This window comes from Lathamus discolor, chromosome 2 (genome assembly GCF_037157495.1).
Source record: "Lathamus discolor isolate bLatDis1 chromosome 2, bLatDis1.hap1, whole genome shotgun sequence".
In the NCBI taxonomy this organism is placed as follows: domain Eukaryota; kingdom Metazoa; phylum Chordata; class Aves; order Psittaciformes; family Psittacidae; genus Lathamus; species Lathamus discolor.
In genome coordinates this window covers 54,152,480-54,224,568 of record NC_088885.1, presented here as the reverse complement: position 1 = coordinate 54,224,568, position 72,089 = coordinate 54,152,480, and the positions used below count along the sequence as shown (strand labels likewise).

The window sequence follows — 72,089 nt, the reverse complement described above, 5'->3', positions numbered from 1 at the left end:
TGAGCCTACAGGAACCCTGTTAACCACCAGTGGAACATAGCACAGCAGCCTGCTTTAAATGAAGTCGCACTTTTACATCATCTGAGCTTGGTCCGCATCCCCTTGCTGGTTGCTCTGTCACAGAACAATTTGAATGGATAAACTGGTAATTCCCCTCTGGCTTTTGACCAAAACTCTCCATATGAAATCTTCATTTAGCTGACAATTATTTGTTTACAAAATGCTGAAAACATGGGGTTTGAAAACTAAAAAACGGTGTCTTTGGAATGGTACCTGTGCTTCTGGGGCCTGGTGCAGACTGGCAGAAGGAGAAATCTACCTTTTTTGCTTAGCTGTCAATGAAAGATAACCAGGCAGCTGAATTTGCAAATCCCATCTAAAGCAATGATAGGTTAAGATATTTTGACATTTTTTTTCCTTAAAAATGCTTACCAGAATTTTTTCCTTCACTGTCTTTTTCCTTACAGCCCTGCACTCCATACAGGAATTAGTCTCTCGGTGGGACATGTTGACAGGCAGCAGGAGAAATAAGATTATTATTTTTGCCCTATATTTTACACTGCAGCAAAGAACATCCCAGGCTTTGATTGCTACCTCCACCTTGGGTCGAAGTAAAAAAGTGACCTTATAAATAGTGCACTTAGAGATTGTACAACTTTGGTCCAGGACTTTTTACCTTTTCCATTGCACTCCTATTTAACACTCTTCCTTCTGCAGGTGAACTTTTTGTGAGTGCTTTCAGACCAATATTTGCTGGTGTTAAACACTTCCTGAGGCTGGTCTAGAAGACAGATTGCAAGGAGCCAGCTGAAAAGAGAAAGAAGGAGTGAGCATATGAGTACCTGAGTTGGAGCTGCCTCAAGTCTCACCATGGGCCATAAGTTTGGACAGCTAGGAGGGAGTGAGTGGGGACAAAAACCACTGAGAGTTATAGCTTAAATAGGCAAATAAATAAAACAACATTGCTGACCTATTTTCCCTTGACAGATCTCATTGCTCATTGAAACAGTCAGTAATTGACTACATTTACTTATAAAGTATTTACTATATGTACTTCAATTTATGAGCCTTCCTCCACCCAGGCCATTGCACCAGAGATGTTTTTAAAACTTGCTTACAGGAGAAATTTGTCCTGCAAGGAAATTTGTATGCTGGTCAACAGATGCTTTAGGTCTGACCTCCAATAACTTGATTGCAGTACTATTGCACAGATATACTGCAATAATTCAACTCCTCTTCTTCCAGTGCAAAAAAAAAAGTGCAATATTGTGCTGGCACAAGAGGAGGTCACACTGTCCTCATCTGGCTCCTTGCTTTGGCAAAAAGGTCTAGCTGAGCCTTGTACCAAGCATGGGTGGTGGCTCAAGTTATTCCAGTCTGTTCACTCTTTCTTCTTCTAATTCAGCAGCAAGAAAGAAATAATCCCCCAGGAGCAGAAGTTTGTTTAGGGCACAAACAGTGTGATCTTGTTGTCAGTACAGCTTTGTATAGTCCAGGGCAAAAAAATATAGTTGCATCTGGCAAGCCAAGGGATGTGCACTACCCCTCTTTCTGCGATTAGTACTCTTATTCTACCACAGTTACCCTTTTCAATTATTATGTTATGCTGAGCCTCACAGTGCTGCTTTAATCGGTTTCTAGTTCAGTTGTAGGTCATGTGTGGGTCAATAGAGATTGACCCATGCCACAGCCATGCATCCTCCATCAGAAATAAAATTGGAGGAGGGTGGGTACCAACTGGAACTGTTATTATTGTAACTGAATCAGCAGGCACAGCCTTCTGAAGAGGTTGGAAAGCATGGATTTTTACTTAATTTTTTGTCATTTATGCACATGCTTAGCCTGTCTCCCAGAGATGGATGCATAGGCTTCAGATGATCTACTCGTGTGAGTAAAGTTCGGTATTTCAGAGCTTGCAGGCTTTGGGCCTAAATCCATAAGAGCAAAGCATCTTTCTGTATGTCCTGAATTTATCTAGACCACAAATGTTTATTTCAGCTTGACGCTTCCGAGACCCTCTGCCTGTGCTTTCATAAGAGGATGACCTTAAGCTCTCAACATATTCAGTTTAAATGTGATTTAAAGTTCTGGCAGAAAGGCAAAACTATTTTGGTTTCTCTTCCCCCAAAGAAAAACACAATAAACAAGCATTAGCTGCTGCCTTTCTCTCACTCTTCACTTCTTCTAGTAGACAGATTCCTCAGGCGGACAGGTAAGACACAATTGAATTTGTGAGCCTAATGCGTATCAGTTCATGCACCCTAGACTAGCTCCCAAAACTGCACATCCCACCATCTGTCACACATAGGTGGAAGGTAAATGGTAAAAAACCAAATCTGCCTTGGTACACAGAATAAAATCATTAACACTGGAAAGGGTGCTGTTACCTGAAGAGATGTGAGATGTGCCTCAGGGAACGGAAGCTCATTAGAGTGCTAGTCTCTATTTTTTTATTGCTAAGTATCGTGGGTAAACATAAGCCAAATGTCTATTTAAAGGATTGCAATGCTCAGTCACACATAATTTTCAAGCACTTTCTGGATGTCTATTCTTGCCAAGAGCTGTTCTTTCTTCCACAGCATTTGGGCTTTCCCTCTATATTTCTCCACGTCTCTGTGGAACTCTATGACAATGTCTCTGGTTTTCATACTTCAGTTTCTCCGTCCACCTTCTCAGAAATCATTACCAAAAGTCACCAGCTTCTTCCCAGAGCTGGTCTTCACCATGGTGAGCCAGACACTGCGCTTCCAACACAGTGCAAGGAACAGCCTAGGCTTTATTGAGCAGGATTCAGGACAGTCGATATTACTGAAAGTCCAAATATGGTCAGTCATGCATTTCTGATGATGAAATGTTCCACAATATTTCCACTAAATCCAGGTTGACTTAAACAGTTGTGTGATGGATTGTGTGTCCTGATATTCGGTGAGGTTTGGACTATGCTTCTTCCACATGGGAGAGGGGTGTTGATGTACCAAAATCTCCAGCTACCTTTCAAATGAGACATCTCCAGAAGGGTTTATGGCTTTTTGCATTTTATTCTCACTCATCAGACTAAAGGATGAGACCACTCCCTTTTCATTTAGACAATTTATTTACGAATTTTCCCAGCATTCTGTAATAAATGCACTGATCAGAAATACTTGAGACACTGCTAGTCCTAGACATAGTTGGATCTTTGTTCTATGACTTGGAACTGCTATCAATACTTATTGAAGCACAGAAAGTACACTTGTCTGGTGAGTGCTTAGAAGTGACTTAGGTTACTATGTTGTGGTTGATTTACAACAAAACCATCTGAATTATGAACCATGTGAAGAAGAGGTAATTAAATTTGAGACATTAAGGCTGTGGGTGCTTTGGATTGTGATAAACACAAAGTCAAAAAAGTCTTCCCCATGGACGCTGGCATTAAGAGATGTTCAACTGCTCCACAGGCTTATGTTTTATAGTGAGACAAGTCTTCTATTGGCAAAATGGGATTTATCTGTTTAGGTATGGTTATTCCACAAGTTAAACCAGTATCAGCTGCTTCCTGATATAATGGGAAGATTGCTAAATAGTTAGAAAACTAAAAAAAAAAACAACAAAACCCCCCACAAAACAAACCCAAACGATGAAATCCTGCGTCAGATTTCTTTTCTTTCCGTACATTTTAGCTGTTAGAATTATGGAGGCAGTTTTAACAAAATGCCTACCAGCAACTTATCTCAAAGCCTTAGATGCCAACTGTTCTTCACTGCCGTTGTTACTGCTCAGCAAAAGCTAAATTTCAAACCACATTACGAATTTAACCTAATAAATAGTTGGTGAAAAGGGATAAATTCCTCTAGAGTTCGATTCATCCCTCTTATCTGAGATATTTAATTCAAGAGGGGATGAATTGTCCTTTGTGAGCCATCTATCTCTCACCAGAGACTGCAAATGGACCCTTTAGCATCTAACTTTAAGAGAAATAATATTAAAAGAAACACCACCTGGAAAGACTAACTCAGACAAGAGATAACCTCTTGTTCAGTTTGTCTAACTGGTCATTTCTCCTGTCTTCCATGATGCAAGTGTGCGTGTATCTTTCTCTTAGTGATAAGACCTGGGTGTATATTGTCTGGTCCATTGATACAGATAGCAGAAAAAATACAGAGGCGTATGATGTGCAAGATTAATATCCTTCCAACTTCAGACATTTGCCATGCAGGCTCTGCATCTCAGCTGGCATAGCTCTCATTGTAGTCAGCACACAGAAATACGCACTCCGAGGGCATGATTCTCCTGACCGTCTTCAGAGAAAAGGTGAATTGTGCTTCCAAAACCACGGATTCTTCCAACTCCCAAACTCCATGGTCTATAAAAAAAGCAGATAAATAGTTAATAAATAGATGTTTTCAGTGGTGCAATATTTAATCAGGTGTAACCCACTTTTATAGTCTTTGCAGCTGGTGACTAAGACAGATCCTAATCACAAACCAGAGCAGGAAAGCTTTGGGCTGTTGCTCCCAAAGCAAGAGATCTATTGAAATATCCAGAATAATAAAACATAACTGTTGGCAATAGATTAACGCACTTGATGTCACATATTTATTTTAAAGGTCCACACCACTGTGCATGCCTTCTGCATGTACATCCTCATGCCTCAGAGTCAGTACACTTCAGTCCCTTCTCAAACATGTAATGGATGAGATCAAAGAATCACAGAATTGTTAGGGTTGGAAGGGACCTCTGGAGATCACCTAGTCCAACCCCCCTGCCAAGGCAGGGCCACCTAGAACAGGTTACAAAGGAACAGATACTATCTTTCACTAATTTATTCTGTGTCTCTTACTATAAAAACAAGACAGCTTTAAGGGAAAGGGAACCTTTTCTTCTGCTTCTTCCTCCCAGAAGCCCGGCACTTGGAAAAGGTTAATTTTCAAGGTTTCTTTCAGCTCCTTTTTTTTTTTTTTTGCGAATAGCTGATTTCGAATTTCTATGAAAAGACACTTTTGTCACACCCTTATTGTGCACAGTTGTCAAAATTACAAGATCTGTTCCTACTGCTTTTGGTGTTAGCAAAAATAATTTGTACCTTCAGGAAGAGCCATTGTTATTTGTGGACAGCTTTAAAGGATGCTTTTGTATTTCTTCCTGAATTAAAAGCTGCAGACATGGAAGCACAGCAAAATTTGAGTCCTTAAAAAAAAACAACTTACTTCTGCAAATATATAAACCAGATGTTCTTGTGATTTCTAAGCTCACATATATTCACTTCAATGGAGTTAAAGGGATTTCCTGGATGGATAAAGATTTAAGCCATTAACCCTGGTCATTCTCTCCTCCCAGCTTTCCAAAGTACAAATTGTCCTCAGTGCCTGTCTCCTTGAACCCCTCTGTGTTGCATCCTCTTCACCTCTGATCTGGTGATTAGTTTTCCCAGCTAGATGTTTTTAGGACTCTTACTGTAATACTTGTGTAGATGATAAAATATATCTTAAATAATGATCATAAATAATTTATTCTCCAAGAACCCTATCATAAGAGTACTATTGTGTGTCTGGGGATGGGTTTGTCATGCAGTGTTTCTGCCTTGCCTGGCAATAAAAAACCCAAACCTGCTGAGCTTGCTGCACATGGGATGACAGATGTCTTTTTCTTTTGAAACACCAATACTACACTTGTGACTCAGGGTCCTGACTATAAACTATCTTCCCACGGCTGCAGCCAGCACCAGCAGCAAAAGTAGGATTTCTTTCACTCTTATTAACCAGATTGAGATATTGGCATTAAAATCTGGTGATGGGACAACATTAACTATTTAATGTGTGATCCCACCAGTGAACAGAAAAAGATTCAGACTGAAGAAAAGGTCCAGGAGATAAAAATTTGGGATGCACTACAAAAAGAGCAAATACAGAAGAAAGAACAGAGTCAGATAAGGGAAAAAAAGTGAGAAGAAATAGAAGGGCAAATGAAAAAGGGAAGAAAATGCACTATCCCAAAATGAAGCAGCAGTAAAGCATTGAACACATGCCTCATCACACAGCTTCTGCTGAAGAACACATTCCCCTACTGCTACGAAACACCTGGAGGCACTGGTGATCATTCTGTTTGCACTGTGGGATCAAGAGACCTGTTTTTATACTTGACCTACAGCCTGTTAAGTATAAAAACTGATCTTCCTCCACAGGAGAATGTGATGCTCCTTGACCAGACAATGTTAGAAACAATTTACCTTCATTTTCTAGCCTAAAATGCATGTATAGTCTTTGGATATTCCTGCAAATTCAACCTCCGCTCTTCTCCCCCCCCACAGCAAATTTCTAGTTCCCATCAAAATTAAATGCGCTAATAGAGGCTTCTCTCTACTGTGTGCCCATTTGCAGCTCAGAGCCAAGCTTTGCAGTAAGGCTGACAGTAGAGTAGACCTCTATTAAGAGAGGTGGCAGCAAAGAACAACACAGTGATTAAATGCAAAATTGAAATCATAATGAAAATTGGGGCACTGAAAAGAAATTTTAATTAAGTAAGCAACTGCAAATCAAACAAATGTATTCATTATTTAATCAACTAGCGAGTACAACAATCTCAATCAGGAAAGTCTCAGAGAGCAGATAAAGAAACAAATCAAGGAACCGATTAAAAAGCCATGAGAAAATAGCACGCATCCTCACTATAAAAGAGAATTTGACTAAGAAACAGAAGGTGAGCTTTTTTTTTCCCCACAAATATAATCTTCCTTATCTTAGTAAGGCTGTTTTGTTTTGCTTTGGTTTGTTTGTGGGTAGTTCTTTATTTTAAATCTTATGCTGGGATTTGGGATGCTATTTCTTCTGCATATTTGCTTTTAATCTGTTCAGTCATAGAAAGAGTGACTGCAAAGCGATGTTTTTCTTTGCCTACTTCCACTCGTTTTTCAACTGCTACACAAATCCCCTTGAAGTATCACAATAACTGAGGGTTGAATTTTTCTCTTTGTAAGGAGATAAAACTTTTGGTGTCTCCAGCTACTGCTCAGCTCCATGTACATCATGACCCGTCAGCAGTGCAGAGCATTTGGGAGAGGTGGCTGAGTCAATCCACCTGGGCTGTTTCATACACATGAATAGGGCCAGCAGAGGCATATGATTTATTATTAACTGCAGCTTTGCCATGAATCTGCTATCTTCCCTGACTTAAGGGGAAGAAGGGATACTGAGCACCTTACCTGTATGATGAAGATGTATAAAACTGTGCTCTTAGGCATGCTTTCACCCCAAATTTTTTCTGCCTGACACATGTGAGTGCAGGAGCGGGCATGCACCATTCACTTCAATGAACAGCTTGCAAAGTCAGCAAACACCTCAGCATGAGCACAGGGAGCCCTGTGTAGCCTCAGAGCTACTTCAGGGTAACCAAATGAGTCACAAGTAGCTAAGTAATTGCTTTTCCAGGCTCCCTTACTTACAGATTTGGATCTGTGTACGAAAGAATGAATCCAGAGAGAATTTGCCATCATACCTTGTGAGTGTAGATTTGTTTGCACTCAAAGCAGTTGGATAGGGGCAAGAGATGAGCAATAGTACAAACAAGTCAATTACTGCACAGTCTTGTAAGTATAGCCTGTCTAGAGCCTAATGAAAATCACATACTTAATTAGTGGCTTCATTCAGCATTGTGTGAGCAGTGATTCGCTGTGCAAGAGGAGATGGGTAGCAAATAGACCTTGTACGAGGTATCTGAGAAGAAAAGGTATTTTATGCAAAGAACAAAGATCAGCTGCATAACAAAGACGTGAGAAAATATTGTGAAGCAAGTGTAGAAAACTCTTCTGTACAGTAAGTTGAAATTGCATACATCTTTGCACCAAAGAGAAAGGAGTCTGATTTTATATCTGGAGTATGGAACTGATACCTGGTTTCTTATTCTTTCTCTGCCCCTGGAACATAACACAAACTCTTTTCCTTTTCTATTCCTGCTTATCTACATTATTTGGTTTCTCCTACTGCCACAATGGCCAAGCACTTCATGCTCATAGTACTTTTTACCCCATCACATCTATTTTGCAGATGAAAGTACACAGCCCTACCTCTACACAGGGGTCCTAAACATTGCTTAGGACTCCAAGGTGAAAAACTCTTGTTCTGCAGACTCAGGGGTCAGGAGGCCCTTGAAGTTCAGAGCTGCTAATATCTTTTTACATTAATCTTTCCAGGTAGGTCTGCCTATAGCACTCCCTCAGTATGCCCCAATCTTCAGAGAACCAAGTATGCCAGCATCTTACTCATTCCTCAGGCATATCGTACTGCACAATTAGGAGCTATCTGGTGGAGTCTGGGCTGCAGACATACTCAGAGCACATTTGCAAGACCAGGTTTTCCCTCTCCAAAATTAAATGGTTCCCTGCTCTGCCCCTGAAGGTCCACAGTTGAGGAAGCTGGTTCATTTATGAAAGATTAAAATATGGTTCTGTCTCAAGCAATACAAGTTGAACCCATTTTCTGGGCACCGTGGCTACAGAATCACAGGGGATGCTGAAGCGGTGATGTGTACTTCATTCCCTGACGTTGATGCTATGGCAGTTTCTTGAAATGATTAAATTATAATTGGGCTGGGTTGAGAAGAAGGGAGAAATTTGATTCTATATCTTTATGACTGGGGTGCTCAACTAGGAGGAAGGGCAGCTGGCTTCCAGTCCACTTAATATTTTACTGCTTAATGTTAAGGGAAAAGCTTTGCTCTATGTTATTCCCTGAGTGCATCCAGAGATACACAGGTCTGCCACCTCAACCCTTTTATCCAGCTTTCCTTCCAGCATGGAAGAGCAGAAGCATTGCAAGCCTGGCTGGATACTGATTTGCACAGTGCCGACCATTCTTGTCTCTAGGGGGGTGAAGGGAAGCATCTGCCCATCGCAAGCCCTTGTGCAGCCCCAGGGAAGTCCAGTTCAAGTTTTGTGTTATTTTGCTGAATCAGGGTTGACTCCTCTCGAACTGTGGAAACCTCAACACAAGGTAAGGTTAGATGGATGTCCGGTTCTGACTACCACCACTCAAAGCAGTCTCAACACAGGGCATTTTATGCTTCAGTGATCCAGTTTGAGCCTTGCAAGCTGCAATTGCCTCCAAAGCCCATGGTTTGCACACGTGCTCTGGTGCTGGCTTCACTACCACCAGCCAACATCCCAGAGCATCTCCTGCTCCCTCCTAACCATATTACAGGGAGGTAATGACGTTGTTCAGATCAAAAGGAAACAGTAAATTCAATTGTGACTTACCAGCAGAATTGGTGTGCTGTCAGCAAGCACACGCACACATATGCATGCCCACAGAGTGCTCTATCCTTACATGCACACCAGTGTTTGTCTCTGGAAACACACTTTCTATTAATTAGCAGAGATCAGAAACAAGCCTCATAATCTACTATGGGAGCTAATGTCATTCTGGGCTAAAAATAAATCTATCAGCTGGAAAGTGGATAAATAAGAGTGATTTTAAGAAGGATAAGGCAATTTTTAGATTGCATGATGCAGCCATGTTGCATCCCAATATATACACTACATGAGCATATAACAATTTCAGCTTTTGCTACAAGAGCATATTTGAGTAGGATAGAAATCTTTCTATGCACAAAAAGATGCTTTATGAACTTCTCCATCTGACAGAAAAAGAAGCATTATTATCTCCAGAAAATCCATCTCCTCAAAATCCCTGGTTATATCTGGAGCTGGAGGTCAGAACTGTGCTTGCTAAAGGGAAATCCCACTCAGCACACATCTAATTAAGTTTCTGTCTTCCAGATCCCACATAGCAGTCTCTGATAAAAGAATAGACAGGAAAGAGGACTCAGTTGCAGTCCGGTTTATGATTTTACATTATTAAGCCATTGGGGAGTGTCAGACAATCTGAGAGCTTAGTAAACTGAACTCTCTAAGACCTGTTAAGTACTCAGGAGGCACAAAGCAAATGCACAAAACAGGAGCATTAATCGTCAGGCAGACTTGTCAGGTTACTCAGTACATGAGTGACACATGACAACAGAGTGGAAAAGAAAATAGAGAAGGACAGAAAATAAGAATTAGGAGGTTTCCACAAACCTCTCCTCAAAGTCTCATTATTATTCTTCAAAAGTTGTTTGTTTCTGGTTGGTTTGTTTGGTTTTTTTTTGAGCGAGAGTTTGCTTTTCATTTCATAGGGGCAAATCCATGTTTTAGCACTGATTTCACTGGAATTACTCCAAATTTACTGTAGTGTAGCTGTACAGCATTGGCTCTTCATAATAATACACCTCATTAGTGGCTGCTTACAGTGCAATTGAATTATAGGACGTCTAGTTCTGGGCAGTTGCTGCAAAATGGGGAACTGACGTGACGCCTAATAAAGTACTTGTAAATGCCTTCTGGGAGCTATAATGCTATATTATTTAGGAGGTTACATCGTGTTTTGAAAGACAGAAGAACAGATGTTAAAATCTGTTTTATTTACACAGTGTCACTGAGGATTAAATCCATTGTCTTTACTGAGAATATCCCAATATATACAACACACATGTTGGCATGGAGCATCCCTGGAGGCACAGAGGTCAGGCATGTCAGGGCACACCAACACCATCTATGGAGACAGAATGGTTTCAAGTGGATGTGTCCTGGTTTGAGCACTGAACCAGATGTTAGAAGATTGTGCCAAAATGAGTAGGGAATGGTATGCTTCCCCGACCTGATTTCACAGGAAGCTAGAAGTGGTAGGCCTTTTTTTGGTCATAACTTATGCTACACTTCTGCTAGATGAAGAGTGCTCAGAGAGAGCGGGACACCTCCTAAACAAATAATAGTTCCCGACCATGACTTTTGGGAACAAGAAGTGGATTCATAGCAGGAGTTTTTTCCCCAAAAAGTTAATCTTCTTTGTATACAAGCTCTGCATGTGCATTAAAGAGAATTCTGGTGTGAGAAAAGAAATGCAGAATGAACTTGAACCCCTACAGCAGTAGCATGCCATGACCCCACTTGCTGTTGGCGCCTCAGGGCAGCACGTTGCCCGAGTCCTGGAGCACGTAGGCGGAGATGTCTCCTACTGTGGAGGAAGTTTAGTCTGGTTCTACTCTGAGGTGCTGCCACCAGGCGACTGCAGCTCTAAACCAGCTGTCACACCAGCAGTGCTCACCAGGGGCTCTGCGGTGCTGCGAAGTGATGCTTTGCAGTGCTGTGAAGACCTCTCTGTCGAGTGTCCCATGAAGGAGAGCCATGCAGAGCTTACATTGGAGCCCTGAGTGGAACAGAAGCCTTTCTAGGGGAAAAAAAATTAGTAACCAAATTTTTAAAGTAGATTTAGGAGCTTTGATGACATTATCCTCCTTGAAGTAAAATGGAACCAGATCTTCTCTGAAACCCACCCATTGCCTAACCAACTCTTACCGGGCTGATAAGCACCAAAGTGGTGCTGAAGCATTGCTGGGCCAGCAGCTCTTGCAAGCTCCCATACGCTCCTCAGCAAAGGGGTTCGTTACTCCCTTGGGCTTCTCTCCACCTCTGAATATCAGATTGGGTGAAAGTCATTCTAGTGAAGATCTTTTCTTTTTCCTTTTTTTTTCCATCAAGACATAGAAACAAGAAACATTTTGCCCCCTAAAAAAGTTCTCAAAGTGATTCTCTTAGGTGGTTTGAGCATTCACGGCGCCCTCCCAGCAGGTATGTCCAGTTGTTGCAAACATGGTGAGCTGCTGTAAGCAACCATGGCAGATCCAGCACCACCAACACTATGCAGGGATGCCATGCCGTGTTACAAATCTTAGGGCTTCAGTCACCTGGAATTACCCTGCCAAGCTTTGCTGAAGTTTTAAAGAACACCTAAAATGGAAAGCACAGCTGACCACAAATGTTCACCTACTTTGAGTAAGCACTTCCCTAGGAAGGCAAATTGTTTGCTTCGGGCATGTGAGGGGCCTGGGATGAGTGGTCTTACTCTTTGCTTGCCTCCTGCCTGGACAGTCCTCTACTGGTGTCAAGGGACAGGAAAGGCTGTAAAGGCAGTAGAGGCAGTATGCTCATCACCATCAGCTTCCATCCTCTTCTTTCCTACTTCTCTTCAGGGAGGACATCAAAGAAATACCTAATTCTAGCCAGTTCCCATCCCTACTGGAAACAGCATGGGGATCCCTCAGCATTCAATAGCTGCTCAGCTAGGAGTAGAACAGTAATTCCCACCCTTCAGTGACAGCAGTATCATGTCTCTGATCGGTATGAAATGCTGTTTCAGAGTTAACTTTACATTCCTCAGGCATACAGTTTGACAAATAGTTAGACACGGTTGCGTTACACATCTTTTCAAATGTCATCTGCTACAGAAGTTTCCTTTTAAAGCCTGCTCAGCTCAGAGCTGGGACTTTCAAATAGCTGTTTGAGTGTACCACTGGCTCATAGTGTATTTCTCTTCTGACATATGCTCATGAGGACCTTGTAAACTATGTTTACAAGGGGATAAACTAAACCTTGGCTCAGTTCCAGCAGCATAATGAAGCTAAAGTAAGGATGAATTTAATAATGGGACAGTTAGTATCAAGTAGCAGAATATCCCTTTGCCAACCTTACCATGACATGAAATGCAGCTGCTGTTGGAGAGGGAAAGCTGCCTCTTGTAATGCAGGTTGCAGGTGACATCAAAGAGATGCTAAGGAAAATTTTATGTACTCCCTGTTCAAATGAATACAAACTATAATGGTATCTATAGGTAAACACCAAGAGTTTCTGTAGGAACAGAGCTTCAGAACTGTGATATTTTCCCCCTGAAGGTAGCAGCAGGAAAGTGTGAAATGTATTAGTTTTCTACAGCAGCCACGTTTGTAAACATAAATGGAGTTCAGCTTAGAAAAAGTTTTCATTCCATTTTTCAGCTTGTTTCCTTTTAAAGACTGTTTTGCCATGGGGGGCATCCGGCTGAGGCAGGTCTTTTCAGAGCTGGTCTGTGACCCTGGGAAAGCTCATCCCTGGAGGGGACGAGCAGGAGCAGGGGGGCACAGGAAGCAGAGGGGGTATTGATTTCAGACCTACAGACTCCTGCCAAAGGGCTGGCTCCAGGGCTGCGAGCGCCCTGTGTCACACTATTAGCCGGTGTCATTTCCCAGAAGCGAAACTCTCCCGTAGTCTCTTCTTGCTAATCCATGAGGCACATTGCCATGCTGTAGGTTTGTTTTGAGGTGTCACGGAGGGGGAGAAGGCAAGGAGGAGATCAAATTAGCCTCCTAGGCATGTACACACAGAGAAGGTGCACACAGGGACATTGCCCCTCTCCTGCCTATCGTGGAGAGGTATATAATCAGCTGCCTGTGTACTGCGAATACTAAGAAAGCTATACTAAATGCATCAATCAGGAGAGCAGAGTGGGCACTTCTTCCCTCTCTCCACACCCATGAAGGCCACAGGGGTAGGACCAAAGAGGTGAACCTGTGAGCAGCTGACTCCTGTGGAGCCTATAACTGTTGTGGGTTGGTTTCTAACTTTGCTTGGTGCAGGTGAATTCCCCAGCTGGGGAAAAAGAACCCATGTGGGGTCCCTGACGCAGGTCTCCCCACATGGAAGATCAGTGCTTGCCTTTTTTAAGGGGCTCACATGGGGACTTGTGGCAGTTTTTCAAAGGTGAGCACTACAACCACCCACAAGAGGCTCTCCAAAAACGTCCAAGCTGGACATAAATCCATCTCTCATTTCACTGAAACTCAGTGGGCCATCCACCCCAAAGAGGACAGCAGGATGAACTTTAGGGATGAACTTCACCTGCTTGTGCCCCTAATTGCTATGTGTGTGCAAACACTGCCCTCTGCCTCCTGCAGAAAGGCTTTGCTTGTAGGGCTGGGATTCTGTTGGGGTTTTTATTTTCCTCTCCTATGAATCAGGATGATAAAACAGCATTCTGCAGCCTGGCCACATGCCATGCCACAAGGTCCTGAGAGTGAAAGGCTGGCATGTCTGGCATGGCACTGGTAGTGCCAGCCCAAATATTCAGAGCCATGGGGTGAGTGGACAGTAAAAGTCTTCAGCCCTACAAAAGATAAAACTTGAGGATTTTCTTAAATGTCTTATGAAAGGGAGGAGTTTGGGCTTATCTTTTCCTTTAGGTTCAGATTGTTGAGCGTTTTTCTCCCAGTTTAAATGTTAGGAACATTTTTGTTGTTTTTAACTCTGTTGAATCTCTCAAGGGAAGTGGAAGATCTAAAGCCATCAAACTTTTTACCCAGCCTGAGACACCTGGCCAGGTTTCTTCTGCAGGGCTGATTCCCAGCACATCCCCAGAGGCCTGACAGTTCAGATAAGTGAAGTAAAGCCAAGCCAAAGGTGAGTGAGGAGACGTAGGAGCAGAGCAATGAAATTACTTTTCCAAAAGCGTCAGCCAGCCAGGGGCATGGCGAGAAGTAAAATCTGCGCCTCTGCCTGGTCAGGCCAGCAGGATGAAGTCCCAAAGCATGCTTGCCTTGCAGTGGGCTCTCCCCAATCCAGCCTGGGCTCAGTACACCTGAGCTGTGGCCAAATGCCAATGCCTTTGGACAACTCCATCATCGAAACACCAGCATTTCCCTTTGCCCCATGAGTCCCAAAGGGCAGCATGGATGCTGGCTCCCAGGGATTTTCAACATGACGGAGGTACCTAGCTCCTGTTCACACTTTGGAAAATCCACTTTTATCTGCATTGGGCTGTATATGGTACCCAACTGCTGTAGCGTCAGGCTCAAATTGGCACAGAGGGCAGGGAGGCAGCAAGCCATATCATGGGAAGAGAAAAAAAGGTGTGAAGGTTGCATGCAAGCTGCAAATGACCTGTAGGAGCAAGCTGGGTCTCCTAGGCATAGCCTGAACCAGACTCTGGTTTCTCCATTGAGGTGTCAGCTCTGCTACAGTTTCATGATGCTTTGGCACCAAGGATATCACAGGAAACACTATTCTGAAGAAATGCATCCTTTTTTTTCCTTTCTGGTCAATAAAGCTGCAGTTTGACTTTAGGGTGAAGGTTTGGATCAATTCTCATTTTCTGCAAAATGATTCTCTCTTATAGACCAAGAAATAGAATTGAAAATGTAATCTATCTTGTTAAGAGGTAGAGTCAGGGTCATGAAAATTAACCCCTAAGTGCTATTTAGTGTGTATTTTCACATGCCAACAAATAGCAGAGTATCTCTGGATTTCTAAAGAGTAATTTGTAAAAAATACAATCGGTTTTGTCCAGGCATCTCAAAAGACCCTGCCATCAAGTCACTTTTTCTCCACAATGTAAAATAACTGTGGAAAAACCATTTTCGGCAATCACTTGATAGCAAATACTATTGCCAGACGAAAATTGGGATCTAGGCAGCATTATATTTTAATATTTGGCTACATAAATTGGAGAAGAACCGGGCTCCCTTATATTAAACAATTTCACTTCTGAATCCGCAGGATAAAAAGAAAAAGGAATAAAATATAACAAATGCTCTCATGTAAGGTCAGGAGAATGTGACACTTTAACATTATCTGAACTGATAAAAAGGACAATCAAGTGTAGCTGGCCCAATGCAGAAAGAGTTGTGGAGGCACTATCCAGGTATTGCCTTTAGACTTTATACCGCAAGCAGGGGTACTGCAGCCAGACCTTTAATGCAGCAAGCCACCTGTGCAGTTGTCACTGTGATCACCAGAGATGATGCTTGTAAAGGAGGCCCAGGCTGGATAAATGTGCATAGTGGTCCACCAAGGTCTGTGTGAACCATCGAGGCTTGTGGGTCTTTCTTCTGAAACTCATGGGAGCCAAAGGAGGTGCTGGGAGGAGAACGCAGTGGGTGACATGGAAGGGGAACCAGAAAACCCAGTGTGAAGAAAGAAGATGCTGAAATGAGTCAGTGACTTGGGAAATGCTCCTTGCAGTGCAAAGAGTTTGTGTCAGTACCAGGACTCACTGCTGGATCAGTTCTGCAAAATGGAATATTGCCTGTGAGTCTAGCTGACCAGGTACCTTTTATGAAATCCATTCAGCAACTGACTGTTGGGATTTTGATAAAACACTTCTTTATCTAAAAAACAAGGTATCTGCTTTCCATTGCTGTGTCTTTTCCATTCGGACTGATTACTTAAAGCAAGGAAAAAAACGACATTCAGAAGGTTCCTGGTAGCAGAGAGCAGGAGTCACTACCTTGTGAATCAGGCTTGGTAACGTCTTGACGTATTGGTTCCAGGATCTGCTTTTATTCTACATGATAACACAGGGAGAAGAAAAACTGTGATGCACCACAGAAGTGTTTTGGGGTGTGGGCAGAGAAATGCTTTTGCTTAGAAATTCAAGGCTTCAATTCATTGGCAAAAGAAAAGAAAGAAAATAAGAAAATCATTAAAAAAAATCCAAACTAAATAAATACTTCATTTATGGAAGGAAATTTCCCAGCAGTACTGCAAACAAACAGAGCTAAGCAGACAAAGAACAGAGCCTTTGGATTTCATTCAACTGATGCAACTCAGCTGATTTTTATCCTCAGCACTGAACTACATAGAAGTGGTCAGCTCTAAATAGCTACTCTTTTATTCGTCACCTGAGTTTCTATAACACACAAGAGATGCCAGGATATCTTTGTTCTGAGGACTCTAAAAATGCCAAATAAAAAGCCCTCCTAAGAGTTTCCAGCCCAAAGAAAAAATAACATTTAATATCAGGTGCAATAGATTACTGGGAAATGATGAAGTGGTATCTGTCAGGATGATGGCTGTGCTACTCATCCATCAGCAACTGAATTACTACCGAGGGTCCTCTTGCAGCAAAGGCAAGTTCAAGGAGGGCAATGAGGGCACTCTGCAGATAGTTCCTAGGTGTCCACAGGAAAACAGAAAGGCGTTTGTTTGAAAAATGTATTAGTGGGAAGTAGAGGGTAGTGCAGGGCAGGTTAGAGCTGGCAGCGAGAAACAGGCAACAGAGGTCTTGATAATACAGTCAGATTGCTGTGTGTGATGCAAAAGGCAAGGCAATCCAGTGGAAAGCTAAAAGCAGAGAGGTGTGCCAGCCAAAGCAAGGAATGGGGAAAGGCTGTGAATACGTATGTGCCCAGTAGGACTGTGCTTGCAAAGGCTAGGGAAAAGGGTGCTACAAATTTGGGTAATCTGAACTTGGAGCAGATATTTGGCTTTTAGCTCTGTGTAAGCATAGGAGAGATTGTGTCTCCTGGATGGAAGGAAGAACAAACCAGAGAGAACAAGAAATAACCTGTGTGTGGGGAGGCTGGAGTGGTAGAAGATGACTCTCATTAAGGGCATTGACCAAACCCAGCTCATGTTGTCCATAGAGACTTGCCAGGAATGGAGTCAGCAGCTCAGTTTGGATACCCAAAATACCAGTGTCATATCTAAGCCCCAAGAAGCAGACAATCATGTCTGAACACCTCCCTGCCTTTCTCTGTCATCTTCATACTCAACAAGCACAACTCCGCAGAGCAAAAGCTGTCAAAACCATAAACCTGCCCAGGGCAGAGACGCACATGGAAGGGAGATGTATGCACAAAGCCACCCACCAGCAGTCACAGCTGTGACACCCATGGGTGACAAGGAAAGATGCCATTCAATACAAATGTGTCATCTTCCCCACATCCCTGGTGGCCACTTCCCAGAGTAGTGTTGGTGTCAGCTTTTCCGCTCTCACAACAGCCGCTGAAGTGCTGCTCTAGTACTTCAAAAGGGTCTGTTAAAGTAGAACTGCAGCAGTCACCAAACAAGCCACCGCTATCTACCATCAGGGATAAGATAAGACATCAAAGTGATTGATTCCCAGCCCTCCACGTCATAGCCAAATGCAGGGGCCAGTGGCAGCCCACGCATCCCCTCCGTCCCGCAGGAGTGTGGTTGCATGTGGGAAGGACTGTCAGATTCCCAGTGGCTTTCTTTTTTTCCTTCAGCCAACTTTATCTCCTTCCTGTTGGCAACCCAGCTCAATTTGTGCTTTTGAAATTATTTTCTTACCTTTAAATAACAATAAGAAACACTCACAGAAAAATGTCTTGGTGCCCTGACAACCAGATTTACAATAGGAAATGGTGACCACCCACCAGCAAAAAATGATAATTATAGGCACATAATCCATTCTATCAGTCCCCCAATAGCCACAGCATGAAATGACCGCATTAACACCCCCAAGACCTAATCATCCACCTTCCTCCAATGCCTTGTCACATAAACAGCTCATGTAAATGCTTGTTATTTTGTTGGATGCAAAGCTTGCCTGCTAGGCAGTAGAAAAATGAGGGAAAGTTGTAAATGAGAACTCTTCCCTGATTTATTTTAAATTTGCTAGCAGATAGTCATTGATGGTCTACTTGAGAAGAAGCTATCAAGCTGTTTTGCCCTTTCTCTCCGCTCTCCCTGTTGCCTAATACACGTGATATCACCCCTCCTCACAGGGCTGGGAGGAATACGTCTGTCACACTGTGAACCTGAAGAAAATAAGAACATGTCTTATCTGAGCTGAGCTACCCTAAGAAGGTGCTGGCTGATGAGAGATAGGAAGAGGCTTGCTTGAGAAACCTCTGAAAGCTCCTTATGGCCTGTTGTGAGGTATCCAGATACGGGCTGCAACAGGATGATCCAAAGGCTAATTTAATATGTGACTTTCAGAGTTCTTAACAGCAGAAAGAAAGGAAAAGGCATTGTCCCTGCTTCCCCCAACAGCATGTCCTGGGCTGCCATAAGGGCTGAGGCTGATGGTTGTCCTGGCTGATGGTTATTTTCAGCAGGGAAGACCTGGCTTGTGTTGATACAGCATTTTGAGGGATTGTTTCAGTTTGTGCTGTTTGAGTGCAGGTCTCAGCCAACATTTCTTTCATATCCTTTTCATTCTGAAGTCCTGCTGCTGTGGCCCACCCACAGACACATAGGAAATCACACAATCAGGAAACAACTCTGGAAAATGCAAGTCTTTGTGCAAAGCAGAGGATAGAAGCGAATGGAGTTGGGCTGGAAAGCCAGAGCTGCATAAATCCCACTGGTTTTTCATTGAGGAAAGACATTGTCTGAGACAATATCAAACTCCCTAGTGCACCATCTGGAAGAACAAGTATGTGCTGCCTGCCATCCTAAAATCAGCTCCTGCTGCACTATAGCAACTGAATAAAAGTGGGAAAGTCCCAGGACTGATGGACTGCAAAGGGAAAAAGAAAGGGAGGAAGGAAGGAAGGAAGGAAGAAAGGAAGGAAGGAAGGAAGGAAGGAAGGAAGGAAGGAAGGAAGGAAGGAAGGAAGGAAGGAAGGAAGGAAGGAAGGAAGGAAGGAAGGAAAGAAAGAAAGAAAGAAAAGAAAGAAAGAAAGGAAGAAAGGAAGAAAAGAAAGAAAGAAAGAAAGAAAGAAAGAAAGAAAGAAAGAAAGAAAGAAAGAAAGAAAGAAAGAAAGAAAGAAAGAAAGAAAGAAAGAAAGAAAGAAAGAAAGAAAGAAAGAAAGAAAGAAAGAAAGAAAGAAAGAAAGAAAGAAAGAAAAAGAAAGAAAGAGAAAGAAAGAAAGAAATGTTACAATCAATTAAACAACAGAATTATTTTCCAAGGAGCAGTCAATAAGGCAGAAACACTGGAGATACAAATAGCCTGGAGGAACACACTGGTGGCTTCAGTGCAGCCAGCCCTTTTCCATTAGCAGAGAGGGATTGCTTAGCCGGACACATGGGGTCACTTTCCGCTTCAGTTCCTCCCAATCAACAGCTAAGCTAACAGGTGCAAGCTGGTGTTTAAATCTGAATACGGATAATGAAGTGCTGCCAGAGCAGCGACGAGAAAAACGGCGCGTCAGATGCCTGTTGAGATGAAAGTGGGGATACCGGCACACGGGCTCCAGGGCTGAGCGATGAGGAGGAGAGATTTAGCCTGTCCCCAGTGCCATGGCTGCTGGATATCCTGTGTAACATGAGTGGGGAATCTGAACATGATTACACGAGGTCAAGTGTCCGCATCAAGAAGCTATGAAAATCATGGGAAGTGATTATTAATAGCCATAGCAGAGAAGCTAAGGACTTAGCAGGTGGTCTTTCATAAGAAGGATATACCTGTTTTGTAGGGGAAGACAAGATCTCACCCCTTGGTGCTGTCAATCAGACCCTTTGTCTTTGACAGCAAAGGAAAAATACAAAAGGAGTGGATAACCGTGGTAGGTTGAGCAAGTTTCCTGCTCTGCCCCAGCCTTTCTGTGTGATCACGGGCGCAGCAAACCCACGCCATTTTCCATCCTCAATAAGCAAGTAATAATCATTTCTCTTTCTCTGGTGGCCAAGCATTGGACTGGGAAGGCACATGGGAATACTGAGCTGACAGGTTATTGAGGATCCCAGAAGCACTGGGTCATGCTTAATGAACTGTCTCATGACTTCTCAGCTGTGTGGGCAAAATCCAATTTTCTTACCCCCAGAAATGCAGAGATGGGACCTGCTATGAGGTCGAGTTGATTTCTCCTGAAGAGCTGGGCATCTATGGTCTCCAGCAGGCATGAGATACAGCAGCAACTCCTACTTTGGTCTGAGTGTCCCACATAGCAAGAAATGCCATACTGTAAGCCAGCATTTCAGCTCTAGTATCAGGTTTCAGAGCTTTCACCCAGACAAAGCAGGCAGAAGAATGGTGATTTTCTCTGTCCTGGTGGGTGTTTGCCCTGTGCAACAGCCTTGTTTCCACAAATCCTGTCTTTGTTTTGCTCCCTTAACTTGGACTCCTGTATTTAACCCAGAATCTAGATACCTAAAATACCCAATTTCACAATAACTAACTCTCATGGAAGCCACCAGAATGTAGTAAAGATTCATGCACAATCCTTTTCAGCAAAACACAACTAATTTTCAAAATGGTTTAGCTCTGTGGGAAAGATGAAATGAGATCAGACTCCATGCAGGACCAGCCTCAAGAATGATGCCAGATCTGGGGCAAGTTGATTCTCTGGTGAGAAAAATTCTCTCTCTTTGAGTAAAAGGGTGAGAAGATGTGGTACATGTGTTTTTGAGGGGTTTAGATAGTAGATGTAATCCCTGATGCCTTGTTTCAGATAAGTCTTACTCCTCTGTGGAAGAAGAACTCACAAGACTTGCAATTCCAGTGCACCTTCTGCAGCCTGTGTTATCTTGATGAACAATGATATATGTAGACAAAATGGTCAGAATATTCCCCATTTGCTAAGCAACAAATATCATCAGAGCTTTTAAAAAAAAGGCCTAAAAATTTGGAAATGTGAATGACTAGCAAACCTTAAAGGTCATCTTGACACATAAGACGTTTAATGAATTCCTGGGTTGATCTTTGTCTTACTTCTTCTTGAAAAGGATTATAGTGATCATATTTGCACAGACTCATTTTTTTGGAAATAAAGCATTTGGTTTCATTAAACTAGGGTCTTTGCTTCAGAAAGAGTGGCTTGCTTATTGAAACTAGCTTAAATACAACTACAATATGAGCATATGTGCTGCAATAATCATCCAGCTCCATGCTTGTTTCAGTTATTCAAATAGTCTGACATACAAGAAAGGAAAGTAAATTTAGTTTCTAATTGAAGGCTATGTGTGGTTGGCATATTTGACTTCAGGGGATATTTATAAGCAGATTATTCTTGGGGAACTTTGGCGGGTAAGACTATGGCTGCATCTTTTATAGAGGCTCCAAACACTTGAAAAACGTCTGGTCCAGGGCTTTCTTATGCAGAGGGCATGATGTTTTTATAAATAGTTAAATCTACACAGTTATAACTAATTTCACCTTCAGACAGGTTCATTGAGAATGTGGTTATTTAAAGTTGCTATTCAGATCCTTAATTATAGTTTGCAAAGCCTGAGTATGTGGGAAGACCTGCTGGAAGACCTTTAGTTCTTGACAAAGGGCAGAATTGAAGACATGATGCTTATTTCCTTACTCCTTTAGAGCCAGTCAAGGGAGTTTTCGGCCCATCAGCTCTCTTTGTCCCACATTAAGGCATCAAATCTCTCCAGACCATGCAGCTTGCCAGTGCCTTGCTCAAGGCTGCAGGGTCCATGAGATGTCAGCGAAATAAAGAGTAAGGTTGATATTGCACCGTTTAATCCAAGTAAGCCAGATTTCTGGGAGGATTGATATCCTAGTGCAAACTTCAGCAATTAGTTCCATAACACATGTGGAGCTTCTGAAGCCTCATCTTCTCTTTATCATTTGAAAAATACAGGCTCCTTCTTAGCCAGGCTACATGGATTTTAATTGAATATTTCCTTTAAAAAAATCAGTGGCAGGAAAATGATGGGGTCAATATTGCATAAGCATATTCACAATCCCTGCAAATCACAGAACAGCAGAATCACAGAATGGTTAAGGTTGGAAGAGACCATTGGAGGTCGTTTAACAATCATGCACACCCACCAGACACATCCATGTAGGCAATATAGCTGTAGTGTGATTATCATTATAACAATACTCTTCTGAAATCTGCATTCGGCTCCTGTTTCCTTGGGCTATGGGTAGGCACACACTTCAGAAGGGAGCGCATAATTATAAATGTTGCAGCTGGTGCCCATCACTTCACCCCAAAAGGCTGGGATGGCTTCAGGAATCATTGGGCACATTCTCATGACCTTCCTTCACAGTGCAGAAAGGCAAATCAGATGATCTTGTTCCTGTCCTTGCTGAAATAAAAGTCACCCTGTTCCTCACCCTGCAATTGGTTGCCGAAGGCAAGTGCCTGCTCTCACATGGCATCTTAAAAAACCCATGCACTGCAGTTTGGATGCAGGCTTTTTCCTGTCCTGATCTGATTGCAGGAGACAGCTGTCTGTGGAGCTGCATGGGATAGGGTTGTTTTTAAGGGCTGGCCTGGTCTTTGGTCTAAACAGAGAAAAAAACATCCCTCAAAATGAGTCTGAAGGGATGGGACCCAACATGAGCCCTTGGCTGATTCAGTGCAAGCTTCATCCACGCCTATACACAGCTGTGCCTCAGTCTTGGCTTCGGGCACCCTTTGTCTCCCAGTGACAGCCCTCCCATTACAGGAGAGCATTAGGTATGGTGACCTGAACAGTGCTTTCTTGACAGTGTGGTCCCAGGTGGCAACTCAGATGAGCCACCAGAATTAATTAATAAGCTCCATTTTATCTCCATGGATGGGATGGGTATTTCCAGCTCAGCTTCTACAGATGTTTCATAGCAGGCATCTGCAGCTGTGAATCTCTGTTGCTGTCCCTTTCTGCCCTTTCTCATGCCCATAGTCTGTGTCCCCCCACCTGTCCCTCCCCAGTAATTCCCCATGCACTGGTCCAGGGCTGATTCTGAGCCCACGGATGCTCAACAAAAGCTGAGCTCAGAGAAAGAGGTTGTGTTCTATAATTCCTACTGGTTTTCCTTCATGTGCCCTGAAAGGCATACATCATGTGCACTGAATTTGCTTTGCCATGCAGGCTCTTAGCCCTTCACTGGGTTTCCTTGCCCTCTGCATCCCCCAGTGCATAGCCATGCCTGCAAATCTGTTCTCTTTCTTACATGTCTCCTCTGCATTTCCTGCATTCTCTTCACTGTGTCCAGTTTTACCAGATTCTGAAGCTCTGGCTCAAACAGAGACATCTTTTAGCTGTATGATCCCTCTAGAGTTAAATCCTTCTGCAGACTTTTCTTTCCTTTTATTTAACCCAAAATAAGGATGCCTTTTTCTGGTTTAGCTTACACTGCTTGCAGCCTTCTTTGCTCCCAGCTACATCTGAGCCACTTTGCAGTTGTAACAGAGCGAGAAGTATGCTGAGTGGCATGAGCAGAAGAGACAAAGGCTGCTGTGCAGCAGCATCTGCTGCTGGGACCACTCCATGTCCCTCTTGCCCCATCTCACCTGAGCGGAGCTCTGCATGGATGACTGAGAGTTAAAAAAGATGTGTGTCCAGTCCAGTCTGCACAATAGGAATCTCACCCAGCTTGTGGAGCTGTAAATCTAAAGAATTTGTACTAAAATCAAGATGCAGTTATTCCTTTCAGATTTACTGCCAATCCAGTGAGGATAAACATCGGTCATCTTCCAGGTCATCAGCAGCCTTCTCCGAGCATTGCTTTCTATGCTTTGCTTTCCAAGCCTGAGGCCCCAAGTATTTACAAAACATTGCAGCAAGGCAGATGTAATTTCTGAGACACAGATCCCAGTTTTAACCTATGTAAAGAAGAAAATCTTTAAATGGTCAGTGTTTTGGTTGAAAACTCTGCTTTCCCCTTTAAAAGAGCAGTAACTATTAAATACATGTATTCTGTAGCCCTTGTTGCTCTAAGATGGGCTATTATTGCTCTACCAGTGCATCAATGTCAGCAGCATTCCTTGCACCCCCTGGCTTATTTTACTCATGAGCTAATGGAAAGAGATGCAAAAGATGGTGTTTGACTTTGGGGTGAGGTCTTTGGGGGACCATGTGCTACCTGCTTTGCCACTGAGCAAGGCAAAGCTGGTGCTCCACATCCCCTCTGGCGTATGTGGATGACCTGTGAAAACCCTGACGGCTGCCCAGCCTTCTTCAAACACCACCTTGGCTACAGCATCCCTCCCCTCAGTTCTCCTTGGGAAAGGGCTATTAGAGAGAACACACTTGCCTTTAACTTCACTGGGCTCACACAGGCTTTGAAAGCCTCCATTCACAGCTGCTTGTACCAAAGGTTGGAGTTTTCTGTCAGGATTTTTGCTTCCCTCTCTCTTCCCTCTCTGGCCTGGAAGAAAGCAGCAGAACCACAGGTGATGCAATTTGATTAGAAGTTCCTGAGGCTTAAATTAAACAGAATTATTTAATAAATCTCTGGGCCGTTAGCCCCGTCCCTAACAACAGCCATGCCATAACCTCCCCGTCACTCCTCCCACACACATTTCCCATCTCTTACAAAGGCTCAGCAAGATCCAATAAAATAAAATCAATTCTAAACCCCCCCTTCCGTTAAAAAGAAGAAAGTGGCAACGACAATAACAAGACAAGTGACCGCAGCACCAGATGCCAGATAGTTTGCATGCTGCTATGTAACTTAGGCTGTGTAGCATCCCTGGGGGGCAGTGGTGCCCCCCCCACACACCATGGGCCAAGTTGGGTGTTGTGAAGATGGAGATGCTGCCCACTGCTATTGACCTTTCCCTCATCCTCTTCTTCAGTTCTGCACATGACAGCTAAGCCTTCATCCGTGTAAATAAATTGGAGTCTCTGGGGGAAGGTATGCCCACTGCTAGACAGATTTGTGGTGATGCATACTGCATCTAGCACTAATGCATTCCCCTGATGCTCTTCCCGGGCCTGATGTTTCCAACCCCACTGCCAACAACCAGCCTCCCCATCTCACCCCTCCAAACCTCACTGAAGAGGACCCTGAAGAACCAAGATTTCATTACTGAGAGACAGCATGCATGTCATTTTTTTTTTGTTTTCTAATTAATTTTTAGTTCTTTGTTCCCTGCTTGATGACAATTTGGGTTTCAGAAAAGCTGGAATTTCTCCTACTTCAGCCACAGCAGCTGAGCTTTATCTGTAACAAAAGCCAGACTCTGCTCTGTCTTGTCACTGGTACTGGGAGCACCAAGTCAAACATGAAGTTATTTTTCAGTGTACAGTAAATCTGTAGTAGCTGGTAATGTGGTAAATGAACTACATGTTGTTGAAAGCAAATCAATAGGCCAGTTGAGCCTGGAAAATTTTACTTCTCTGGTTCTGATATTTTATCCTATAAGTTCTGTTTGTCTCACTGTTTGTCTCTTGTTCTGTTTCTGTTTTTGTGTTTTCCCTGGGACAAAATAAGCCTGACAGACATGAAATCTCTGTTTATGCTGGGAAACTTTGTTCCTTCTTGTTTTCCTGCCTAAGCAAATTAAACACTTTGAATTTTGTTGTCTCCAGCATGCCTGCCCTGCAGGAATGTTACTGGTGCTATTTGCAGAGAGACGATGCTGAATAAAAGAGCATAACTCGTCCCTTGGTATTTTACACTCCCTTTGCTCTTGGTTGATTATCAAAGATTTCAGTTCTATCTTAGTACTTCCTTCCAGCTTTGTCCAAATTATTTGTCTTGAACATTTCTTGGCTTGAAAGTATATGTCAAGTTCAGTCTTCTGCATGGTGATCCCAGGATTTCTATTCCAGCCAGAAAATACTGCAAGTGTAGCCTGCTCCAAAGCAAATAAATTAGCTTGAACAAGGAAAACAGGCAGGAGAGATTCCAGGAGTATTTTTCACTTCCTGGGCCAAAGTTTAGAACTGCTTGCATTTAACTTACACCGCTTCGCCAGCTCCCAGGTAAAATAATAACAAGATATAGTCCAGATCAGTCAGAAAAGATAGAAACTGAGGAGGTGCTTTTATGTGCTCTAGAAGCTTGATACTGCTTTTATGAAGCCCTCTGAATTTATTTATGTGTATAAAGACAAACTTTCATTTATATAGATCTGCTTTTACCATCTTTAAGGAAACTGGGGCCATGTTTCTTTTAATAATACACAAGTAATACAATAAATCTTATTTGAAAATATTTTCTGACTCTTTCCTAAGCTGGCAGACAATTAAAAAAATAAAAAGCAATAAAAAATGCTATTCAAAATGTAGCAGGCCAGAGCTCTTCTTTTGACAAAGGGCAAACAAAACTCCCGAAGTTTATCAGTCACTTCCAAAGACAAAGAATTCAGACTTTCCAAGTGGACTCTGCTCCTGATAAAGCAAGTCATCCCATTTCTGCAGTAAATCATAAGCTGAAAATAAAGGGCATTTCAAATGTCAATTGATGTAGTGCTCTGGCATGGCTGTATTTTGGTAAGAAACCTATCTTTAGCTAGATTTCTCTTTGAAGTTTGTACAGGACTCAGCATCCATTTGATGTTCTGCTGCAAGCACCATAGAGGCAACCTTAATTCTGGCATTTCCACACTTGTGTGAGCTTGTCTGCGCAACCTGAAGCCTTTTGTATGTGGCAAATACAGATCCCGTTTCTCCTTGCCCTTACACTTGCTCTAGTCATTCACGTCCTTGCAAAGCAGGTGCAAAACGTCATGACTTTGCTCACACAAATGGTGTAAAGGTCGGACAATGCCAGTAATGATGCCTCAAAGTTAATTACCCCCTAATTTGGGAGGGGGTGATAGAATTGTAAATATAATCCTGAATTTAACAAACATAAAAGAGCATTTAATTATTGTAGTTACGTTCTTATCCCCAGACACTTTCTCATTTTCAGCAGGATCTGCTCCTCTAGGGTAGGAGGTAATTGCTTATTTCCTTGTACACTTCAGTGATCGCTCTAGAGTAGTTAATGATTTATTAGGAGAGCTGGAAGTGTTCAGCAGCTCTGCAAGTCAGCCAGCAGCACTGTGTCCAGCACCTTTGATGCTGATAACAAAAGATTCATCAGCCCAGAATCAGGACCACTAATCAGGAGTGCTGGCAGATGGTGACATGGTGATGATACAGGCTCTTTGCAGAGATTCCCTTCCTGCGAGATACCTGCCATGAGTCAGGCTCTGGAAAGAAAAGATAATTCTGGCATAGGAACGTCTCTTCCAACCCATGTTTACCTGCTGCAAAGCCTCCTCCAGGCCATCAGAAGCACAGCTGCCTTAGCAACAAAGCCTGTGGTCTGACTGGAACTCTCTCCAGACTTTCAGGTTGTTAAATTAACATTTGCATCAATTTTATTTTCACATGACTCATCACTGAGGGATTCAGTCTCTCTGAACAGCCTTCAAATGGAACTGACCTTTCTTTCAAAGCTTGACCTCAGGTGGGGATTTAGAGGAGGAGCAGGAGAGTGATTCAAATGCAGATGCCAGGGTCAGGTGGCGTTGGCTTTTCAGGGTATAGCTCACAAAGGAGGAGAGCTGTTATTGCACAGGGGACACTTGTGATACACACTTTCTGCTGCCTCTTACGGGTTTGCAAAAAGGACAGCATGCGCAGAGATAAGGCAGGAAAACAATTGCAAGACAACAGAAAGTGTGCACATGGGACCCTAACACTGAGACTGGAACGTATCTTTGAGGAAAGACCTGTGAGTTGCATGACATTTACCCAAATCCTGTGTAGTCTCTTTGCGCTGGGGTGTCTTTTTTGCCTGGAACAAGCTGGGACATACTAGATGGAACTACAGAGAAGTATCTGTGGGGGACACACTTTTCTGAAAGCATAGAATCATAAAGTGGTTTGGGTTGGAAGGAACCTTAAAGCTTATCTAGTTCCAAACCCCCTCCATGGGAAGGGATACTCTCCACTAGACCAGGCTGCTCAAAGCCCCATCCAACCTGGCCTTGAACACTGCCAGGGATGGGGCAACCACAACTTCTCTGCGCAACCTGTGTCAGTCCAGGATGCCTCACCACCATTGTGAAGAACTTATTCCTCATATCTAATCTAAACGTCCCTTCTTGCAGTTTAAAGCCATTCCCCCTTATCCCGTCCCTGCATGCCCTTGAAAAAAGTCCCGCTCCAGATTCAAGTTGGAAGGGACTTCAGGAGGTCATCTGCTCCAGTCCTCCTGTGCTTTCCCTCTGTTTCTTGGAGGTGCATTAAAGGCTTGCAAGGAATGAGGAGAACCTGCTGGGTTTAGGAAGTTCACAGAAAAATGACTGATTGGGCCCACCTCACCAAGCAAAGTCAGTTCAACGTTTTCTCTGGTCAGCCCCCATTCCCAAGTGCACTTTCTTCACCTTCTTTTTGTGTACACTCTTCAGCACCCTTCCCACCAAAAACCCTCCTTGTATCACCCAAAATCCTTTTTCATCTTAGGTCTTTGACTTACGCCAGTTTTGGGAGCCACCAGCAGATGTAGTTAAGAGGGGCACAAGACTGACATGGAACATTCTAGCTTCTCCTGAAGGCTTGTTTTTTAGGAACTCTCCGTTTTCAGAGGTTATTGGCTTGCTCTTATCATGAAAGCTGCCCCTGGCAGTACTCAACCTTCCTTTGTAAGAAAAACATCCCGGGCCTGAAGTTATATAAATGTCACATGAGTTTAAGGCATTTTTTTCCCACTCACTCATAAGTGTCAGTTGCAGTTTCTTATCCACGGCCTGGGGAGTCCGAGGAGCAGTTTGTGTCTCTTGTGTCTCCTGTATCTCATCACAGGGCACTTTTCACTTCAGAAATCTCTCTTCCCTTCTCAGGTTACTCCTCAAGTCAGGAGAAAGACTATCAACTGACGTCTGAAGTGGGGGGACAGCCCAGTAAGTAGCTTGTTTGGTCTCTCTGCAAAGCTGGAAGCCGAGAGGGTATTTATAAGATGTAAAGACACAGGATATTGACACTTTCTCTTACATTTTGCTGAAAGAGATTTGAACCATTGATATTCCAGTCCACCATCAAGAGGACCACCAGGGAAAGTCCCAGCTGCTGAAAACCTCATGGCAAGCTACAACAGTCCCCTTACCTGTCAAATAACTGTATTATAAAGCATATAGATAAACATTGAAAATGCTGGGAAGTAGCTAGGAAAATCAGGAGAAAGAAAAAGAGTATGAGGCTGCCTCCTTGACAGAGCGTTGAGCCAGCCATCAGCAGCACATGCAGACCCAAGCTAGAAAAGCCCAGCAAGTCTTTGTCCTTCTCACTGTTGTGGACACATTCCTCCAAACACATTGGTAGAATTTCCTTGGCCTAGGGGTGTGAAGTTGTGTTGGTTCCCCACAACAAGCAGAGGACAACTGCAAGCAAGAGTTACGCTCAAATGTCTCACAAATTATACAAAATAAATAAGACAGGAAGATGTCCTCCCATTTTTTCCCTGAGAAGAAATAATTCAATTTATAGTGGTTGCAAGCAAGACATTTTAGAGGGAAACACAGTATTTGGGTGAATGTCTCTCATACCTCTGAAATTTGTCTTGCTGATCTATAAACTGTTCCTATGACTCAGCCAGAAATTCCAGCTGTGCTTTAATGTAGCTCTCTTTCTTCTCATGTTATGTGGGCCCAATTCGTCTCTTTTCCACCCATAAAATTCAGCTGAATACAGGTAATATCACAGAAACACAGTTGCTGACATACAAGAAAATACTTTTCCAACGATGAGGTTTGTCCTCTTGTTCTCCCTTTCTCTGACATACTCACTGTGCATGGTTGGCAGAAAAGTTTAATATCTAAAAGAGGAGTCCCACTGTGGGCACTGTGATGTTAACGATTCAGCGAATACATTTAATCCTTTCAGCAGGGTGTAATGCATTACCTGGCTTTAGTTGAAAGAAATTCAGTGGAGGTTTGTTTCTGATTCTTGGATCTTTTACAACAGCTTTACAGCCCACCACCGGCTCTTTCTTTTGATGGGAACTGCCACCGATTAGCACTGATAACACAGCAGAAGAGGGACTTAGGGGCTTCTTCACATTTTAGTCATCCATATGCTGATGAGGACAGTTCCAGATCAATAGTGTCGCTGTGCATGAAACCATCTAAAATACAATAATTTGCTGTATAGACACATTTATACCTATATATAGGCTGGAGTTTATATGAAAATAAATATATATATAGGCTAGTTTAATATAAACTCAAAAATAGTGGATAAATGTAGACGAAAAGAAACTTAGAACCTTGGGGCACCTACAGCTGAGTGATGGCTTTGAGATCTTTGGTTATGTTGTGATTTGTGCCTTTAAGGTTTTGGGTTTAGATTATTAGTTAAAGTTTCAAAAGGTTGAAATTCTCAATTAATTTTATTTCTCTAGAAGATTTTCATGCATCATTAATATGTGCAGTTTATTAAGCAGGCAATAATAGCATTACAACAGGAAAAGAAGGAAAAAGATCAGTGCAATAATTAAATCATGTGGCTAAGCCTGCATAATAGGGACAGAACTTCTGAGTTTCAGTAACTCCATGTTTGACCTTGAGATAGTTGTATCTATCTGTTCATCTGTCATCAAAATTATAACCTGCATTACAGATGTGATGAAAACTTGCAATACTGCCTTGGAAGTCCACGAAGGGCATCCAATGAGTGGTACCTCCCTGCACATCACAAATGTAGAAGTGCTTACAAGGAAATCCTGTCACCAGAGACAGTGGAGCATAAAATCCCAGTTATAACCCCGCTGTTCTTTCATTTCTATTTCTTTTAGTAAACTTGTAACATCACTATTGATTGTTCTATTAATACAGGGCAGCAGCTGACCAGAACTTAATCAATTACCTGACCAGGCATCATGATCCATCACCTACCTAATTGCATCCCTGGAAAAAAACGGTGCTCAGCCTTTTAATGCTCTACTTGAAAGTAATACAATTGTTCTGGAAAGATGTTAATGGTGCTGTGCCACATTTTGAAACAATATAGCTGTTAAAAACTCATTTGGAAGGAAAATACTGATGTTAGGTATTGAAAGGAGAAGTGATGTGAAGGCTCTGTGTTTGCTGCTCTAATGGTTTAATGCACAAAAACTGCCCAGCTCTTGTCAATTATGTCTTTGTTTTAAAGACAGGGCTAGTAACGCAAGGGGAGACACGGGGATGATGGGCCTGACTGCTGCTCAATGCGGTCACCTTGGTTTGGACAGTTTTGACATCAGCATAAAATCTGACTCTACAATTATACCTCTTCCAAGGAGATAACTGCATGTTTCGTAGCAGGCCATAACTCTCCAGTGCAGTCTTTGGTGCTGAGTCCTAAACAAAAGTGCATCTCAGAAGAGTTTAACTCAGGAGGTTTCCAGTGTAATTCGGAAGACCTGCTTATATGATTAATGTATGCCCAGTGACAGTAAAAGAGTACATGTCTTTCTTGCTATGCTATACTAGGATGACCCAGTCTGCGTAAATCAGGGACCTCCCTGGCTTCAGCAAGAGGAGATGTACCTCTGAAGGGTCAAGCTAGAAAGCTGGGATGCCCAAGATGCACCACAACTAGGCCAGAGAGATGGAAAATTAGACTACCACCCTGTAGTGCTGGCCACACACAGGAGGACAGACCAGTGCTCTGTTCTCTCCTCTCAGGACCATTGCTGGATTTTTTCAGTAAATGGCTGTCTCCTGTAAAGGGAACAAGCAGGGATCAGCACTCAGGAAGGCCATCAGAGAAGATTCAGCAGCACCTCAGGGTCACCTGGACCAAAGGATCACCCATCACCTCATAGTTAGGAGAGCCTCCCTTGACACTTAACTTTGCTGGCAAAATACAGCAACTTCTTTCTGCTCTTCCCCCACAGACATTCCCCATCATTCCAGATTAGACATTCACCACACTCACAATAGGACCACGACTACTATACTCCACATCTACTCGTCATTTTCTTTAGTCACACCTCTGTGATGTTTAATAAGTCGTCACTGAGTCTGACAGCAGTCATAATCCAGAAGCACAGACATAGCATTAGTCATATTTCTTCTACTCTGGAGTAATGCAATAATGACTAGGTAATGAAAGCCTGCCCCTTACTAGCATGTCGGGCTTTTTGCTTTTTCTTTTGCATATTCAAAATTTCGTAATTTTTTACTGCAGATCAGCCTTATCTGAAGTGGACAAAGCCTTGTGAACTGCGCAGTGAAGGCTGTGCCAAAGCACCAAGGAATGAGGGAAGAACAAGAAAAATGAAAGCAAAAGAGGAAAAACTACATGACAACCAAAAAGGCAGGGCGAAAAGTGGAAGCAAAACTACCTGCAAGCCACAAGCATCCTGGGCCATTGCCCTGTGCCTTGTTTGAGACCTGTGCAAAGTCACCCCAGAAGTGAAATGGCAGCACACCACCCTCTATGCTGCAAGGAAACATGTAGTAGGACACATGGACACATGTCAGGTAACATGGAATAGCAGTGCTTTAAAAAAGATGCTAATATGCACACAAAAGTCTTTCCTTTCTAGTTTTGAGCTTTCATCCTGTGCTCTGAAGTGAGTATAAAAGGCAAGAGAGTTATGACTGCTGGTGGACCCATCGTATCTGCATCTTTTGCTGTGAGTCCTCCTCACGAACTTCCTTTCTCATTATGTTCCTCCTTAGCCTGGGTGTTTTTTTGACTTTCTTCTGAAAACCAAAGGCAGGGTTTTCATGTGTCAGTGCTGTAAGCACATCTTAAAATAAATATCAGGTCAATAGCAGAACCACTTCAGTCTCCATTAACACTAAGACTGATGACAAACAACTGCAGTCCACATAAGACAACTTCGAATTATTTTGTGTCTGAGGTAGGACAGAAAAGATGTGCTCTCCCAGAGTGCCTCCTGAAAATCAGATTGAGGTATTTGTCTCAGTGTACCAGGTGGTTTTTAAGACTCCTCTGGGGAGGTTTCAAATTTTGGCTCTAACTGAGCTGAGGATCACCAAGTGGAGGAGGCAGCATTGTCCTCAGGCCATGTGCCACAACATGGTCGCTCCTACAGCAAGTGTACCTCTTCCCTTTGCTCGCCCAACAGCATCTAACCCTAACACAGAACAGGCTTTCTCTGTACAAGGCTTTTGACCTTCATGAGGCAGCTGATGCTATGGAAAGGCCACAGATGGACAGGAGTAATTGCCAATTATTCACAAAAAAAACCCAAGCTGTCCAAGAAACCCTGAGATGTATGACACGACAGAAGACAACAATCATGTTTTATCAGCAAGACATTTTGACATTAGATGTTTATGACAGTTCTGGGGATTCAAACATCGAGACAACATCCTGAGCTGGGGCTCCACATGTTGATCCTCCTCTGTTCCTACACTCCTGTTCTGTAGCGCCTGCTAAAGAAGGTGACTTACTCAACATTTTCATTTTCTGCCTTCCCAACTCTAAAGAGGCAAATTTCCTTTTTATGAAGACCACCCTTTGAAGTAACTACTTGTGTGAATAAGGGTTTGTAGGATGATACCTGAAATCTCTTAAGTACTTGGGGTAGGAACCTCATCTTTTCATCCATGCACAAGATGCAGGAAGTAGATACATACTCTTGTTAAATTATATGTTGTAGCCAAGACCTCTGTTCTACTGTGTGGGCACATTTGGAGTTATATTCTGCTCCATTAAAAAGAGTGGGACTACTTGATAGCTAATAGAACTGAAAATTTCATCCTGTGTTTGCAGACAAATTGTCAAATCAGAATCAAGGGGACTTCATACTTAGGATGAAATCCTCAAGCTGGAGTGTCCTTTCACGATCTCCAAGGCATGTTCAGGTACGTTCCTACTGGTAAAATTAAACAGTCTAAGGCCTGTTAGGTCCACCAAAACATGGTGGACCTTTGCTGCCAGCTGCCTGGAGGTGCTCTCAGAAGGGGCTGAGCAACCGCTCCTGTTGGGTCCCAGCGGGCTGTGCTGGCAAGCCCTGCAATGGTGAAAGCAACTCCTTTTAGGAACTGAGAATGCTGAAACCACCTCTCTCCTGTGCCCCAGCTTAAAAAGATGATCACGCTTCCTTTCATAAGCCCACTCCTCCTTTCAAGTTCCCAGGGTTCTCTGAAAGGTTGTGAAAGCTGCAATAACAGTCTTTAGTAAGAGTAAAATGTTTCTTTTCCAGTATTTGTGTTATGTGTTGGAAGCATCTAAGCTTACTAAAACATTCACCTGGAGGGAATGAAAACACCCCCTCAGACACACACACATACATCCCGCAGATAAAAACTCTTTCTAATTGCAGCAGGAAATGTGACATTTCAAACTGGATGGACGAAGGCACTAATCATCCCCAGTGAGGAACGATCCTGCAGGGACTGCAAGAGGGAGTAGGCAACCAAGCTGCTCCTTTCCAGCTCAGTGCCAATATGCTGTGAAATATGTTTTCTTAATTTAATAAACAGCCTTTCCCTCCCCCACACTACCCATTCCTCGGAGCAAATACGAAGTGGAGAGAGCCTGTCTTGCAACAAAGGTGGGAAGTTGGTACTGGTTATGACAAAGATTCCCCACTCTTTTGCACAACATGCATATTTTCTTCTGCTTCCTTGGGTGTTAAAGGCTCAGGTGGTTCATTGCCATTGACAGACTTCTAGTTAGTGTTCAAATTTTTTTCTCAAGTGCAACGAATCAATTTTACATTTATTTTATTGCAGACTTACATCTTCAATACAGCGTATATAAAGCTGCTTTACTACCTGTCGTCCACTCCCCTGGCTGCCCCAGTCTCTTCAGGAAAACAAAAAAATGATGGTAAATTCAGACATTCAGCAGAGGGTATGGCCGCCTATATAAGCAATGCCATACCGCTTGTTGAAAGACACTTCAAATGACACATACATGCATTGACATGTGAGCACAGTCAGTAAATTATACAGATCTAATGTAAAATACCCCATGTCCCTTTTTCCCGCTGCCAACCACTCCTTGTCAGGCAGATATTTGCTGCAGCATTTACATGGATTATTTTTATACTATTATGCTGATGATTATTATTTTTCTTTGTTATCTTATTTCCTTACACAGACACACTGGAGGGGAGGATGGTGGGATGCTCTGCTCTGCTCCTGACATCTACCTCTCTAAGCAGTTTGGTGGCAGGCACAGACAAGGCATTTTGGGAAGGGGACATCCCACCTGGGAGTAAAGCAGCGGGTACCAGGACATTTGCCCACAGGAAATGCAAACCTTGCCAGGGGCCTGACTCAGTAGGAAAAAGGATCTGGGTATAAGCGGGCAGCATCACTGTGCAATATGCATGTCTGAGAGCTGGGGATGGCCCGTGACAGTCTGTCACCACTGCTGGGTGCTCCTCTGACCCCTTCTGTCTTTGCCTCATTGGCATCTTGCTTTTCTGGACCTTCGTGTTTCAGTGTCCAGCTGTACTTGAAGCAAAATTTGTTGACTTGGGGGAGGAAAAAGTGATTTACTGTGAAGCACTGGCTGAAAATCATTTTCTGAACCACTGCACAGTTTTAATCAGACGACCATACTGTATCCAATCAAGGGAGGATTTGCGAGGGGGGTAGGGAGGCGTTTCACTGTGGCCTTCCCCAGAGGACAGTAAATCCAAGCTCTGCTCAGGAAGATGAGATGTCTCAGGCTTCGCAGCCTGCCCAAACCTAATTTGCACTAGAATTACATGGCTATTATTAATGTATACTGTGACTCAAATTGATTACTTTGCTATTAGTAAGAGCAACGTGTTCACTTTGGTGATGGCAGCTTCTGACCCAGGAGGAGTACAAAGGCGAGAGAACAAAGCAAAGTTGCTGCTCTTAAAGAGTACACGTGAATAAGAAGGGCTGTGAAGGTGAGGAAGGTGATGCTCAGGCAAGAGTTTAGCATGCAGAAGAGCATGGGAATGGCTGAACTCAGCATTTTATGTGTTTTGCACATGTTGCATTAAAAAATAAAATCACCTAGCTTAATCTTTGAGCCCCTGAAGTCCTATCACGTGTAATGGGAGTGTCTCTGGTTTTGATTCAGGGCTCCTAAGGCTATGGGAAACCCCAGACCTTCCTAGGGCTCCTGTTCATATCTGCACTGAGGTGCTGCTTTGTGGGAGGCCCCAAACACACTCCTGCACAGTCTCACACACTTCTTCACAGCACTTACTGCCTCTGCAGGGCAGAGACTGGTACCTTGCACCCAATAAGCTCTGCAGTGAGGACTGCATCCTCCCTTGTTGGCCCGAATAATTGCCAAAGCTACTGAGCAATTTAGGGACACTAGAAATGCTTTAACAGGATAGTTCACATCCCACTTCTTCCTCCACCCCCACGGTGAATGTGTCCCCTTCAGAGTGGGAACCTGGAGTTCAAATCTCCAGTGGAAATCAGGTGCAGGGGGTTTGAATATTGGTCTTCAGCATCTTCAGTACGTGTCTGTTTTTTATATGCATGGCTTTTGCAAAAAGGACGTGGCCTGCCTTGGACGCCTAACTCCTAGCAAGGGCTCAGGACAGGCAAGCCCAGAGGTAATGAGGGTGACACTCTGCTACTGATAGGACTTACCCTGATGGCAGGAACATTGATTTCTTTTCTGGGATCTCCTACTTGCTACAGCACAAGCCTCATGTAATGGAAACATAACCCTGGAGCCAAAACTCTTCTCCCACACAGCCACACACCAATCCTAACTCCACATGAACATACATTCTTGTGCTCCCACCCACAGGAATCTCTCCACACATTAAACCACCTGAAGACTGAAGCTGGGACAAGGGAGGATGGGCAAATTTCACCACAGCCTTCCGCTGTTCCTGCACAGCTTTTCCCTGTGCAGCTTTTTCCTGTTACACTTGCTTGACATGACAGGTTACCTGTGACAAAGCAAAATGACAGGTTAAGGTGTTGTCACCCAGGCTAACACACTGAGCAATCACTCTGTTTGTTCTTTAACCCTGGCAGGTATTTGCAGGGCTCCAAAGTCTTCCCAAGCAGTGGGTGGCAGTGGAGAAAGGCAGCCCTGTTGCCAGAATGTCTCTTACCATGAAGTCCTGAGCAATAAGAGAGCACTATTGGATTCTCTGATTAGATTTCCCTTGGTTAGAAAGGACAGTCAGTCTGATACACTAATAATACAACAATACGGCTACTGATATGCTAGCAATAGGAATAGCAACAAAGACAGCCTTAAACATGCAGTTAAACCAAGTTAGGTGAATACCAGCACCTTTTCCTGGAGCTCCAGATGCTGCACATCATAGCTGGAGGTGAGCTCTGCTGAGTGCAATGCTATGTCCCAAATAAGCAAGCAGGATAATGGTCATGTTCTCTCCTCTTCCCTCCTCCTCAGGAATGGGAGAGGAGTGGTATCTCCTTGCAGACGATGAAATTCAGCGTGTGGAAGTGCAGATAATATAAAAACAGGCAAAGGCTGCATCCTCAGTACTCAGATCTGGAGAAGACTGAAAAAGGAAGTGATGAAGGGAAAGACTGCTGTACCAGCAAGCCTTACATTTCTTGCCCACGTCTGTTTGGGACCAGCATATGTATACTCATGCACACCTCAAGGAACAGTATCACAGGGCTGATGTTCTGCAGCAGGTTCCTCAGCTGCCACTGAAGCAGCTCAAGTTCAACTCAAGGGAGCTCCTGATGGCTGATTGACATGGTTTGGCATCCTCCCCTCCAGCACCGACACCAGTTGGGTTAGCTTTCTCGCCTTGCTTTCACACCTTTTAGTTTTAGCTTACCTTGCATCCCTGGTAATCAAATCCATGCTCAAGCCCACTTCTACAGCCAGGCTGTGTAATGCAGCTATGGTTTCATTTCGCCATGCTTTGTGTCCCATTGCGGGTTCCCAGGTGCTTGGGAATGGCCACCCCACTTTTGGAGGCACTGCAGCATCAAAACACATTGGCTGGGTAACAAAATTCTGTGTAGGGAGGAATGCATAGTTTTCTTAATCCATGGGAGTAAAAGGAGGCTGGCACGGAGACGGGCTGGTTTTCCTCCAGATGGATGCATTCATGCAAAGATGGGAAAGGATTAGAGGTTGTTGAGCACTGGCAGATCAGTAGGTACTCTCATGCCCTGCCTGGCTCCAGCCTGCTCAGTGCTGAGCCCTGCCCCATCGTCTGTTGAGAGCTGCTAGGGAGAAGTTGCACTGGTCTTTATTTGTTGTCTTGGGAAATATTTATTCTTGATGCAAACCAAATTTACTTCTGTGATCCACTAAATACTTCCACAATGTTTCTTAAGCAGAGTTGGAAGCAGTTCATTCCAGACCTGTTTGCTGCATCTTTCCCGACCTGCTCAGAGCACTGAGGGAGAAGCCAGGATGCCAGCCGTCGTACCTCTCAAGCCAACATCAAAAGCCTCCTGTTCAGCTAGTGAAAGTGAGTATTTTGGGAGTATTATGTTGCCACAGCTGTTAATTTTTCACACAGCAGGTGGCAAACCTGCTCTGTTTGAAGGGCGCTGTGGAGAAGGCCAGTTGCTCTGTAATATTTTACAACATGGGAAAGTGGGGGTTGTTCATAGACTCCATTGAGTATCCAGCCCAGAGCATCCACACAGATATTTTAAGCAAATACACAAAGCTCTTGTTCAGTCTCTTCCTCCAAGCTACGGCAAAGCAGACAAGCCATTAATTGCACAGGCAGATGGCTATTAGGAAGTGTGTGAGAACTGGCTACTCCATCGCTGTGTAGGTGGAGCTGATTAGATGGACCTGAATCAGAAAGAAAAAAAGAAAAAAAAGGAACATTTCCTACATTTCCTTTGCTACATGGTGAGAAAAGCTTTTCCCATGTGACTGCAGAAGACAATACAAAAATAACAGCAAAATTGCTCCTCACTTCCCCACTGAGCCATGTTACTAGCAAGAGCACTTTGGGGTTTATGTACAATTCCTCCACATCTTCGCTGCTGGGCAACAAGCACGTGGGACCAGGATGGGCATAGAAGAGTTTGGAGTTTTCTTCACACGGGGTGGCACAGGTTAAACACAAAAAGATCAGGTACTACAGTATCAGAGTTGCCCACTTCTCCGCAAGCTTCCACCAAAAAAACCCTTCCCCGTTCCTCTGCTGTCCTGTCTTTAAGGATCTCTGGTTTAGGGAAGGAATCCCTTTTGGTGCAGGAGTTTTTCCTAATATCCAGTCTAAACCTCCCCTGGTGCAACTTGAGGCCATTTCCTCTAGTCCTATCACTTGTTACTTGGGAGAAAAGACCAAAACTCACCTCACTATCACCTCCTTTCAGGCAGTTGTAGAGAGCGATAAGGTCCCCCCTGAGCCTCCTTTTCTCCAGACCAAAGAGCCTCAGTTCCCTCAGCTGCTCCTCATAAGACTTGTGCTCTAGACTGCTCATCAGCTTCATTGCTCTTCTGTGGACATGCTTCAGCACCTTAATGTCTTTCTTGTGGTGAGGGGCCCAGAATTGAATAGTGTTTGGCCTGCAGCCTCACCAGTGCCAACTACGAGGGGACCATCACTTCCCTGGTCTTACTGGCTATGCTGTTGTTGATACAGTCCAGGATGCTGGTGACCTTCTTGGCCACCTGGGCACAAGGGGGTTTATACTCAGCCAGTTGTCGAGCAACACCCCCAGGTTCTTTTCCTGGGCAGCTTTCCAGCCACTCTTCTATTTAATGGTTTCTTTATTTAAGAGTTTTTTTGATGGCAGAGGTTTACCTTGTCTAGCCAACTCCAAAAACAGAGGCTAATGACTGACCCCCTTCCCTCTCCCCTCAGAAACCTAGTACCAACCTCCAGCAGTCACTGCTGGCCAGATTAGCAGCTTCTACAAATACCGGCCTTTGTTACCTACTTGCCTCCATTTATTTTACAGGATACCTGAGTATTTCTGTCAGGGAGAAGACTCCAGTGATGGAAAGAACACTCAAGGTGGGGTGCGTCACCTCTAAAGCCCTTTGATGAAGGAAATAGTCAAATATTTGGGTGTGCATCTTCTCTCCTTTCAGCTGTTGCCTGTTGTTATCTGTTTTACTTTTCCATGACAGGTATTCTTTCTCCACAGGTTAGTGCAGCATTTAGTACAAATCGCTAATGACACTCATCTTCACTGCTACAGGGCAAACTGAAAATTGCAAAATAGTGCTCTGAAGTGAACCAACAGAAAGCAGGACTTTAAATCCCTTCCCCCTCAATTTTGTTTACAAATGCAACCAATAGCATTACAAGACATCAGTGCAGGGATAAATTCTCACCTAGAATGAGATTCATGAAGAAGCTGGAGTCAAAATTGTCCAGGGAGCAGATACATAACTTATGTGGTCAATCTAAAGGCACTTCCATTGTCAAAACCCTCATCTAGGAAAAAATCATTAGCTTCATACTGCACTACTGTCAATACAACACTCCAAACAACAATTCATTTTAAAAGGGTATCTTAGTATCACCAGCAAAAAGACAGTTATTATGGGCCAGAGACACTTGATTCATATCCCCCACCATTTTTGTCCACCAAGGCCAACATTGTGGAAGCAGTCTGCCCTCAAAAGGCCAAATACCAACAGTGCACCGAGCTGTAGCCCAAAGCCCTTGACCATCACGGCAGCTCTCCCCTGCATTCCCTTCTCTTCTGTCTCCTATTTATCATCACTTTTGCCCTGATTCAAGATGAGCAGTAACAATCAGCACTAGACAGTCAAGGGAGTATCAGAAAATCACTGTATCAGGCTGTGGACAGCCTGGTCATCAATCTCCCTTACTATTCAGTTATTTAGCTTTGAACCCAAACATATTAAAACCGTGGAGGAACAAGGAAGAAACTCCTCCAATACCCAAGACTCCTGCAGCTTAGCTGCCCCACAGGGGTTTGTATTATCACTATAGATGTAGGCAGGGATGTGATTAAGTGTGCAACAGGAATGACATGGACACAAGCACAGTTCTCACCAAGGATCTTGAAGCAGTAACTTACGGACATGGCTCTGACAAGTGTGGAAAGCCTCACCCCCTTGCTATTACTCATCTAACATTTCCTGTTGTAAAAAAAAGGCTTTCTTTTATTGCTGTATGCTACAGTCCACAGTTACTTCCGATGAGGAAACTAGCAGGAGATGAGCAGGCGAATGTCGTCTTTGGCATAGAGCAGCACTGGAAGTGGTTTCACTGTTCACCACCTGCTGCCACCCTCCAAGGGGAGCTGAGGAACATCAACCATGCTCAGACGGAGCTGACAATTACACAGGGTGTCCAGTCTCTGTGTTAAGCCATGAGGCATGAAAATCATGATAATCAGGGCTTGCAGGAATTCAAGGGGCACAGAAGACCCAAGGAGGTGCCCAGTTAGGGAGCAGCTGGTCTGTGCAGCAGGTCGCCACAGGAGAGTCACACTTCTGCTGTCCTAAGGGCAAGCTGTCAGCAGAAAGGAAGGATACCTGGAGTCCCTTGCATACCACTGGTGCTGTCCCAAAAGAACTTTTTGCTACAGATGGACACGTATCTGTAGCACATAGATCTGCTACAGCTCTCCATAGGTGTGTGTGAGCCCTTGCAGGCGAGATGTGCTACCTCTCAGCTTTGCCCTGTAGTAGTAAAGATGAGTGTCATTTGTAATCATGCTGGGAAACCTACAGCCATGGGGAGGATGGTGCAACAAGCTTCTCATTTAGATTTCGAACAGAGCATTACCACTCCCCTGCATCTCGTTCATCTGATAAGCTGAACCCAGGACAGAGAGTCAACAGTAACAGGTGTAAAAGGTCAGGCACTGTGTAATGTCTGCACGTAGAAGAGTAGCTGAATTCTTCCCAGTGAATCCTTTCCAGGTTCTACTAAATTGCAGCCCCAGCATGCCTTAATTTGATAGAAGATACATTGTACAGCTGATCAGCTGTGGGGTCTCCATAGGACCCTTCTTGAAGAAGCCGGTTTTGTTCTAGGGTATGTGGGTCTCTTCTAATGCGGCTGTAGTAGTTACATTTTCTGCTCTATTTTTCTCTTGCAGGCTTTGAAGACATCCAACCACACCACCATCCAGAGCATAGTGAGAGCTGTCGGCATCGTCCTGGGCATTCCCGAGCCTTGCCGCATTCCCAACAAAATGTCTTCTTGTAGTATCTCATTCTTTGATGGATGTAAAAACGTGGTTCTTAAGGTGTACCCAACGTAACAGTGGAGTCCTGTGCATGCAGATACCGTCTCAGGAGACCCTTTTGAAATGCTGAGATGATCGCTTGCTAATGGGGAGGGCAGGATGGGCTGGGGAGTGTTTCACAATACGTACATTGTGTTTGCACTGCCAGTGCCTTTTGTTTGGACAAACAGAAAAAAAAAATGTGAGGAAATCCAAACAGTGAGGCTGGAAGTGGAATGGCGACTCCATGGAAAGAGAATGCAGACTTCATGCTTGGGGGGGTTGGACAGGGAGGAGGCAGATAAAGAGCCCCTGGTCTGGGACAACACTGTTGCCATGCCCAGGTCACGTCCATGCTCCAGGAGATAAAGCAGGAGCTGAAGGAGCAGGCAGAGCAGAAGGAGGTGAACAGGGCCACCCTGGAGCAGTTGGTCACTGCATCCCAGCAGCTGCAGGAGCAGGTGAGGTGCAGGGAGAGCTCCCACCACCCACCGGCTCAATGGGGTAGTCCTGGTGGGGTTCCCGGCCACATGCCCTGGCTGGCTGGGGCCACAAAGCCTCTACAGTACCCAGGGCTGTTGGCGGCATCCATCCTATCTCAGAGATGCTTCCTCCTCCCCTTTGTGCAGGTGGAAGAACTGAGGGCAATGGTGAAGAGTGCAGGAGCAGGCAGAGAGGCAGGCAGTGTGCCCCATGTGCAGGGACACCAGCACGCAGGTGGGGAATCTCCTGTAGAGCTTTGAGAAGCTGCAGGAGCAGGAGGACTCCCCGCCGTCGAGGCAGGAGGCTCCTCCCACCCCTCCTGGGCTGTTCAATAGAACTAAAACCCCAGTAGCCAGGCAAGACTGGGGGTCCCCAGCTGAACCCCGGGCACCCTGGCAGCCCAGCAGCTACTCAATAAGTACTTGTGTTCATCCAAGTGCCTGTGTGGCCTGGGGGGACCCCGGCTAGGGATGTGCCCATCACGCACAAGGAGGGCTCGGCAGCATCTCTAGCCTGTGGCCATGTGTCACTAGAGGAGCTGAAATCAGTCCCCGGCCACCCCTACATCCCCAGGAGCTGTGCCCCCCAAGCTGCTGCACTCCCCCTGGCCTGAACAAGCCACAGCTGGGAGCTTGTGGCCTCAAAGTGGGTCTGCGGGAGCTGGGCGGTGCAGCAGTGGGAGGAGGATGCTCAGTTGCTGCCGAAGGCTGTGGTGAATGGGTCCTTGGGTGGGAAGGGCAACAGCAGCGGCAGCACATGGCTTCGTGCCAAAGGCCATTCCCAGCCCAAGCCCGCTGCTTTGCTCTCACTTCTGCGGAGGGGTGAGCACCACCCAGCTGCCTTCCTTCTCTTCTCATGGGTGATGCACGTGTCAGGGCTGCTGAGAGCTCCACATCGCTCTGTCGATAATGGCAGAGGGTCCTTCTGAAAGATAGTGAGGCAGCATTTGCCTGAAAAGGAAGGATTCAGTGCTTTGATTTTATTTCACTTTCGGTTGGCTGGGTGGAGAGTGAGAGCTGGGAATTTCTCTTCCTGCTTTGGAGAAGGTGCTGAGACGCCGGCTCTCGTTAACATTGTTTCCCGAATCCTTAGGGGTTCCTGAGCCCCTGCGCAGCCAGAGGAGCCCCTGGGCAGGCCCATATTCTGGCAGGGGTCTGCTGGGCAGAGCTGAGCACACAGCCTGTGGGACGGGCTCTGGGAGCACTGACTGGGATGACACCTGGTCACGGAGAAGCAGTTCCTGGAAAGGACAGCTCCAGGCAGCAGAGACATGGGCAGGGAATGAGGGGGGGGGGGAAATGGCAAACCGGCTTGGAGAGGGGGTGTGTTCAGGCATCTCTCTTCTTGTCTGTCATTGGAGGTGTCTGCTGGCAAACAAGGTAAAATGAACAAAGAAGGCTTTCTCAAAAGCAGTTCTGGATGCAGTGGTTTTAGATGCCCTTGCTACTGATCTCTCCTTGCTTCGTCTGGGATCTAATCCTGTTGAGATAGGAGATAACAAACTTCAGACAGAAAGCAAGCTACTCTTTGAGAGTCGAGGTGAGGCTTTGCGAACACAGGTTCTCAGGCAGCAGAAAGCGTCACGTATCTTTGTGGAGATAGATAAACTTTCAGAAACCTAAAGTAGAGTAATGATGAAGAAGCACTGTGATAACGAGGTTGCTCTTCCCTTCACAGAGCCTTTGTTAGCCTCTGCAACCCTACCACCGCTAGGTAGTGACATGGCATTGTGGTTGACTTGGCAGTCCTGGGGTAATGGTCTCTTCCAACCTAGTTGATTCTAGTATTCTGTCACTAGCGTGCTCCATAACCTCATGGCCTAACTCCCAGACTACCTTCAAACCTCTGGAGAAAAGTACAATGAGCCATATAAATGCTCCTGCGAGTAAAAGTCCCAAGACGAGTTTAATACTGAAGAGGCAAAGTGACGAGTTTAGTACCAAAGAGGCAAAGTGAAGTTTAGTTCATAGAATCATAGAATGAACTAGACTGGAAAAGACCATTTTCCGTCAAATTCGGGTTCTGCTTTCCTGCAGGTAGTACCACCAGCACCTGAGATACTGTGGTTTAGCTCCAGTTTCTCAAGTACGCTTGCACTATTGGCTACTCTTAGGGTAGCTAAGCCTAGCAGTCCCGAAGGAGTGTTCTCCCTCCTCTTCTTCATCGCTCTGCTCTGCCTGGGGTAGGCATGTACATGCTACCAGAAGTGGTCTGTGCTCTGGAAAATGTTGATAGTAGAAAAAAGGTGAGAAATAAACAGAAAATAAAGAGCAGGCAAATACAGCACAGAGTTCAAATGACTGACATGAAGCAGGAGGTCCAATTGCTGTAAACTAAGCCTGTAAGCACAGGCCTGCAAAGCCATAACCGGGACAACAGAATCCTTCTACAACTTCCTCCTAAAGGGCCTACTCTAACCTTTCTTTGTGAAACTCTCTGGACTCAGCAGGGTGAAGGATTATAGCAGCAGAGTAATACAGTTATTTAGGCACTGTAAAGCTGAACATCTCCTGCCAGGTCCTGCATCTAGAGCTGGATACCGAAACCCATTGTGAGTCTGGTTCCCTGAAAGGAATTGGTAGATACCTGTCCCTGTTGTAATTCAAATTGTTCCTTTTGTGCACTTTTTGAATTGTGAAAACCAAAATGACATTTTTTTCCAAAGAGAATGGAAAACTAAATTCTATAAAAGGTGAAGTGAGTGCATTCTAGAGCCATGTGTTATTCTTGAGCTATGCATAGTTTCTGGTGCTACTACTAAGACCCGGTTTGCAAAATGATGCTATGACCATCAGGCAATAGCAAACATTCTGTGCCTATGGGTATATAATATTCCCTTGCTGAGGGGAGTTCCTAAAGTTCACAACCTGCTAAGTAATGAAGTGCCTCTTCTACCCTTCCCCTTCATGCCCCCACATTTTCCAGCCTTACCCTTTCCCTGATTTCATTAGCTGCTTTGACGGCTGACAGACCCCGTGTGCTGGGCTTTCCTAATGCTGCAGAGCGCATTCCCAGGTCACGAATGAAAGCTTGGAACTGACATCATTTGTCCTGCTCACAATCCATTGTTAAGGGAAATCAGCAGGGCAGCAAGTCTCCCAAGGATGTGTGTGGCTCAGCCGGTGCTGCAGCTTGACTCGTTTACACACCTAGAAGTTTGGAGGCAGCTCGGCTTCTTTTCCTCCCACTACTCCTCTCGGCCTCCCCTGCTTCTCCCTTCCTAAAAGCAGATCTCTGACTGCTTTCCATGACTGGTGCTATGGCCTGAGCCAGCACTTGTGCAGGGCAGTATGCCAGGTCAGTACTCCATAGGGAATTCGCCTTCCTGCAAAGCACACGCCTTTGGATTTTACTGGGGTCAGTTACGTTCCCACTGGCAGAAGCAGAGCCGGTTATCCCCAAGAGCACACCTTAAGGGCCAGAGGCAGTGTATTCCAGACGGGCTTCAGTCAGTACAGAGGATGTTCTGTCTTGTACGGTACGTGTATCAAGAGGTACTTCTTTAATCATAGAATGGTAGGATGCATCCGGGCTATTCCAACTGGTAGCTGAGGCCATCCTTCAAATCAGTTCTGTACAAGTTAGCATGTTAAAAGAGCACAGGGCAGGAGCAGGAAGAGGCAGACAGTGTGCCCCATCTGCAGGGACAGCAGCACACAGGTGGGGAATCTCCTGCAGCGCTTTGAGAAGCTGCAGGAGCAGGTGGACTCCCTCCTGTCAAGGCAGGAGGAGGGCAAGGTGGAGAGACAGAAGAGCCAGGTAAGGAGTCGGTCGCATGTGGGGCTTGGGAGGGGGCTGCCAGGCCCACCCCTCCCCTCCAGCTGGTTGTGCTTCAGTGTAACGTGGGGGAGCCCCTTGCTCCCCAACCCCAATTGGGTTGTATGAGTCAGCAGCATGGACAGAAATTCAAGCCATGCTGCAGATGTCCTGCTGGCACTGAGAGCCCGTGGCCACTAGCCCAGTAAGGTGGGTCTGACCCCGGGGGACAGCCACCCCTGCCTTGCATGGCACTACCATGTCATCTTCCTCCCTGAAGCAGGACCAGGAGGTGCTGAGCCGGTTGATGGTCCAGGAACAGAAGCTGCAGCAAGTCCAGCAGTAGCTGCAGGAAGAGATGGCCTCCAAGGTGAGGGGTGGTTCATCCCTGCCGTGCAAAACTGGCACCTTTGGGGCTTGGAGGCCTAAGGCAGTATTCCTCTGAGGATTCCCGCTCCTGGCTTTTTTCTCTGAAATGAAGGAAACTACACAGTTTTTATAAAATCCAGCTGATGATTCACAGCATCCAAATAATGCTCCTGATTCATCCGTTATGAAAACAGCCCAATTCAGCCTGACAGTACATGACCCTTCTCAGAAACAATATTAATTCTCACATTAGAACTACTGAAGGTGTCCATATGACACAACTTCAAATTTACATAGAGTCTTACCAGTAAAAGAGAATTCTAAATATTCTAGGAATTTTTTACTCTTTCTTTCCAGATTTAAAATCTCAGGATATGAGTCACATTAATCTATGTCCAAAATTCAAGTATGTCTGGAATTCAAGATGTAAACACAAGTACAAAACTAATGAAAAAAAAAAACCTTCATTAAGCCTCTCAAGCCAATGCAAATCTGACCAACTTCAGTTGCTGCTGAGGCAGAACCGGAAATGCATTTATACTCAATCTTCTGCATTCACAAAGAAGTTTTGTTGTGACATTTATATACCAAAGACTGATGCTGGGGAAAAAAAACCAGTGAGTGATAACCACAAACAAAAAGAAAGCAGTGCACACTTCTCAAATCAAGCAACATCAAAGAAAACACATTTATCCAAACTTAGTGGTGAAAGTGAAATACTAAGCTTACATTAATTTATGAAGACTCCACTGACCCTGACAGCAACCTGTGCAAACTCTGCTTCTATTCTTGTTTTTTTAAATGCAGAATTATACATGAATGGAAGAAGTCTGCTGCAGGTGACAAGAGCTGACATGCTAAAATATCCCAAGCACACAAGGTCAGGAGAGGTAAGAGACAATCTGGTTTGGTTAACATCACTGTGTGAAGACTGTAAGGGATTCCATTATGTCTTCCAGGTCTCTAATAAAAGAGTGTTAAATGAAATATTTCTACAATAATTTTAAAAAATCCCAGAAAGTACCATTGCTTCCACAGTGTCATACTGAAAGATAGCTGCATGTGGAATTACATTTAAACATGTTCTAGTTGTTCTCCCAAGGTGTCTACTGTCTATTTTTATAATATTCCTAGAAGGGATTGTATACAAACCCAGAGTCTGACGTCCCACTTGGAAAATAGCACAAAGCCTTTTCTGGAGGTCCAGTAATCTATTCATGCCAGAATGGGGTCATTTTCATTTCCCACATGTAAGTACTGCAGCAAATCGTGTGTATGCATCATGTCACATGAGAATTAATATTACTCCAAACCCAACATCTTCCAAATATTTCTTTATTGTTTTCACAACTCAAAAAAGGATAATTCATACAGCCCTTGTCTTTGTGTTTGCCCTCAGCTCCCCTTTCAAAGTACAAAACCCCAAACATCTTCTTGAACAAGTACTTAGCCAGTTTTCCCCTCTCTAGCTGTGACTTGTTTTTCCTGCAGTAGCTCTTCTTCCTTCTTCTTGTGAAGCTTTAGAAGATACTCATCAGGCTCAATTCCTGCCTCCCTTAACTCTGACATGACTTTCTCCAACCGGTGCAATGTACGGGCACTCTGCACTTTCCTAGCAGTGATGTACAACGTAAATTCCTTGAAGCCCATCAGTTTACAGGTATCCACTTCACAGATATTTTTAACATCTCTGGTTTTGTCCACCTGGGGGAAGAAAACTAAACCTGACATTTTTTCCAGATCTTCAATATTTACTTGGAATTCAGGCAGCTGGTGACTGAAGCCTATGGGATCATTTGGCACCACAAAAGCCCCCAGTACCAAGGGCTCTGTAGATGTTCTGCTCCGCCTGGCAAGGATCACCTTGTATAGGTGGGATGGCACAGCTACATCATCCTTCCCGATTACCTGTCAAAAGGAAATTCATGTTTCAGATACAGAACTTACCAATTGAGGGGAAAAAAAAAAGAAAAAGAGACTAATCCTACAACCTCTGAAAAGGAGCCACGGCATGTTAAGTACCCATCAAAATCATGTGCAACATTATCAGACTAGAAGCTGAGGTGGAAAGCACTTGTACTGGGTCTGGCTAGGATGGAGTTAATTTTCCCCTGAGCAGTCCTCATAGTGCTGTGCTTTGCATTAAATTCACAATGGTTCAACTTAAGAGCTTGTACATGTTGGGTTTCCTGTTGTGTCACTTAGACCAGGATGGAGGATCAGGACCCTAAATTCACACAAAAACTGTTGAATGCTCACACACATATGTATACAGTAGACACCCCACCCTGTGTCAGGAATAAGTCCAAGGGAATATACCTATTGATGATAAATGTAACCTCTCCCATATTCAGAAAGTGACGCTCACACATGCACTATTCTAAGTTGTTTTGGTTTGTTTTCTTTTGGTGTTGCTGAACTGAATCTGCCATGCTAACAAAATGTAACAGGCTCATACATGGAAAATCTGAACAACCCTTCTGTACAACCACCCTTCTAAAATTTGTACTTTAATAGCAATAGAAGAAAAATGTTCAGATACTTTACCAAAACTACAAAGGCATCTTGGTTTATACATAAATTCTGGTAATTTGGTACTATCTCCAGTACTTGCAATATGTACAAAAGCAGACTGCTTGTTTTGATTTTTTGACTGCTTTTATTAGATACAGTGAAAATACAATTTCAGAAAAAGCAGGTATATATTTCACTGCCACAAACTGATCACATTAATTGAAAGTATTTTACAAACTAATCCAGAGTATCAGGTCAGACACACTTTGTCTATTCATATATTCAGTATAACTCAATCACCAAAGAAAACACTTCCTATGTATGCTTCATTCTGAGAGCATTCAGCATTCTGTAAAACAAAATGAGTTTTTAAAACTAAACTTTGCCTGTGGCTACTGAACCAAGGTTCACGCAGTCTATTCCAATAGTCTGAGTTACAAATTCTTTCAGTGCTTGATGTGTGTCTCTCTTGCCAGTTTTTAAAGTGACCAGCATTTAAGTCTTACTGGTTAGACCAAAGCCAGGGACAAAGCCTTCAGGAGAAAGCGAAGCCTTTACTAAAGTTTTTTCATGTTTTGCACAATAACTTAGTAGTAACACTACTACCATCTCTGTCAAACATGTGCTCTTAGATTTCTTTGTTACAGAATACTTTCCTCCCCTTCCCCAAACTAGGCTATTTAATGGCTTTGCTGTAGTTTAAACATTTTTTGGTATGTTTGTGTTTCTTTGTGGATTTTTTATTTGTGGTTGTTTCGGGGTTTTTTTTTAGAAAAATGATCATGCTTATGCCACCAACCTTTTCCTAAATAAAGCTCTGCCTAGACATCTAGCAGTCACTGAAACAGGTAAGCAATAAATAAAATGCCTTATGGCAAATCTACTTATCCTTTCAATGACAGATGTCTTGATAGGGAAATTAGAGCTCCTGAGTGTCAAAGCACTTTACATTTAGCATTCAGTGTGGGTGAAACCAGAGTTACAGCTCCTTAGGTTCAATGGCATAAATAATCAAAACTGACTGATGCACCGATAATTATAAAATATACTAAAAACTATGCATCAACACACTGTGCTATCTGGTGGATTAAAACTGAATTACAAAATCATAGAATCACAGAATGGTTAGGGTTGGAAGGGATCATCTAGTTCCAGCCCCCCTGCCATGGGCAGGGATACCTTCCACTAGACCAGGTTGCTCAATACCCCGTCCAAGCTGGCCTCAAACACCGCCAGGGATGGAACAGCCACAGCTTCTCTGGGCAACCTGTGCCAGGGCCTCCCCACCCTCATTGTGAATAATTTCTTCCTAATTCCTAACCTAAAACTACCCCCTTTCAGTTTAAAGCCATTCCCCCTTGTCCTACTACATGCCCCTGTAAAAAAACCCTCTCCAGATTTCCTGTAGGCCCCCTTTAGGCACTGGAAGCTGTTCTAAGCTCTCCCTGCAACCTTCTCTTCTCCAGCCCAACTCTCTCACCCTGCCTCCATACGAAAGGTGCTCTATCCCTCAGATCATCTCCGTGGCCTCCTCTGACTCACTCTGACAGGTCCATATCCTTTTCATGTTGGGCCCCAGAGCAAAAATGAATGGTGTTGAGAGCTCAACCTATTTGAGATAGGTGGCACTCAAACTGGGGATTACATGCAACGTACTGCGGGTGAGAGCAGGCAGCCAAGAAGCGTCCTGAGTGGAAAAAAAGCCCTGAGGGTGACAGGAAGGAGCTCGTATTTCCATATTCAACCAAATACATCCAGTGACTGACACTGTTGAAAGCAAAAGGATGGAATTCCTTTTCTCTCCTGGGATTGCAAAGTCTGCACTGCAATCCTACTCCCTGCACGCTCCTAGGGCAGGACAGAAGAGAAGGAAGAGACTATGCACAGGTGCACCTGCAACCTGCACCTGCAGCCTCCTGAGAGAAGGTAGTAGTGATAATAAACCCTGCTCCCCACTCAACCTGGCCACTAGCCTCCAGACTTGCAGCATTCCTGTGCAGTATGGCCTGCACTGCCTTTTCCAGGCATGCTTTGTCTTTCTTCACATACTTTGTTCCACTATAAATACATGTACATGTGCTAGGTCCCCCTTAGCTCGGCTCCCTCCCCTTCTCAATACCTCCCACACACATACACATACCAGCATCCTCTTTCTGTTGTATAAAAGACCAGAAGAAGGGTAAACACACAGACGGAGCTGCTACAAGTATCTCCAATTAGGGGGTATATGACATATGTAAAACAAACAGGTGAATGCGTGTTGAGTGAGCCAGCAGAGGGAATGAGACTGAGTCTGAGAACTGAGTGGGTGGATAGAAAGGCTGGGGAATGAATAGAGCTGAACATAGAATAGTTAGGTATGAAATGGAAATGCTGAATGCCTGAAGTGGGTGTTAAGGGAAAACAGACCCTGTGCTTATGCAATATGATGCAAATATATATATTCTATGCAAAATAATGCACATTTATGCATCGTATATTCACCTATGGAAGGAAGGAAGCAAAGCAAGAAAGAGAGGACTAGCTACAAATGAAGGAAGGTTTGGCCTTTTGAGAAATGTATTTCTAAATACAACTCAGCACTATACATGCAATGGCCATACATGTAATTGATGTACCAATTTAGTTCCCCATAAACTCTCTTTTTAGGATTTAAATAAAATTTAAGTAGCGAAAAGGCTTTACACTAGTCTTCTGGATAGCGATACACTACTTCTGTTAAGTAATTACTTCACTGAGTTCTAATACTGTTAAAGTTATTAAAACAAACTTCAACCTGCCAAATGGCCAGAGTTCACAAGTGTCCTTTCCTTACATAAAAGGGGGCATAAAGTTCTATTCCCAGCTAATTCTGCTGGTGGAGAATAACATCAAAGGAGTGTGCTGATTTCTCTGACAGAGGAAAAAGCATGACAAGGAACATGTAAGGGTTTTTTACTGCAGTTTAACACTTATGTGAACCATGTACAGGATTCATCACCAAAAAATAATGCTGCCAGTGTGACCCAATGATTTCTGTTGAAAAGGAAATGCATGCCATAATATTTCCATCATTATGCTCTGTAATATACCACAAGTTGCTTTTTTATGTGAGTATATACAGAAGCCGCAGGTGAATGTTTCCACAGTTTTCACACACACACACACACAATTCAACAGACAGGGAAAGAAGGTATGATTCTGTAGAAGTGCAGTTTGCAATAGAAGCAGTAAATAGGAAAACCAAACTCAACAATTCATTTCCTATTGCCACCTAGAGGATTTTCTTACCTAACAGCAGTCTGAATCACTATTCTGATCTGCACCATCCCATTTATCTCAATGCATGCTTAACAGAGGCAGATAGCATATGCTCCTATTGTAACAGAAGAGAAAATGGGTTAAGATTATCCATGCACAGATGTTGACTTGATTTGTGCTAGTCTATCCACAGGCAGCAGATGATCTTTCAGCAATCAATGCCCAAAACAGCTCTGTCCCAGCTGGAGAAGAGCAGCAGTTTTAAATAGTATCTGTGATTCAAAAAAGATCTTATGCCCTAATACAAGCAAGAAAATACAGCAATGCCCTCTTGAAAGTCACTGCTGTCCCACATGCTTTCACACCATGTTGGCAACAGGCCAAAGAGTAAATTTTTGTGTAATCCTTTGAAAACTTCCATTTTGCTACTGCAATAGAATTTTGCTTAATCTTTCAAATTTTCAACAGCCTCATAATAGGAAAAAAAAAATAAAAATAAAGGCCCTCCAGCTAAAAGCCTTCTTTTTATAGTATTAAACACATTCAAACCATCATCTGGGAAACCAATGTGAAATTTTAGATACTACCTCTCTTTGCTGTCTGCATCAGTTCAACATAAAATGGTTCACTGCTCTACCTTTTTGTGGCTGCTTATTCCTTTCACTTTTGCTTTGCTCTTGTTTCCTTTGGTGATTTGGTGCTGGCTGAAGCCCTGTGACTGAAGTGGTGACATCTAATAATGCAACATTATGACAATGCCATTTTCAGCATGGTGTTTATTGGTTTTTATTATTACTGACATTGCTACTGACACTTCACAAGTGTGCATAAATTTGTCATACTCCTCAATTATATCAAATTAATCGTGGACAGCTGTCATGAGGACAGGCCATTAAAACATATGCAATTCCTGAAATTTAGGGATGTTTACATATTGCTAAAACAACAAACGTGTTGGTAAGTAGTTACACAAACTTAAACAGTTCACAGGGACAGATAAAGATAAGTGAAGAAGTAACATGGTTTCTTAAAACAGAGAGAATTTGTTTCTTAAAAGAGTGAGCTTTGATAAATTCGGCATCATAGCTACATCACTGTATGAGGAGTTGTCTTAAGATTGGCTTTCCTCAGAATTTTGGCCAAATCTGTTCTTGGTTGTGGTTTTTAAAATTGGAAGGACAAAATTGGTAGCATCTTTGGAATGCTTAAGTATCACAATAAATAATGAAGAAATTTGCTAATGGCATCTACAGTAAGCTGAGGCACATGAGATTACCTAATGTCACCTTTGTGGTGGCAGTCAGATGAATATGAAGCAAAGCAGTCCCTAAAAATTGCAGTCCCTAAAAATTACAGTACCTTAAAGTCTGGAGTTTTTGAGATATAAAACTCCATTCTTACATTAACAGGAGGAAGGAATATGCCAGGTATAACACTTGAGATGATGGTAAAAGAAAACATTGTTACTTTTACTAGAAATTTTAAAACATACATAAATGTTACCATATTTTCATTTTATACTGCACCTGTTACAGCTTCCCAGAGTGGTAAGAAAATTACCGTCTTCTAAAAGAAAGTAATCACGAATATAAAAGTAGTCTTTTGCCACCTAGTGACTAGAAAATGAAAATCAGCCGTGAAGAGAATTAGCGGAAGGGACTAGCCTTTCATCAGCGAGTGCCAACTCTGGATTGGCAATTATCTGAGATTCTGTTAGAACCCAGTAAATAGAAATCACATTCAATCATGCCTTAAATGCTAGCGCACACTGAAGAGTCCTTGCATCAGAGGGTACCATCATCAAATAAATTAAAATGATAGCTCCAGAAATGCCTTCTATACTCCAGTAACTGTTTCATAACTCTTTCTGTATAATAACCAGAGTTTAGAACTAAGCCAAACTGGAAACCACAACTGACTGAAAACAAGCATAGACACAATTCTCTGTGTGTACTTCCACCTACATCTGGCAGTAACAAAATTAAGGCTTCTGTCACATTTCTTGATGAACAGAATTCAAGGACACCATTCCTGTCACCCAAAATAAGACTTTCTCTGAACAGGAACTTATTTTGTTTCAGCTGTAACTTTAGGTATGACACTGACCAGATCCATCAGATGTTTTATTATAGATAATTCCTGCTGATATGACACCAGTTTTGACAATCCAGAGCTTTTATTATAATTTGATACTAAATTCTGCATAAAAACAGACTTTCTAGCAGTATGAAAAATTCCCTTTGGTATCAGCATTATTTTATTTACTTGATTATTGTGACAACATTAACCGCCTTCACTCCATTTCCTTTCAGATTCATGTTAGGCAGCACTGATTCTGTCGATAGTGTTTTCTCCCAGATATTTGAGAGAACTCTGTCAGATGGCACTAAGAACTGAGGCAGACTTAGCAATAAAAAAACTAGAAAATACTACAGATAAAAAGCACAGTAACAATCTGCAACACTGCACAGCCAAGCACTCCAAAATGCAAATGCATGTACTTCAGGAAAATTTTTGTTGTAATTGGTCTGACTGCTATTGCCAAATCATTTGGAAATACTGAAAAGAAAGGAAGAAAGAAAAAGCCAACCCCAAACCAAATGAAGACACGGTAAAAAAAAAAAATAAAAGGCTGTGCCTAAAGGCCATAGTTATGGCCTTAAAAACCAGAAACCCCAGCCCCTGTCTTTGGTTTGCTTGGGCTTTGGGGTTTTTTTGTTTGGTTGGTTGGTTTTGGTTGGTTTGATTTTTACAGACTACTACTTCTACAGAAGACATTTAGGTTTCTTACCACTGAATCCACTACAGTCTCTATTACCGTGCTTCCTATAATAAAGGAACTTTTGGGGTGGGTACAGCGCTAAATAAAAGCAACCTCATAAATCTATCCTTTGGTGTCTCTTCTCCTCCAGTCTTAACCCAGTGTCTATTATTTTCATTTGTACATCATGTCTAAATTTAGGGCTGACAGAGCTCTAGTCATTTATACCAGCTGATCTCAGACCTAGCCCTTTGTATGTTAAGTTTTATGGGACGTATGTAACGGATCAAAATCTCACTAGTTGTCTCCATGGCCCTAAGCCCATTTGGAGCAGTCACCAAATAGTCAAGAGTCCCCAGGTTTACCTTCATTAACAAAAATACAGTATCTTGGCTAGGAGAAAACCTCTAGTATTTCTGAAATTTGACTGCGGAAAACCATAAAGTACCACCTTCTATTTGAGTGGTGCAACTTGTTGCCACAGAACTAGATGACAAGTAAGTATATCTTCTGGTACAGTTATTTTATGTCTCTGGCCCAGGCTCGTGATTCAATTTTGAAAATTAAACAGCAGACATAATTCCAGTAAGAGCTTCATATTTTTAGTATACACTAAAAAGTACCTAAAAATGTATACTTCCACTAACAAACAAGATGTTATCTACATTGTGCTTTTGTTCACCAACTATAGCCAATTCTTAAATTATTGTTTACTAGGATGGCACTGGGAATAAGAAGGGTGCAGCATCATGCATGATACAGTAGAATTATTGCAAAATTTGTATTTCAAACTCCAAATCTGCTGACAGAGGAAAATCACTAAAGTGACAGTTAGTGCAGAACAGTAATGTATAAAATAAGACAATGTCATTTTGATTTGATCTGGACAAAGATGAAAATTCTGCATCTGCCTCTCCAGTGACAGAGGACAGATTTTTCCTGCTGGCATTCTGTTTTACATATATTCTCAAAATATGTTTTTCAGATACAAGCATGGTCATCAATCTACTCTTTGCAATAAGAGCCTCTGCTGGAGACGGATGAAATGACAACGTATCTGAGGATACAGCAAGTTCAGCCAATAGATAGAACAACACTGGCATCTAAGGAGCTCAAGGTTAATTCCCTTTCTGGAATCAAACAGCAAATGGTACCAGAGTCCGAGCAGGAACTGGGAACAATGCCATGACCAATGCTCTGTTTTTCCTCTATAGTGGTCTAAAAATAACCTTTTTGGATGTCTGATGAGAAAAACACCAGCCTGTAAAGCCATGGATACATACATCTCCACTCCTTTAGACAAAAACAAGGAAACAGATTAAAAAGGGGATCTGAAACAAATCAATGCAGGCACATTCACTGTAGTACTTCTGCATTTTCTCTTTTTCCACAGTTCTAGTCTCAGAGAAGAAGAAGGAAGACACTAGAAGGAAGCTTGGCCTCAACAGTTTATAGATTAACCTTAACCAGATTATAGGTTGTGAGTTTCAGCACTATTGTGTATACTACAGCACTTCTCCTTAAACAGCACATACAAATAAAAAGGACACACTCTCACATCAGCTTCATAAGACCAAACAATGAAGACTAAAAGCCTTTCATTTTTTGAACCTAGCAGAATTCACTCTGAAAGACAATTAAGTACCACCTTCCCTTCTTATTCAGCTGCCAGCTCTTTGTGTTCATGGTTTAGGCACACAATCCCAGACTACCAAAATCAACAGCATTGACTGCAATTGCAGCCAAGGTACCTGCCTGAAGAGAACTTCTCTCCAGCCAGTGTTCCCTCTTCTAAGTATAGTGTTGATATAAGAAGGAATAAAAAATCCCAACAACCCAAACCCAACACACCACTCTACTCTCAAGTCTCTCTCCCCAAACGACAATGGCAAGCACAAAATCTTACGCCATAAAGAGATTTCAAAATAGTAAAACAATTCTCAACCTGTATTTATTTACACTTAGGAGTGTTGCTAAAGAGGACCTAAATAAAATAATTAAAAATTTTACACAAAGGAAATAACCCCAAAGAAAACCAGCATTTTACTCTTCCCACCTGCAGACAGCATTAACTGTACTGACATAAAAATCAATTTACATATTGAATCTCACCATAGGAAGCCAAGTAAAGGATGTGGCCAAATGGTAAAATGAAAACCTGAATACCATCATTCCACTGTTTACAATCTCACACTTAACTTCACTTCTTAGTTTATATTAAGACCAAAACTGATAAAACATTTATTAAAAAGACCAGAGTTGTCATCAAAGCCAAAGATGATGAAGACATCTTGGCAAGAGCCAAGAACAGAACGATATGATAATCAAAGCAGCGTGGATATTTTGTGCCTATTATTCCATCACCATACCCTGGTATCAAATTATTTTGAATAAAGGCAGTAAAATGCAGTGCCTGCTATTATTTTTACCTGTGGAATACTAAAATTTACATTTCAAAACCTAAATGGAGAGCAACAATCATCTTCCAGAAAATGTAATCTTTCTCTTCTAAGTAAACACTTTCTCTGGAGAAAAACTAGAAAAAGGTGACCAAGATTAAAGTGAAGCAGTTGATAGGTGCAGTTGACAGATGACTCAACTGCTTCCTGGAAAATAATTTCCAGATATAAAACGTTCAACTCAGCTCAGGATTTTTAATTCTTTGCTATGCAACATGAATATGTATCTTGAGAGATAAAAAAGAAAATGCAATATCCTGACAGCTGCAAGGAGGCAATCTCCAGCAAGCTATGTGCAAGCCTAGTGAACTCTATGGTGCCATTCTGCATGACAGTAAGCCAAACGTCCAGCAGAAGACTGTTGAAAGGGAACATCTTCATCCTGCTCCTAGCTTTGTGCTTTTGGATATATCTCATGCTGTCACCAGTAAGCACTGGACTCCTCTGTGCACGACTTTATCTTTCTACAGCAGTAAAAAGCAAGCCCAGTAAGTAAACAAAGAGTCCAGTATGGATGGTTTTCTATTATATTGGGTAATTAAGCATCTTGTGGAAGGATGTGACAGTCATCAGCACTAGCAGACATGGAAAAGGACTAGAAAATATAATGGGCACTAGCCAAGTCAGCACTCTTTCTTTGGATGGCAAGGAACCATTGCCAGTCTAAAGACGGCTTTGCTGCTAACTTATGGTATCCCTTAACCACAGCTCATGTATGCACTTGAAAATAAGCACAGTTGCCACCTTCCTTACAAGGATGTGGTGGTGAGAGATGAAGTTTGAAACTGCCAGTGAACATGAAAGGGATAGATTATTATGGCTGCATTTTGATATGCATGATATGACTGGGGAAAAAAACCAAAAGATAAACCTGAAACCAAGGCTGTAATTTCATCACAGTCAAGATTATAGCCATGAGCATGTGGGAACATAAGGAACAGCTTTCAAAGAAATAAAAAGGTAAAAGTGAACAGAAAAATTATATTATTTAATGACAGAGTTCCAAGTTCAATCAATTGGAAATCAGCTGTGTATTTATCATGGAGAAATAATGCCTAAATCTTATAGCTAAACAAGGCAGTGTTGAAAGCCTAATATCTCTCGTTTGTCTCTCTCATATACCTCTGAAATAGGAGCTTGTTATAGCAAGCTCACTCATTGCTCCTCAGAGAACTAGTTGGACAGCTGAATCACTCAAGAGCTGAAGCTGCAGTTGATCCAAGCACTTATTTTCAAGGAAAAGTGTTTTTTCAAGAGGCACAAAACACAGTATTTATTATTTGCATTATGCTAGCTTTCATTTAGCAACTGAAAACAGCAATAATATCTCATTACAGTAGGGGCAGAAGGCAATAGACTCACTCCTTGAATACCTTCCTATGCTCAAATCCTACAGATGTCTGAATGCTTGCTTACAAAGAGTAAGTCAGGATAAGCACGAATAAATTAATCTCTCAACTTGATAGCCTATCTTTTGTCAATCAGTGACAGTTTCTAGAGACTGTGCACTTCAAAATCTTCAGAGTATTTTAAGCAGGTAATAAAAAAGGGTGACTAAAAGAAGCAGGGGTGGGGCAGGAATCAGTAACATGGACCAGTGATTATACTGCTTTCACCTAAAACCTACTGAACTTGAATGAAACCTTTCAGCAAACAACTGCTTTTGAAAGTAATGGAGCACAGGCATTCCAACACAGTTCTGACAAACCCACACTACCTCTGTATTACACTGTTTCTAAAATATATTAATAAATGATTGAATGGATGACTACACATCAGCAAAGCCCACTCTCTGCTTAAATACTGTCATGTATTATTGAAATTAGAAAACAGTTTTACTGCAGACTGAACAGACATTCTCTCTTTATAAGTAAAAAAAAAAATTATTTCAAAATTGTACTTTTTCATGTGTAGGCAAGATACAACAGCTCAACTGAACTTGTTCCCACTAGTATTGGACATTTAGTACATTTTGTATGTACTAGGATGTTTAACCCTGTTTTATCAAGCTACGGGATCAATTTTAAATAATTAAATAAATATTTGTCACTGCACTGTTAACCCAGCCACATACATACATACCTGGTAAGTAACACTCTTCTTTCCATCATCATTTGTCTGAGGCAAGGTCAGAGGTCCAGAAACTACCCAAACATCCTCAAATCTCTCTGTCAGTTCCCGACAGTACATTTCCATTCTGTAATATATTTGTCAGAGAGGGTAAAGTCAGCTGGGAAAACTTACCATCATAATCTTTGAAACATACTGCGAAGGGCAAGATGAATTCCTGATAGTTTGGAAGCATCTGCGACTGACTCACAAGCCAGCGAAGGTAAAACACAGGTCCAAGTCATACTTCCTACTTGTCCAGTTTAACTTACTTACATATATGCTTATGTTGTTGCATGCATTTGAAAATGGTTTTTGTAGCCTTACCACCTGTCCTGAAAATCCAAGTTCTCTACTTACTATGCCTTACTCCCACACTTCACACTAGAAGGATACTGTTGATGGTCACTTGGGACTAGTAAATATAAAACAGTATAACCTTACTGAATGCCTCATATGATTTTACATGCATTCTTGTAAAACTGGAAAGCAGTGTGCAGTTGCATGATGATACATTATCTTGTAGACTTTTAGTAAATGCTGTACATAATTTTGCTAACCTTCCTTTGAGCAAACACTGTGAAATTCATCGTTTTTCCCTCCCGTTTCTGAGTCTTAACATTGTATAAGTCCTATGCAAGAAACACTAAATGAATGCTACTTTTATTAATGTTCTTCTGTGCTCAAAGGAATGAAAGAATAAAAATCCTAAGTGAAGAAAGTTTAAATTTATCAACCACTCACTTTACCTCCAAACCAATCCAGCCAGCGCTCACAAGTGACAGAGAATGTGCCTGACTGCTGCTTGAAGCCAGAACCTGAAGAAATGCCCTAGACCTGAAGTAGTCACAACTCGGTTGGGAAGCACTCAGTTGTCCAATTCAAAGTGAACCAGTGTCCACACACAGAGATGTGAATACTCGCATACTGCAAGTGCTTTTTTGAGGAAGAGATGTTAAAGCAAGATCTAAACCCTTTCCTTGCTTCTACTGAATTTTCCTTAAGGGCAGAAATGTTAAGCCTGGTACCTTTATCCACATCAGCCAGAAGAAGTAATTTTATCTATTCTAAATAAAGGTCCTCTGCGGTTTGACCGAATAAAGAAGTAAAGTAGTCATTATACTGTTCTTGCACTGCAAGGACTGCCCTTCATTTCAGAGAAAGTTCCTATGATCTCTACAGATAGCCTATAAAAAGCACCAGAATACTTGAATGTAAAGCAGCTCTATAAATATTTATTTATGCCACTGCCTGATATTTTTCACATAGTTTACTTACAAGTAGTTTCTCACCTGTTCCAAAATCCAGCATTATTTTCATAATTCTGAGGCACGATGTTAGACAGATAAAATGTTTCAGCCATAGCTCTCTGCACAGAGAAAAGAAAGAATATAATTTCACTGAAACATTTACAAGCTAAACACACATTTTAGAAGATTTTGGATCAAAATACATTTTTAGTTTAGTCTTCATTTAATCAACAGAAACGAACAGATAAAAGCTAAGTCAGAACATCTACAAAATTATTTTGGATTAAGAGGTGAATAACTGAGGTGATGCAAAATGTAAGTCATTTTTTTTTACAGAAATGTAGAACAAGAATATCCAGTTCTAGAAGCACGGGAATTACTATGTCACCCAATGTCAGTTTTGTACTGTCCTCTTTCTGAATGGGAAGAATGCTTTCACCCATGCTTTTCCTTTATTTGACTGCCTAATGGCGAGCTTTTTCCTTCCCTTACAAGAAATGGTTTTATTAAAAATATTCATTAATATTTTACAAATCCATAATATGCAGGCAAGTAAATGATTTATGAGACCATAATGGTCAAACATCTGCATATCTGCTGAATTTTATCTTTAAAAAGCATCATAAACCACTCTGAACAGAAGCCCATGTATCTCCAAATGTGAAGGACCTGGAGCTAAAGAACTACATGTAAGCAGGCAAATACAGGAGAAAAACTTAACCCAGAATCTTCACAAGCCCTGTACTTGTCAATAGGCTTCACACACTACTTTTTCAAAGTGAAGGAGCTGACAAAACTCCTTAGAATAATGAGCAAACACTACCTGCACTAATTAAACTGTGGAAGACTGTATCACCTCACTGCATTTCAAGCCAGGTCTAGCATCTCTCTACACAAGTAGCTTACCAGCACCGCCCCCCCCCCCCCCCCCCCCCCCAGATACCACACATAAATAACCACAGAGACACTTCTATTAGAAATAAAACAACTGTTCTTTCCTCCACCACATTCCACTGTGTTGTCACTCTGCCCCACTGCATACTGTTCTGCCTGGCAGAAATACAAATTCAAACTGCTTCTTAATTGACAAATTGCTGCATTAGGCACATTCCACAAGACGATCCAATAAATCCAAGGCTGCTTTGTTAGTCGGCCAAGGCATTAGGGCATGCTTTCTTACAGCTCAAATAAATGACAGGTGAAGACATTTTATACAGTGAAAGAACTATGGCAAAAGAAGGGTCTAATTTACCTCATACATACTGCCAGAAAGAAAAAAGCCTTTTAAATCATCCAGGCAATCCCCTTGCCAATACAGAACAGTACTTAACAGCATCTTTGCTTTGCTCAATCTAGCCTTAAGCATCTCAGCACCTGCTGGCCAGAATGAAGTCATCATTCCCTGTCTCCTTTTAACCAAGCTTCAGAAGACACTTTTGAGGTTTCTTCGGTGAAGGTTATCACCTTCATTTTACAGACAGGCAATGTGACACACCAGAATTTGAGAAGACTTGCTTAACACTATACTGTACAAGATATACTCACATCATCTCTGCCAAACAAGCTAATCTAGATGTGGTTTATTGAAGAAAGGTATTTCACCAGAGGATGCACCTGATTTAGACACCTGAAGCAGTCTGTGAGAGCATCCTACAGTGCTCAGTCAGGGACAGACCTTGTAACTCCAAGTCCAGGTCTGCGCATCAATGAGATCATGTTCCAACTCAAAACAGACTGCAAAAGGAACATCACACATCACTTTTAAGGGCCTTTAGATCCTTTCTGACTGATAAACACAAATTAAAAAGAAAGAAAAAAAATCCTACTGTTGAAAATTTGTTATCTCCTGCAGGTGCCATGTGTCCTCGTGACCATCCGCTTCCAAGGTAGTCTTCATTGACAGCACTAAACATTAGCGGGATGTTAGGATCTGGCCTGAATTTACAGTGCCTTCGGTCTGCATTGCCTGAAGAATAACGTGCTAAATTGTTAGGTTATCATAACAACATCATAACAACCACACAAAAAGAACTGGTTCTGTCATACCCTGCCAAATGACCCATGCTTAAGGATTCAACACATTGAGCTAAATGGGACATTTTCCTCCTCAACCATAAAAAAAGAGTAATTCTGCTTAAGTATCTGTGCTCCAGTTCAGAATTCTTCCTCACCACACACTAGAAATTCTAACATGCCTTCTGTTTTACAGAGAAAAAAAAACCCAAAAGCAAAATACTTTAGCCTTATCATAAATGCAGATTAATATTAAAGAAAAGGCTGCTAAAGATATAAACCAGCACAGATTCACTTTTTAGAGCAATGAAGACACACAGATCTTCACCAACCGGAATTCCATTTTTATGTTTCAGCCACTACAAGTACTTCCTCTTGCATTTCTTCCAGTCTAGCCTGGAAGTAGAATGGGTGCATACTGATAAAGTTACACTTGGTAAAATACTAAACCCATTCAAGAGAAAGTCTTAAGTCATTTGATATTCACAGGCATGGAAATAAGTGCAGAGCTTTCATGTTCCTTTCCAAGATTCCCCTGCTGCCTTTCCAGACATTTGGGAATTATGCACAAAAAACCGGGACGGCCTAAATTCCTCTGGCAGAGAAAAATATTTTGGGGGATGCTTGCAGGGGGAGCTAACTTAACTGTTGTAGAAGTGGCAGCCCATTCTAAACCACTGTCTTTGCTGGAGAGCCTGTGCTTTCTTCCCATGTTTACTGACCACATACCTGTACTTGTGTACTGGCAGTGTGTAAACTCCCAGTCAGCTCCTTGTAGAAGAAAGTACTCTGAGTGGGCTGCAACTTTGAGAGGACTCCTTCACAAACACTAACTGCTTCCTTGGAAAACTGATGGCCAGACAAGACTTGCTTGAATTATTCTGGCACTGACAGCCTCCAGTAAGATACCACCCTTCTTGAGGAATGGCCTGGGGCCCAAGATCTTCCACGGTTAAGGAAGGTGCTGCAGAGAAGCAGTGGAGGCACATGCAAGGGCTGACTCAAGCTGCGCCTGCACAATGGCTCCACACAGGCAGCAGCACAGTACACAGCTGAAAAATAACTGGCTTAGAGCACCATCACTATTGTGCACATTTTTTTCCCCCCAAATGATAAAGTAATTCAAAGTATGTACAGCATACTGATTTTTTTAAATAAAATTCAAGGTGTCACCTTAGGCATAATTTCACAAGACCATTATGTAGTCTCTTTCCATTTAAGCATGAATCAGTACACACAAGAGAGAATTTTCCTCAGACTTGGCATTTTATAAAGCGTTTCCTGCTGCAACAACATGAAGGGCAATTTTCAATAGTGATCACTGCTAGTTGTTAAAATTATTCTTTCTTTTGTAGCTGACTGTGCATACACACACAAACTGCACCTACTCTGGCTTTTTTTTTGTCACAGCAATATTGCTACTGAGCGCATATGCACCCTATGCTTCCTGTGCTACATAGTGAGAACAAAGTGTGGTACACGCTCTCCACTTGGCAACTCCCTGAAGAACTCAGGACCATCTGTCTGTATGTCCATGTAGTTGATGTCAAAACAGAGCAGTGGTCAGAGAGCCCTTATGCAGTGCAGACAGAAGGAAGGAGCTTCACTTTTCATTTTTGGTAAAGCATGTGACACTTCAAGACAGGATTGATGCTTTGGGAGCAACACTGACAAGTATATCAGCGTGCAAAACAAGAAAACTGATTTTTAAAAAAGCATATTTAACTTCAATATTTAAGACAAAGTGTAATTTATCAATTAACTTGAAAAGTGGAAAAATGTATCATTTATTCTCTACTCACTGTTGATAAAAATGGCTAATTTCTTCTGTAACCAGTTTTGTACACCTCATTTACATGTATGTTTTTAAACATTTGATCTCTTACTTACCAATAAAGTATGTTTTTTTTACACTACATCCTTTCAAAACTCTAAGACATAGATGGCTTTTGTGACCTTCCCTGAACAGCAACAAATCTCCATTACGGTAGCTACCAGGCATAAGTTGGAGCTGAATGCATCAAGATGCAAAATTTCAATTTGCAGATTAGCTGTATCTGATAATTTGGAAAATATTTTAATAATTCGGCGGTTAAGACCCACTTGAAAGTAAGCCTGGAATTACTGCTTTCTTCTCAGAGAGAAGTGGAATCAATGATGCTACTTAAGGGATGGTTATAAATATTTTCAGGATCACGCTTTTCATTTTGAAAGGTAATTTGAAGACAGTGATTAAGATATATTTAGAGGGCTACTGCATCCATAAAACATTTTACAATTATACAGTTATCTCCATTACTAATAATTTGTTTTACAAAAGCTGAACTAATGCTATAAACTTAATTTACAATGACTGTATACTACTCATCCTTCATTCACTGTCGACAGCAAAAGATCACTGGGCCTCTGTCTTGCTTAAAGAACGGGTGAGAGCGTATCAGATACCGCACATCAGAAAATACAACAGAACGGCATCAAAGTAAATAATGGCTGCAGTCAGCAGGGAATGCCCTATCTAGCTTTGAACAATTACAACTGCTGACACCCTTTGCTCCATTTTTATCTCGTAAATAGGCATCCATCTTTCCTTCTCATTCTGTAGATTCTGTAGATTAAACAGTCTGGCCACTTCACAAGCCTTCACACATAAGGAGCACTCTGTAAACTGAAAAACTGGACCACAGAGCTACATTAGCTAAGGAAGCAAGAGCAATTTTTATGTGCTTGAGCAGGTCTGAATAGGGTAAAGAAAATTTAATTTTCAGTGTTTCATTTTTTCTCTATTCATGTTTAAAAGATGTATGCTAAGATTCCCTCCTGCAGCAGGAGTTGAGTGTTTACACTGACACAGCTACATTGATCTGGTGCTTACAGACTGTTCATAACAGAAATTTCTCATGGAAGGTAGCTATAGTTCTTCATTCCTCCCTTTCATACTCAACCCACTGGGCCAACTGTATTTTTGCAGGCTTCAAGACATTGTTCAATACCAGACTAGTCCCAACAAGAGAAAGAATACTTAAGAATCCTGCCAAACTGCAGTGGCAGATCTCTTAAATCACTGGCAACATCAGCCTTAACATTGTCATGATGCTGACACCTACCCAGAGGCCTGCTGCCTTCAGTGGGATTGTGAATCTATGGAAAAATCCATACCTAGAAATCACTGTGGGATTTTTCTCCCTGCCTGCTCCAGGGTATACCTTCTTCAAACATCACAGCCCAATCTAGATGTCATATAAAGGTAAATAAATAAATACCTACATACCCAGCATCTTCTGCTTTGAAATATGTTCAATCACCCATCTGGGCACCCGTTTTGCCTGGTCATAAGACAGTGCATGATTTGTGTAACATCTGGTCTCTGTTCCAGCCTCAGGGAATCCATACTTTTCCAGTAAAGACTCTTCTACCGGTTCTAAGGAGAAAAATAAATACGAAGCCATCCACAGGTGAACTCCGATCGGAAACAAACCAGTAAGAAAAGTATTTCAGTGGATGTAAACATACTGTATAGGGTGCTACCTGAGGTTACTGCCACAATTAAGACTTAAAAAAATACAAAGAGAACTATCCAGTGAAGCTCCCTTCTACTAAAAAACCTGTGCTCTTTGTCCTCACATGAGGACCTCACAGGATCCACACAGACATTTCACCCTTCAGAGCTGGAAACTGCACTCCTCCTCACAAACTGAACTGCACAAGTTGAACACAAGCATGACTACTGCCCTCACTGGGAATGCTTACATTCTGCTGAATTAATGAAAACTTCACTTGGAGATGTTTGGTGGGTTTTTTTGCAACTAACATTTTTCTCTGGTGGAGGAAAGTTTACATCTGTCTTACTGACTTACTCATCCTGCAGACATCTGTTCAACAGAAACTCACATTTTTAGAGCCATTCTTCCTGTGCTTCCCAACACTCCCAGTACTCCAAAACCTTCAGGCTGCAGAGAAAACCATTCATCCCCACCAGGCCCCAGCGCCCCCCAGTCGCTCCCCCCCTCCTAGGTGAACAGCTACCACCCGTGCTGGACTCATCTCCCGAGGGCGAGCAACAGCTAAATCTCAGTTATGGCCTGACATGAACTGTGTGTTTAAAAATAAATATATGTATATCTGTATCTATGCGTGTGTATGTTATGAGGCTGTCACTAGATCACACAGAACAACTGCTCTCCACTGCAGCACTGGACATTCGCAGCCATCGCGCCAGCAGCACCAGCCGCTTCCCTCGATGTCACTAACATTTCAGTGTGAGCAAGTGTAGCGCGGGGAAGCTGAATTTTTAATTCCAGTTACAGCCCAGCATCCTCAAATAACCTCCCCACCAGCCCGACGCACGTACAGGGCGAGATCCCGGCCCTCCCGGGACCTTTGGGATGGACACAGCTGGGAGAAAACCCCTCCGAGGGGAGGGAGCGGGTTTAGAGACAAGGGCGGCTGTTGTGACCGGGGCCGCGCTAAGCCGCTGTGGCTCCCACTCCGCAGAGCCGGGGCCGCCGCGCCCGGCCTCCCCTCAGCCCGCGGCTCTTACCCTCCCGCAGGACTGGCCCGGGACCCGGCTCCGCCTGGCTCTGGCTGCGGAGGAGCCGCCACGCAGCCCAGCACGAAGCAGCGGCGCCCGCCACGGCCCCGCACACGAAGCCGCCCAGGAAGCGGCGGTGGCGCGGAAAGGCGGCCATGGCGGCGGGCGGAGGGGCATCCGAGGCGGCTCTCTGAGCCACACCGCCCCCTGCCGGCTCGGCCGCGGCGTCGCGGGAGCCTGGTCGCCATGGCGGTATGGCCTGAGCGAGGTACCGCCTCAGCCCCAGCGCCGCGGGGAAACGAAACGCCAGGAAGGAGCGAAGCGCGATTTGACCGAGAGCTGTGAAAAACGGAGAGCGAAGGAGCGGGGCTCTCCTCCAGGGGACAGCCAGAGGAGGGGTGCCTAAGCTAGTCCTCAGGCAGCAACGCCAGGGGCGGTGGTCTTCGGCTCCTAGCCCCAAGGCATGGTGCAGGGTTGGGTTTAGTCACAATTTGGTGACTTGACATCAGACTTTTCGTTAGGAAAACCACCACCCCGATTATCACCGGTTTTCCCTCGCAGGTGCCTGTTGATGTTCCTGGCGGCCTCCCGTAGAGGATAGATTTAGATTACAAATTAGGGATAAATTCTTCCCTGTGAGGGTGGTGAGGCCCTGGCACAGGTTGCCCAGAGAAGCTGTGGCTGCCCCATCCCTGGCAGTGTTCAAGGCCAGGTTGGACAGGGCTTGGAGCAACCTGGTCTAGTGGAAGGTGTCCCTGCCCGTGGCAGGGGGGTGGAACTGGGTGAACTTTAAGGTCTCTTCCAACCCAAACCATTCTATAATTCTGTGGCATGGGTCCACTGCATTTCCAACCCAGCACCCAGCAAGAGGCATAGCTGAGGATCAGCTTAACAATGGCAAAAACACGAGGGCTGCACCATCACTTCAGCACAGGCAGCTTTTTGTTTCGGTTTGTTTCTTGTTTCCTTTGCTAGCAGCCTCCCTTAACCAAAGAAAAAACCCAGCTTTCCTTGTTAAGGACCTGACTGTGCAGTATCTGGGGGGGGGGGGGGGGGGCGGTTTGCAGATCATGAACAAGGGCATGCTTCTTCATACTGTTCATGGCTCTAACAGCAGTTGTACATTCGATGTTCACTTCCAGTGACTGTGAAGTTATTAGCAGGTAAATTTTTGCAACTCAGATTGGAACCATTTAAGCAATCACTGTCCTTTGCTCACTCCTCTGATCCTCTGCTAGAGCTAGTGGAAAGGAAGGGCAGACACTTCTCTGCATAGTCCTGGGATTTAGTTTAAATCCCCCATCAGTGGCAGTTACAGCTACGTTGCTGGACTTTATTGAGACAGCTTAGCATGTACATAATGCTCTTTGTGGACGGTTCTTTGCTGGGAGTAATAAGCAGTTTTACAACAGTGCTAAGGAGGCAACACAATTAAAAGGATGCAGCTAATTCCTTCTTCCTTTTGGAGGAGTTTGCAATTGATGGGTAGTAGAGGCCTCAGCTATGACTCTTCAGGGATTTTGTTAGGGATTTTGGTTTACAGAGATTCCATTAAAACACCTAAACAGTCTTATGTAGAAAGGGAAATACTCCAGCTACATGCCAAATACAATAAAACCAATGATTTTTAACATTGCACCAACAAGAGAAACAGTTATTTGTAATTTACTGTTTATTTTCATATACAAAAAGATAAACTTGAAATAGTTCTTTCTAGTTTTTTCCTCCTATCTGTTGGGGTGTAGCTGCTTCACACAGGGCAAATACTACATTCATACAGGTTTATTCAGACACCCAGTGCAAAGCTGAAGCAGCAAAACTCCAACTTGGCAGATCTAATTTCAAACTTGAGACTCATTTCTAAAATACCACAGTAAAAAGGAACAAAGATCCACTGCAAATTCATGAACTATGATACAATGTTCTTTCCAAAATGTCTTCATTTCATAACTGCAATACAATGGATATCTGCATTAGGCCATTTTATATATACATTTTATATATATACTTTTGCAGAATATATATATAAAATATACATATAGAAAAAATCAGCACACTTCAATCCAAAAGGGGTTACAGCAACGAGCTTAACTCTCTGTATATTTTTTCTTTAACAGGATACTTTAGTATAACTTTTGTTAACTCAGTAGTACAAGCTATCTCTGTTCTACATTTTTATAGCTACAAGAGTGAAATATAACCTACAACATTTACATTTCACATATCTTGGTATACAAACAGTACTTATTGAATTTGAGCCAAGGACCAAAAGACTCTTTAAAAATTATTTCACCATCTGATAGAGCTTCCTGTAATTTACACTCAGTTTATTCTGCAATCTTCTAGATCATTTACTTAATCTCATAGTTTGAGTTTAAATCCATTCAAACTGGAAATCCTGGAGAAACAGGTTACTGCAAACTCTTATGTATACTGTATATATACAAGTTAAGTAACACAGCGTAATAAGACTTAGCTATTTATCCTAAAACTGATATACACATATTTCACTACGCTAGACGAGTCTTAGGATTTTTATTTTATTTCTTTAAATAAAGCACAAATTTAGAAGTAGCTGGTAAAACTTACAATAAGATGGTTTAAAATGACAAATGGTTAGGGTGAGATTTCTTTCTGCTGGTGCCAAAACATTTTCTTGTGAGTTTCATACTATGCTGTGTTGTTTAACTGTATGCATCTAATGTTACATGCAGAAAGCTCTTTCCACAAGAATTGACATCAAACTGTACTTAAGTCAACTTTACAGTATAAAATTTGTTAAACTTAAGGACGAATGTGAAAATATTAACAGGTGAAAGATCAGGCTTTCAACTCTATCATGAGGATCATGCAGAATTCATAAGCAGATAGTTTGAGCTGATTGACAATGGCATTGTGCGGACTTACGGCATAGAATTGAGGTCAAGAATGTTACTTAGTTTGCAGTAACCACCTCCTTCAATTCTCATCCACCAACAGATTGACTTTTGCATCACAGTTATTCCATTGGAAGGCCAGCAGCACTGCAAAATGCCTCCTTCTGGGAGATTTTAGTACTTTTGTGAAGGATTTACCAAAGATAATCATAAACCATCAATAGCCATAGACGCATCAGACAGTTGAGGAAAAAATTGGGAAAGAGAAACATCTTTTCTTCCTTTCATAACATAATAATGAATTAATTACTAGCCATTAATTACCAGTAGTTAATTAAGAGAATTACTAATAATAGTAAATTCATTACTATTTGGATTGGAAAGCTACTGTTCTGTCCAGTTAAAACTGACTATAATGTTGCATTAGCTACATCGATATGTTTTTTAAAAACAGACATTTGGGAGGGGAACAGTAAAACGTTAATGACCAAAATGGTCTTATTTTTCCCCAGAAAACATAACCTGAAGAGAATTCTCTTCAGCAAAGTACCATTAAGAAGTCACTGTGATTGAATGTCTGCTTGTATGAGAAGGCTCTTGGGAGAAGGTAGCTGGAAAAAGGAAAAGGCCAGACAGATTTTAGGTCTTGTGACATATTCTTTTGCTACCCAGAAAGTTGCTCTAGTACTAAATTCATGTTCTGGAGCTATGAAATGCTCCAACCTCCTCCTCCTATGCCATGGCTGGATTTTTGGTTTGGGTTGGTTTGGGTTTTTTTGGTGTTCTGTTTTTAACAGGAGTGGCAATACAGAAATGCCAGCGACTACTGAATTAGGATTTTAATTGATTAGGATGGTTACTGGTTAAACTTCAGTACCTCAAAACAGTGGAAAAGCTGCATAAGGCATGGCCAATACCTTTCTTTTCACAAAAAAAAAAAACCCAGAAGCTATAAAGTCTTCCCAGAACATTTTTTAGTTTTGCAATACTGACCTTACTGGAATGTTACACATCGAGTTTTGGTTGATGGTTTGGGTTTTTTTAATAGCTGGAAAGATTAAGAGGCCTCTGCTTCAAAATGGGTAAAAAAATGCATAAATAGTGTTTTAATCACATAATCTGCCCCATTAAAATACTGAAATAAAAGGCTAATAAAGGAAGCACTTTTCAGAAAACACTTTCTTGATAAACATCCAGCACAATGCCATTATAGAGCTTCAGGGAAGCCCTTCTGGTTTCAATGTTGGAAAACAAAAAAGTTTTGCTTTTTTCCTTCAGTCCTTGGGGATTACGCTCCATTTACATATATATAACATATACATATGTGTATATATGTATATGATACATATATATAAACACCCATATATAGCAAGGTTCCTGTTTGTGTATGTTACGATATTGTAGTATCAAGGAGAATCCAGATAGCAACACTGTTTAACATGAGGTTTGAGGTAATTGGTTCTTGAA

The 72,089-nt window shown here is 42.8% G+C and overlaps 1 protein-coding gene across 1 annotated transcript; it reads right to left on the bottom strand.

Moving 5' to 3' along the window:
- Nucleotides 1-48,191: 48,191 nt before the first annotated feature.
- Nucleotides 48,192-67,924, bottom strand: EXOG (exo/endonuclease G). The gene is made up of 6 exons (XM_065666862.1): nt 67,756-67,924; nt 66,487-66,636; nt 63,032-63,171; nt 61,248-61,324; nt 59,929-60,043; nt 48,192-48,780 (listed from the first exon to the last, which is right to left on the bottom strand). The coding sequence occupies exons 1-6, from the start codon at nt 67,901-67,903 to the stop codon at nt 48,319-48,321; spliced, it is 1,092 nt and encodes a 363-aa protein (XP_065522934.1). The 5' UTR covers nt 67,904-67,924; the 3' UTR covers nt 48,192-48,318.
- Nucleotides 67,925-72,089: the final 4,165 nt, after the last annotated feature.

Bases quoted from the DNA above. Each gene is read 5' to 3' on its own strand.
- EXOG (XM_065666862.1), bottom strand. From the start codon at position 67,903: ATGGCCGCCTTTCCGCGCCACCGCCGCTTCCTGGGCGGCTTCGTGTGC. The intron at 63,172-66,486 runs GTATGTAGGTAT...GTTATTCTTCAG, and splicing joins TTCAAAGCAGAAGATGCTGG to GCAATGCAGACCGAAGGCAC. The intron at 48,781-59,928 runs GTATGTATGTAT...TCCTTTTGACAG, and splicing joins AGAAGAGTGTTACTTACCAG to GTAATCGGGAAGGATGATGT.